A 72,089-nucleotide genomic window follows, 5' to 3' on the forward strand; every position below is an offset into this window, starting at 1 on the left:
TCTGTTTGCCTACGCCTGCCATGTCAAAAGTCTAAGCTATAGCAGGAGCGCTGCCAAATATTCTAAGCCCCTCTCTCATGCTGGGGATCTGGGCGAATGTCCTGGCCCTTCTTCATCTTTGACCCTACAGTGTGCGGTCATATACTCTCAGACTGGCCTGGGGAAAAGCTGCTTCTGCAATTCCCACAGCACTGACCGCGGTACACAGAATGTTATCTGGGGAGGGAAGAAAAATGGGCAAAACGTGGAACCCTCGTAATGAGCCTATTGTGAGGTGCTGAGAGAATAGTAGATGACAGTCTGAGGAGGAGCGATCTGATGTAATTGCTCACTTACACTCTGCTCCTTTTAATTAAGCCGTATAATAACGATTAATCAAAGCATGACTAATGCACCTCACCAAGAGCTGTTCTGAGTATACCTACATCCGCCTTTCATTAAGGAAAAAGGAAAGTGCTGCGTGCGAAGTGTGTGTGTGTGTGTGTGTGTGTGTGTGTGTGTGTGTGTGTGTGTGTGTATGTGTGTGGAGTGGGAGATGATAGGAGGGACGGAGGAAGGACAGAGAGGACATCAGCACATGTGCTAAAGACTGCGATGTTTCCTGTGGATTTTGTCTCCACAGGATATATGATTGAGTGAGTTTGCGAAAGATAAAGCATTTTCAATGACAAACTCGATGATATAGAAGAGAACGAATATTTAAAAAACCCAGAGCAGAATACATTGTAAAGGGCACCTATGATAAAAATCAGCTTTCGTAAGCTGTTTGGACAGAACTGTGTGTAGGTATAGTGTGTTCACAGTCATATTTGAGTGATAGAAACTCAATAAATCTCTTTTTTTAAATTCTCTTTTTTTAAATTTCCTGACGCTAAAACAAGATCCAAATCCCTCCTGTTATCCCTCCCAAACGTAATTCATCACCACCACGCATAGTGTCAGTACAAATTTAAAAGAAGATGCTCCAATCCCTGTTTGTGGACTTACATCAGGTTTATTTTGTACATTAACATAACTGATGTCCATACAGCAGTGTAGGTATGCACTGATATGGATTTTTGGCCGATATCAATAACCGATAACTCTCAAGATTTGGAGACTGATAGTCGATATACTACAGCTGATAAATATAAATATTTCTAAAGGTTATATTTTTTACAGTAAACAACTGATTTTATTTTAAAAACTTCATAAAAGTTTGAACTGATCTCATGAACTGAATAGCCTGTTAAAAGCAAAAAAGCTATAGGCCCCTATCCTACACCCGGTGCAATGTGGACACAATGCTAATGTTATTTGCTAGTTTCAGCTCGACGCAAGTGTCATTTTGACATTTTGCACCACGCTGTTTAAATAGCGAATGCATTTGCGCTCATGTGTGCACCCATAGGCGTTCTGGTCTAAAAAAGGAGGTGTGTTAAGGCACATTGCTATCCAGCGCAGAGCACGTTAATTTTGCGCCTCCCTTACACATTGCTTAATACACACAGGATGTACAGCAATACGCAAATATTTGTACAAATGAAAAATAATTAAAGGAATAAAGTAATACAAAAATTATTATTTTCTACATAAATATAAAAAGCACTGCCTCTATGCCTTCTTCATCTTGGGGGGCTTTTTCAGTTTATTGATGACAATTTGCTTTTGTATAATGTTATTATTAGTAGTAGTAGTATTTTTTATATGCATATTTATTATTGTTTTATTAAAAACAAGCTTAACAAGCTTGCTTGCTTTATTGAATCTGTGATTATATCCCCATTTTGTTCAGTTTTGTTGTGAAATATTGTCTGTCTTCACCTTTATTTACACTGTGTTGTCATTTTGGTTTAGTCACTGTCTATTCTTGCCTGTGTCATCTTCATTTCCTTTCCTCATGTTTCCCTACAAAGGTTTGGTAGAAAGACTGGTAGGTAAGTAGGTCATGGGACATACATTTCAACACATAGTTCAACTGTCTAGAGATACACTAGGAAAGGGGGTGAGCGCCAACCCGTGTATTTTTGATTAAGTGGATAGTTAGTGTAGTTTAGGTAAGACGTCTTTGGACGTTGAAGATTTTTTCACATTTTGGTTTATTAGACTTGTTTAGAGGAGATATGATATTTGGAAGACTGATTGCAAACAGCATTTGCACAGCAATTCTTGTTTGTGATCGTTTCTTTGAGTGTTTGTTTGAACCAGATCCTTGGTCAAGTGTGCAACCCCACTCCCTTAGACTGCCCAGGGGTTATAACACAGGGCTTAATTGCGACCATTTTGGTCACACATGCACCCAAAACTTAATCTATGCGACCTCATAATATATTTGTGCGACTGCATATAATGGGTGTAGTGCAACCTGTTTAGATTTTTTTCTAAAAACATGCTGAATCGTTCTTCTTTGCAGCTATATTGGTTAATATTAGCTGTCAATCACTCAACGCTCTCCGCTACCAGATGACAGGGAGCTTTTGTAAAACGTAAACAGCTAAAGAGAGAAAAGTACACAGGTTTGCAAACCCTACCTAAAGTTACAAATAATGGCGCCGATGAGGGCGATCATGACGTGGTAAATGTTGATCCGCCAGCCGAGATCAATCTAGTGTTTTCGGAGAAGGTGCCCGAATCTCAATTAACGCCGTATTCACGGCGTGTTCAGCGCAAATGTCCGCTAAATGTAAAATCTAACACTATACACATCATCGCCAAAGTAGCCTGCCTTTACGAAGTTTAAAATGAATCTGCGAGTCATAACAAAGACCGGTATTGCGCCGGTGGTCATCGCGAGAATCCTTCTCTGCCTGCTCATATATTGGGCCAGCTGACTCGCCTGCTTTCCACAAACACAGAAAAATGAAAATCAGCTCATAATGAGACAGAGCATTTAAAATGACAATTCGAAACCAAAACTTTTAAAGAATTATAGAAGTGAGACTTTTCATTCTTTCTTTTGTCCATTCTTTCTTGAGATGCATGTTATTTTTCTATTTAGTTACTAACTAAAAAACAGTTTTGCAGCATTTAGCCTTAAATTAAATGATTTATTATAATTTTTCGTTTGTTTTGTAGCAGAAATATTATTTATTAAATTGACATGCATATAAAAACAATAGAATTATTATTTATTAGAATTAACAGAATAAAGTAAATATTTCTTATTGCGATGCTTCATTTTTGTTTGATGCAAACCATAGATTTATTTTTCATAAAGTAACAGACTTTTTATAGCAGACAACTCCCATTCAAGCACATTCAAGGCAGCATGATAATGAGAAATGTAATTCATTGTTATTATTGTCATTTTAGTCATCATTATTATTTAATAAATATTAGATATACATTTTTGAATTATTGCACACAAATGTCAATAAGTCATTAGTTAGATAGTTGTTTCTGGTTTTTGTCAGTCCTAATTGATGTTGTTTTCAAATACAATTAATCCCTTAAAATACAAATTGCAATGGTGCTCATTCATTTTTGGTGGGTGCCCCTAAATTTATTTGAAATATTTGAAGTTGGGAGCACCGGTGCTACCAAGTAAAAAAGTAATTTCGAGTCCTGTAATATATGTGTTTCCTTTAAAATTATTGTATATTTATATTTTACATTTAAAAAAATAAATCTCCACTTTCTTTACAGTCACTTTTGATCAATGCACCTTTGCTAAATAAAATATTCATTCCAAAAATAGAAAATAAAAACAAATCCCAATATGCTTATGCTTTGGTCTCCTGCTCCTTCTTCACAGGCCCCATAAATCTGTCATGAATTTATAATTTGATAAATCTGCCAAGTCCAGCATTTTATGTGCATTAATGTCTGTAATAGAGTTTGTTTTAAATGTGATGTCCAGTAAAAGGTTGAATAACTGTAGCCTGCAGCTGGCTTTCTGATAGATGTTTAAGTTTGGCACCCAACTCCAAGATCCCCGTCCAAGTGTTTTTCTCCCCCTCATACCTCCCTCAAAGGATTCAGAAGTTAATCAGATGCACTTGCAGCAATCCAGATCCAGATGCAGTGATTCCTTCTCTCCGTCAATCAGACCTTCGTGTTTATGTAGTTACATGTGTGACCTTGATTTGTCCAATAACCTTTAAGCCCTAAATTTGCATCAAACGATTTATGCAGTCTGCGAACTGACCTGTTCACCCTAACCTATGTAGTCTGTATATATTACAGGACCGCTGCTCATAACCATCATTGTTTTCATGATTAGATAGACTGTTCATGTGTGTTTAAGGGCCCCTTCAGACTAAGATGGTGGTTCATGTCTGTTTGAGGTCATAACAATGAGGCTTAATGATAGCATATTGTGTGTGAGGATCCCCATGGTCAGTTTTAGTAATTGATGATTATATAATGGCTCTCTGTCATGTGAAATGTCGTATGATAAAACACACAATCACCACAGCGTTAGGAAAAAGGCTTTTGGCTCTGTACTCACCCCTGAGGAATCTGTTGTTGCTCAATGGTTTCTCTTTCCAAGCTCAGGAGATTTGATGATGCTTTGAGAAGTGTATGGTCGAAGATGTTTCTAATAAAAAAGGAGGAAAACAGACAAATGAAGCAACTATTAAATCAGCGAATAGAGTTATGATTTTAATTAGAATTGTGCACATAAATTAGCAATGATGCGCCAATTAAATTAAGATTATTGTTGTAAAATTACATTAGCACAATACACAGACACAATACGCCAGCAGCTAGCTCTCTGCAACTCTCACTTGGTCACCCGCTAAAGCTAAGCAGGGCTGTGCATGGTCAGTACCTGGTTGGGAGACCACATGGGAAAGCTAGGTAGCTGCTGGAAGTGGCGTTAGTGAGACCAGCGGGGGGCCGCTCAACCTGCGGTTGTGTGTGGTGCTAATGCCCCATATTGATGGGGACTCTATACTGCTCAGTGATCGCTGTCTTTTGGAAAAGACGTTAAAACGAGGTCCTGACTCTCTGTGGTCGTTAAAAATCCCAGGATGTCTTTCGAAAAGAGTAGAGGTTTAACTCCGACATCCTGGCCAAATTTGCCCACTGGCCTCCTAACCATCCCCATATCATAATTGGCTTCATCACTGTCTCCTGTCCACCAATCACTAATGGTGTGCGGTCTGGCGCAATATGGCTGCCGTCGCGTCATCCTGGTGGATGCTGTACACTGGTGGTGGATGAGGAGATTCCCCCAAAAATGTGTAAAGCGCTTTGAGTGTCTAAAAAGTGCTATATAAATTTAAGGAATTATTATTCATTTAATATTATTAAAATCATATTAAAATCAAATAAATCACTATACATTTCATTAAAAGGTTAATCACTAATTAATAGGTTGCAGTATTACTAAACAGATGAAGTTTAATGTAAATACATCAATTCTTTTTAGAGATTTCAACTCAGGAATTATTAAAACAGTAAACAAAAAACCTTTTGCCTATCAACTCAAATTCTAAGCATTTTGCCAACATTGTCTGGAGTTGACTGAACTCAGATCTAGAGAAAATTGGACCAAAAAATTAGAAGTGTGATAAGGTAAGTATTCAAATAAAATCAAAATGGTGGACAAGAAGTCCAGCCTATTATGTCTTAACTGGTATCAATGTACTCAGCATGATCCAACGACTTCATCAAGACAAGTTTCATGAGTACCTTAAAGGGTCTCTCTTTCTCTCTCCTGCACTTTCCCTCTCTTTAGGCTCCGTACTAATTACGGTGGAGCCTGAGATTGGCTGCAATGACCTGGGGCTTTCATCTTTTGAAAAGAGTGGAATGGGCATTGAGCGTAGAGGCGAGATTGTTGGTATCTGGTGTAGTGTATTGGGAAAGTTGTGAAAATGGAAAATTCTGGTTGTGGGATCCCATTATCCTATCTGTTTTGTGTGCAAATTACATTTTAGTTTGTTATTTATCCATCCTGTGTTTCTTTCCTACTGCTTTGTTTGTTTGTTGTTTTGTAATTATCAACAGCGAGAAGCAGAAGTGGTTAGACGCCACACTTTTCTTTTTATATAGTCAGGGAGTTAGGTAAGATTTTTGTTAGGTTTATTTCGTTTCATTGAGGGGGGTTAGTTAGATGAAATTTTATTTATTTTCTGTGAGTCCTCTCTGAGGTACAGAAAAAAAGAGATAAATAAATGGTGTTTCCTTAACCTGCAAGTCTTTATTTTACAGATTATAAAGAATATATGCTTCTCAAGCTCTATGAGGAGTGTCATTCATGTATTTTAAGATGCACTCAGTCAGAAGACAATCGCATGAGATATCATGTCATTTAGCTTTTGATTGTCAGCATGATGTAGGCTTACAGTTACAATAATATTTATACAATATGGTTATAATGATATTTATACATGACTAAACTAGTGTGCAACTTAAGCAAAACTAATACTACTTTTTTTACATTTAGTTTTGTAGTTCTGCCCAAACAAATATTTGTTGCTTTTTTTAATTGTTTAAGTTTATTTGATTGACTATGTACAATCTTAAGCTATGTTTGATGTTTCATTGTTGAGTTAAACATTTTTTAAGGGTCTCTGAAACATTGCTTTTATTATTTATCTTTATTTTATTAATCAACATTAACTGTGTGCATCAGCAGGCAGTTTTTGTTAAGTTCATTATTTAACATAGGTTCCCTCAAAACACACAGGCACACACGATGGACTTCCAGTGTGGATTATAATTTTATTATATTAATAAATTACATTTTTTAAGTTTTTAATTTGTCAACTCTCATTATTTCCTATAAATGGCTTTTGTGCTTTTATAGAATGGGAGGTGGTAAACATATTCAAGGGCGTGCACAAATGGGGAGCATTTTGATTGATTTGGTGGGCCGCTCTGTCCCAAAATGCCAAGGCCAATTATTTGTCCCAGTCCAGCCCTGATGGAAACACTGCTTTATTCACACGTCTTTTATGCGATATTCCTGTTTTGCGCATACATTTAATCTGCATTTTTGGATGGAAACATAGCTATAGACTCCTACTTTGGGAGCCTCTTATTTGAGAACAGTTAACTTGAATTTCAGGCTTTTCTATTAAAACTTTGTTTTGATTTTTATTTATTTATTAGATTTTTTTGGCATGTTTGAAGATGGCTTCATTTTAATACAACCCCTGTGAGGAAAATGGAAAATGACATCATAGGGTGCAACTGAATGTTTTTGCACCAAGGGCCACATTTCACAGCTTTTTACCAGTTTTATGGGCTGCCATAGACTTGAGCATAAGAAGGAGACGGCGACAACTAATGCACATAATAGGTTCCTATTCACCTTCGGGCATGGCCCATAATTATTTCCATGTTTTAGCTTATGAGTGGCTGATATTATGTGCAATTCTGCTCAATTTGTCTGAATCTGAAGAGACTTCATTTGCTTTCCATTTGATCTAATTTCTGTCTGGGAGGAATAAATGAAATGTCTTATGTTTGATTTGTCTGTTCCTTGGAATTCAATTAGTAGAAAAATCTAAATGAACATCTAATGCTGCTTTCATTGGCAAGCTCGATAGTGTTTACATTCTGTTGTTTCTTATTTTGGTCAGTGGTGAAAAATGTAGGACTGAGGTGATGAAAAATGGATGTCAAAATATAACAGCTGAAAGGCATTGCTTAGTGGAAAATATAAAGGAGGGAGAGAGACAGGGAGACTGTAAACTTATACCTTATAAGTAAAAAAAACAGGTTTTCCACACCTGACTCTCACCTCTAATGCTTGGCTGTCTGAGTCTTTCTTTTAACTCTATAGGTTCTCAGACCATGAAAACTTGGAACACCCAAATCCCTCAATATCAACACTAAAAAGATCGCTTTATCCTAAAACATTTTACCACAGTTCCACTAGAAAAATGTCTCATATATAGTGTTAACACATTTTTGGCTGCCAGGATAGGAATCTGAATCTTCGGGAAAGATTGGTCTCCAGCACAGAGTCTACAAGGACGCAAGGGAATTTGGGATAAATCCTAGAATGAGAGGAAGTTTTGAGGATTTAATGCAAGTCCATTTTAAAGACAGACAAGTTCCCCTAGACAAGGATCTGTTGCGTGATCAACACACTTAGTCCACGTGTGCACCAAATGCTCTCTAATAGTGAACACAGCACTTGACGTGTGATAATACGTACTGTCTTATTCTTTGCATAGAGCCGCAGTTTATGAGCCAAGTCATGAAGCTGTTATACCTCAGTCTCACCTCTGACCACACTTGCTTATAATTCTCATCACATGGTGAGACTGCAGCTAGAAGCTGGATATCAGTCCACAAGCCAATATGAAGCAGAAATGACAGAGAGCGTACATAAATACTTTACGACTAGCAAAAATGTGACTGCGGGATCATCGGTGCAAAGGGCTTTGCACATTAAGATTGATAAATGTACAAATAAAGTTAACTATATTAGAGTCCAACACAAAAGAATGATTATGGTCAGATCTGGAACTATAACGATAAAGTTCTGAAAATCGATCTGAATACTGAAGGATATAGCAGACTCTGCACTACAACCATGCTGATAACAGCACAGAGAAACGTTATCACTGGAATCAATTTCAGGACAGTTTTTTCTCCAGCTGATGAATGGTAAAAATATTGTCTGTCTTTCAATTCTTTATCATTCTTCTGCTGGATTTTGATTGGCTGCCAAAGTTTTCATCATGCAGCTGGAAATAAAGGATATAAAATTGACTCTAATCATTTTATATTGAAAATAATTATGACTTAAAGAGCCCATATTATACATGAAATAGGGTCATATTTAGGTTGTAAGGGTCTCCAACAACAGTCTAATATGCATGCAAGGTCATAAAACACTTTGATGGTCTTATAACCTGCATTTATTTTTACCTGATTATCCCAACGACTCCCATATGAATCGTTCAGTGATTCATTTGTTCCCAACCCCCTCCTCAGCGCGAAGCTAATCTGCGCTGATTGGACCGATGACAGCCTGCTGCGATTGGTCGACAGTGACAGGCTTCAGCACGAGACAGAGTGAAATGCCCAGCTGGTAATCAACTATATAAAAGTAGTCACAGTGCACACGCGCTTCATAGTGTAAGGCTTTTTTCACACACACACACACACACACACACACACACACAACCCCCCTCAGAAGAACTGGGGAGATCGACGCGAGTCTCTCTCTCTCTCTCTCCCTCTCCCTCTCCCTCTCCCTCTCTCACACACACACACAACGCTCCTCAGAAGAACTAGGGAAAGCGACGCGAGTCTCTCTCTCTCTCACACACACACACAACGCTCCTCAGAAGAACTAGGGAAAGCGACGCGAGTCTCTCTCTCTCTCTCTCTCTCTCTCACACACACAACGCTCCTCAGAAAAACTAGGGAAAGCGACGCGAGTCTCTCTCTCTCTCACACACACACACAACGCTCCTCAGAAGAACTAGGGAAAGCGACGCGAGTCTCTCTCTCTCTCTCTCTCTCTCTCTCTCTCTCACACACACACAACGCTCCTCAGAAAAACTAGGGAAAGCGACGCGAGTCTCTCTCTCACACACACACACAACGCTCCTCAGAAGAACTAGGGAAAGCGACGCGAGTCTCTCTCTCACACACACACACAACGCTCCTCAGAAGAACTAGGGAAAGCGACGCGAGTCTCTCTCTCTCTCTCTCTCTCTCACACACACACACAACGCTCCTCAGAAGAACTAGGGAAAGTGACACAAGTCTCCTGTCTCCTAGATCGATCGCCATAGCAACGACAAACGGCAGTGGAACGCGAGCTCACAAAAGCCTTTAACGTTAAATCCGTAAACAAAGCGGCACGCGTCGCGTTTTTAACGTGGCTTACATGTGATAAGAGAATATAAAGAGTAACCGCGTGTACTGTACCAGGTTAACAACTCATCTTTGGGTAGAGACTGTCAATATTATCCATCTGAGCACAGCGTGACTTCATTCGACCGGCGGTGTCTGTGTGTGTGTGTCTAGTGTTTTTTCTGTGTTAGTGGGCGGGGCCGCAGGTTTCAAATCTCCCTGGTTTGCGCGCGTAACTACTGGCGAGGCTTGTGTTTCGTGGCTGCATCATCGCGAAACACCTAATGACTCGTTATCAAGGCGACTCGTTTGAAGCACTATGAGTCGACTCTTTTATAGATGAATCAATAGTTTTAAACACTGTACACTTACAGATTTAAGCCTTAGCTGGATATTTCACTTCACTTAGAGCTGTGTTACACACTACATGGAAGGGCATTTTCAAAAACCCATAATATGGGCTCTTTAAGCTTTTGTGAGCAAGCTTGCAGCAAATACGGTCATACATTTCAAAAAAGATAAAAGCTACATATTGAAATGTGCAATCATTTTATATTAAAAGGGGCAATATCAACTCCTCTACATACAAAAATAGATTTAATCAATAATGTCAATTATTTAATTGTTAACATAATTTAAAATAACATACATCCATATAATATATATGTGCTATAAATACAATACTAGGACTGCACAATATATAGTTTCAGGATCGATATTGCAATGTGCGCATCTGCAATAGTCACATCGCAAGATATGCAATCTTGAGTCTGAATTATAGTTGACCAGGAGCTATGGAATTGTATTTAATTACTATTTTTATATGTAATTCATACAATTTTTTTTTTATTATTTAGAATTTTTAGATATATAAAGACAGGCAGATAGTTTTGTCTGTTTTAAGGAAAAAACTTGAAAGGAAAAGTTGAAAACGAAACAATATTTTTACTTAATCTAAGAATTTTTAGATATTTGGATTAGAAACCTGTGGTTCGGATCATTTGGTCCATGCAGCCCAAGGGCAACAAATGATACTTTGTAACATTTTCAGCCATTTTTGGTTACTTTTCACACCACATTGATCTAAACCAGTTGAAACGACCAGTTGCTTTGGTCCAAACCAGTAGAAATTTGCCAAAATGAAGTTTTGTGACAACAACCATATCACTCGTTGGCCATATGTGTCATTGAATGTCGCAAACTGCTTTTCTAATGGTCAGAATAAAACGGCAGGTAAATTCTTATGAAACCATATATCATATATTATAGAGATCAGGGAATCTGTACAGTTTTACATCTATACAATCTTTACAGTTTACATCTATACAGTTTTTCAAGAATGAAGTGGATGCAGCTGGAAAACAATGTATTAATGCACTGCAAATGGCAAAGGTGCGTTGTCACTTCAGGAGTTTGTCAACGAGCAACAATTGGTCAACAAATACTTGCCCTCATCCCACAATGCACAGGGCAGTTGACTATGACAGCTGGTTTAGTCCAAAAATGTGCTTTTTATTCGAGTTTAAATCGTGTTCTTATTATAAACAAAACACTCCAGTAGGGCTAGATATTTATTGACCTAACACCATAGTCCGAATGCCGTGAGCACACTGCGATTCATGTACGTAGAACTAACCAATCTGCTTTACACTTTGTATGGAACATACGTATTTCAGTAACGGCAGACTTATTATCTCAGACAAACACAGCGCATCCAAACACTGCAGTGCTTTTTACTTTTCTCCATAAACTTGTATCAGAGCTGCGGCAATGGTTTGTCTGTTTGAGAGACAAGAGACGCCATAGAAAATGGTGAAGGAAACCACACGCTCGCGCTTGTCACTTCAGGTCAGAATAACAACACATGCCAAAATTAGCGCCGTATAGCAGCAGTGAGGACATTGTAAATAAAAAAGGATGTAATGATGTCACAAGAGTGGCTTTTTGGTTTCTTTTCTTGTGCATCCCAGCCACTAGCACCCCATCTGAAAGATTTCTTAGCATTTCTAGCATAATATTGTCATTCAACTTCACTATTAGTATGTATTTGAATAATGATGGTTGGTTCCTTTACTTGAAAGCTCAGATTTGATTATCATAATTTGTTTTGTTTACAGAGTTTGCGGTTTACTTTATCATTGCTATCGACACCTTACAGATGTTAATCTACCTTTACCATTGCACACACTTTGTAACATTTTATTGATCAAGTTTAAGATGTAACACTTTTGTTTATTTTATTATGAAGAGATCAGATATTTTGTTTAAATATTTTTATTTTAGACTATTAAAACTATTTGCCTCAGTAATGTTGGTAAATTAATAAGTGAATAATAAGTAAATAAGTGGTTAAATAACAAAAAATCCAAATATTCCTTAATGTATTGTTAAAAAATATTCAATAATTATCAATATCGAAAGATATGAAACATGATATTGTGATCATTTTTTTGCAATATCGCCCAGCCCTCTAGTGTTCATTTGAAAGCTTGAAGAGATGCACTCTGTACAGTCGAGAGCAATTTCTGCATTCCCACCTGCTCAAATAAACCACGCCAAAAAGAAAAGCAACTTAAGTGCGATTCAACTGAACTACAGTAAATGAGGTAGGTGTGAAATCACCCTCAGTCATCTCGGTCAGCTTGTTTGGTGCACACCAAGATTCAGACAGCCACGTCCAGATCTATTCAACTGAACACTAAAAGAGCTGCGCAATCGCTCCAGGGTTGGTTTTAATCAAACCAAACCTTCCATGTGTGAACAAACACACTTCAATCAGCATTTTCATAATGCCATTTTCCTCCAGCTTGTGATTGGCCACAGCTGAACTCACATGACCAATTATGGCAGACTTCAAATCACATACATTTGGGAGTTTCCCGTGCCACCACAATCACACTGAATGACAACGAGAACACAGATGGCATTTATTTTGCCTATTATAGACCTGCTTGGTTGAAAATTGATTCTGAAAAGTTTCACAAAAAACTGAATTCTCCTGCACTGACAAACACTTTAAGTAATGGGCATGCGGCATTTTCCCTCTTTCAGTGCCGTGAGTGTATGCGCAGACACTCGCTCTGCCACTTTCACACCGCCTCTGCTTCTGAGAGAGCAAAACAATCACACTGAGGGTCACTGCTTCCCGAACCACCAATCACCTCTGTAGATCTATTCCATTAACCCAATTAATTACTTTTAAACATTCAAATCAGTCCCACTCTTACTTCTTCTCTATCCATCCATCTATTTAATCTTTCAATCCATTGTTCTGTCATCAGGAAAAAATGATTAGCCAGGACCGAGGGAGAGCTTGAAATGGAGGGAAGGGATTTATGTCATTTTTATTTTTCGGCTGACTCAAGCACTGGGACCTGCTGAGGATGGAGTTCTGCTCTCATTTACATTGCAGAGAAAAAGCAAGACGGTCAATTGCTCAAACTTTTATTTAATCCCATTCAGAGGAGCAGGTGTTGGAAACGCTCAAAGGCTGAACACGTTCGTGTTTATGTATTCAGCGCGGGTGTGTAATCTCCCCCATGTTTTAATCAGCCCTTTAATGTGATTAATTTCATTGTATAATGAGCCTGTCAGGTCTAATTTCGTCCACCTTCAGGGAAAATAAAAACATGGGATGTCTTGTTTGGTGCTGTTTGCACACACATGTATTATGAAGATGGATGAAGAGTGTTGAGTTTCAAAGTCATCCTTCACTCCTGGGATTCTGGAATAGACATCGCAGTTTCCAAGAGGCAGAACGCACAAAAGAAGCAGTGATTAGAGTGGGACGAATGTGAAGAAGACGTCATGAGTATCTCACGTGTGGTGCAACTTCAGGTCCATTAATAAAGAGAATCAAACAGCAGCCGGCCGCACAAACAAAGTATTCAATTATGCTTAAATGTAACGCCTAAGGATGAAATATCTGCTCATGAACCAAGTTACCCTCAATATTAGTCACCCTTTTGCATTTCATATAGGCTATATATGCTTATAAAAGCAGACTTTATGAAAGTGAACATTAATATGGTTGTATGTTTGGCCATTCAGTTATTATTTATATCGCTTTTTCTTGAATTTACAAAGTGTTACGATTAAATGTTGGGGTAATAGAATGTGTATGAATTAGTTCGGCTGATTCATTTCTAAGATATCTAAACAGATGTTTTCAATTAATTTAATTACCTTTTTGGCTTAGTCCCTTTATTAATCAGGGGTTGCCACAGCGGAATGAACTGCCAACTTATCCAGCGGATAAGCCCTTCCAGCCGCAACCCATCACTGGAAAACATCCATACACACTCATTCACTACGGACAAATTAGCTTACCCAATTCACCTATACCACATGTCTTTGGACTTGTGGGGGAAACCGGAGCACCCGGAGGAAACCCACGCTAACACAGGGAGAACATGCAAACTCCACACAGAAACGGCAACTGACCCAGCCGAGGCTCAAACCAGCGACCTTCTTGCTGTGAGTGCTACCCACTGCGCCACCGCATAACCTGTTTTCAATTATGTGGCTTGTAATTAGGGCCGTGTGATTAATCAAAAAGTAATCCAAATCAACATTGTGTGGAGTCATGTGACCCCGCTCTGTTACTTTGCAGCACATTGACGATGATTGGGAGCTATGCCAGAGATGCATTGAGACAGCATATTTAAATTATAATTTACATTAAAATATTTGTTTAGAGAAGATGCAAGTGCAGTGTTTACAATATTATTTACAGAATATACAAGAGTTATTTTATTTAGAACAGATACTGCTTATTTTCTACTTTTAATATGAAAAACATTGAAAATAATTAACTTTGTTTCCAAAAGTGCAAGACATTTATTTTCACTTTTTTATAAGTGACTGTTGGTTTTAAGCAACGTGTTTTTATTTCAGTTGTTCAGTTGCATTAATGTTCAATAAATAATCATAGATGGCAGATAGTGTATGTGTTTCCTTCAATTATTTTAAAATCAAATAATGCACTTCATTCAGAAATTTCTCATTTGTAATATGTGAGCATATATTTACTCAACAAAACTTGTCAGTGAACTATGAGGGCAAAAATAATTAAATAAATATATAAAATAATTAATTAATAATTAATTGAGATTTTGATTTTATGCCAAATTGCCCAGCCCTACTTGTGATTGGTTTCAGTCATTTTATGGATTGTACAGCCTATACTGTATTGTTTTTTGATTAATATACTTATAATATAGATAGATTAATATATTATTAATATACAAACAAAGGGGGAGAGGGGAGGTGGTCAGTAGTTAGTAGCATCTGTAAATAATAAAACACGATATAATTAATGAAGCAATAAATTTAAATAATCATAAATGTTATTAAGAAAACATTTAAATAGATAGTATAACAGAAATAAACAAACGAATTTGTAATAAATAAAAAGTATCATATGCAACTTAAATGAAATAAACAATTGAAAAATTTGAGTCCAGTTTTTTATTATTAAACCAAACAAAAAATAAAAACAATACAATTTGTAATATTTCATAATCACCTAACCAAATAAATAAATTTATTAAATACAGCACTATTTATTAGGGGTGAACTCAGCATAATGGAAACAATGTATCCCTGTCAAAAAATAAATAAAAATAAATAAATAAAAAAACTAAATTTATGATATTATATTTAGTAATATATTTAGTTCCTATTCCTACTATTACTACTGGTTTGTTACCTGCGTATTAATGCAACACTGTCTGTTTATTAGTACTTATAAGTAGGCCCACACGAAATCTACATGTGCAGATTTCCGCAGATTTTTAGCCCATTATTGAGTTTATTTATTTACTTGTGTAAATGTGTGTAAATTTATATTTAATCAGTTTTAAATTAATTTCATTATTACTATTGACTAATATGAAAATGTTCATACACTTTATGTACAATACAAATTGTAAAGTAACATTTTCTGTCTTTTATTAAATATATAATATAAGAAACTTGCTTTGTTTAGCAATTTAGTGGATCTAATTGGATTTTCATTGTAAGCACTAAATAAAAGTGTGTAAAGTAACAAATTACAAATACTCAAATTACTGTAACTGAGTAGTTTTTCTCAGGAATTGTAATTTACCAAGTAGTTTTAAAAATGTGTTCTTTTACTTTCCCTTGAGTACATTTTTAGTGTAGTATTGGTATTTTAACCCCACTACTTTCCTTCAACGTGCAGTCACTACTTTATTTTATCTTGTCTATGGGAATTAGAAAACGTCCAACCTAAAATCAACCAAATATCAACGTCTAATGATGTTACAGCTTGACGTTGTGTGGACGTTACCACTATGACGTCTATCAGATGTTGAATTTTAGTTGCCGTACCTGATGAATAAATGTCAGTATTTGACGTCAAAATGACTTTGGTTTAAGATGTTGGCTCGATGTTGGATTTTGGTCACTTTCTAACACAACCTAAAATCAACCAAATATCAATGTCCTTTGATGCCATTATTGGACATCAAAATAACATTGTCATTAGACGCTGACTAGACCTTGAATTTTGGTCACCTGACGTCATGACCTAAATCTAACCTATTATTAATGTCTGATGGCGTTGTGTGCCTGCTGTGCAATAACTAGATGCACTACAAAATGTTACGTTTACACACATCCACAAATTACATGTAATTGCATCAGCTTTTTACAGCGTAATACTCACTACCCTTAAGTACTTTTGAAAGGTCTACTTTTTACTAATATTTTGAGTAATTTTTACAACAGATACTTTTACTCTACTTGCACTACTTTTTAGGCAAGTAATGGTACTTTTACTTGAGTATGATTTTTCAGCACACTTTCCACCACTGAATTAAGTTAAAAAGGTATTATTTTTTATTTTTAGTGACGATACATAGATTTGTTTTTACAAAATTCTGGACAGAAATGGCACGAATGTCTGCATTCTGTCTGGCCCTATAAGGTATGATCTTATTCTACATCACTAAATATTATACCAACCAATTTACTAAATATTAATAAGCAGCAAATTAGTAGTTTATTCAGCTAAAAACCTTAGTTAAAGACTTGTTAATTGGGAGAAATTAATTTGTTTTCCTTCGGGTTAGTCCTTATTGTTGCTGGGTTGCATTTATCAGGGATAATAGCGAGAAATGTACCTTAAAATAAAGTGTGACCCATATTTATATATAAAACATGGGTCTTTGTACAATAATTACAGATGCATTTTAGCATGTGAGTTCGTCCCTGGTATCTAAAAGATTGAAAATCCCTGATCTAAATCATCTGTATTTTACTACAGCAGCTGGATTTTGATTTTTGGAGTTGGGATAATGAGGGGAGGAGTTCATGAGGAGGGAGGGAGACTGTAGGAGGAACACAAGTAGCCCAAGCAAATTATGTTTAGTGCGCTCACCAGACCACAGTATACAGTATACCTACTGAGAGAATGACACACAGGCGCACTTTGCCTTTCTCTCTCTAAACTGAACGGACAGAAGAAAACTGAACTAGATAAAATGAGCTTGAGCTGACAACCAACAGAAGAGTTTAGCAGCATTGCTCCCTTATATTCTACGTTATTCTCAAACATTCATACAATGATATACGGAGGTTATCTGAAACAGATTGAGTGTCAATGTAGCACGCGTGGACGTGGCGTGGACAGAGCACTATATGGCTTAGTTTGTGAAGAAAACTGTGGATTATATCGCAAAGTGAAGTACTTACAGTGAAGAACCGGAGCTGACTGACGGTAAGTGCTGCAAATCAATCAACGGTCAAAACGGCGCTTTCCCGTTCGCGCGCAACACTAAACTGTGCCGCACACGTGATCTCGACAATGTCAAACATGATTTTGTTGCTGGACGCGTGCTAATATTTGGATAGGGTTATGATTATTTAGTCACTTGCATAAATAACGATACTGCTGATTATAATGTCTAAAATTAATTCAAATTATAACCACAAATGATGGATTGAAAAAAATAGTGTTACCTTTTACCTGAAAATATGATTATATATGACCAACAATTGTTCTCAAATGCATGTATAATTTGTTAACCCAATATGACCAATTTAAAGCATATTCTTTTTATATGTCTGTCCGCGTAAACAGTTTTTAAAGACTATAATGACTTACTACAAATAGCTATCACTGTTAAACTATAGTCAGTGCAGGAAAACACAACAAGTTTGTGTTTATTAATTTATTCTTAATTTTGTGTAGTGTAATCTGGAGCACCTATATGATTATTAGCCTACTTCTTCATTTAAAACACTTCAATCAGCTTAAAATACTGTAAAATGATCTTTGGAATGTGGCTTGCCTTATAATATGCAATGCAAACATATTTATCTCAAAGCAACCAATACAATTTGTAATATTAAAAATATGTTCTGTATATTTTAAAGGTAAAAATATATATATTCATCTGTTAAGCATGTATGTTCAGAATATTCCCTGTAGATAACTTTTTATTTGGCTTAGCCAATATTTACAGTCATATTTTAATATGATAAGTATTACCCTGAAGGTTTATGTGTGTGTGGGAAATATTGCAAACACATATTTTGCAAATGAGCCATTGAAGAGCTTTGTTTCAACATGTACTGTATTAACACTTCAAGCATGACATATTATTCACAGTATGTTAGTTAATTAAATATATATATATATATTTAAAACCCTGTAAATATATAACCACGTTGAAATACCTAAAACAAAACTGAATTACCTGTCATCATATTTGACTTTCTAATCTAGATGCCAGATTTTGAAAATGCATCCAAGATAATCTTTTACAGTGTGGAATATGAGCAGATGAGTTTTTATTATATTCACAGATGAAGAAGTTAAAGCATATGCACGAACACAGCTTCCTCGACTGAGGTTAAATCACAGTTCAGCTGTCAATTCAGAGTCATCTATTCAATACTAAAGTAATTAACTTGTTCAGCACAATGTGATAAATCAAGTGTTCATAAAATTCTTGCGCTTCATCGCGTTTTGATGTAAACTCTCATGCAGAAGTGTGGATTTTGATGGCTGAGGTCAGCTGTGAGGGTCACTGTACCCATCATCCTCATACACTATAGGAACCCCAGTGTTTCAGAGCGCCTCTAATTGCACTTGATGCTTTTCATTTTCCTCTTAATTAAAACTGTAAAATGCTTTATGAAAAGCTTTACCCATGAGCGACTGCTGATGCTTGGTTATTGTGGTAATGTGGGGCAATCGCATTTATGATTGACTGACTTCCAAATGATTTCATGAACTGGAATTTTGGCTAATAAGGTGGTTATGGTTTACAGTATGGTTTACGTATGTAGTCTTACTGATATTACGTTAAACCATTAAAAAAAAATGCAACGATTCATTAAAATCTTAGTTGGTTTACATAATTTGTTGTTCACACTTTACAGAAAAGCAATAGAACTTGTTAACTGTGTAAAACTGGAAACGTAGTCATCTCGAGTCAACATGATTGACCTGCTTTTATTGAAACCTTACCAAGCTTTATAGATCTTTGGACTGAGAAAAAAACGACTAGGTCAAGAGCCTGCAAATGCTTCACAGATGTTCCACATTTTAGTGACGTTTACCAGATTTTAACCTAACCTAGGCTGGGTTCTTTCCTCAAAAGGTAATTTTTTTTCTCTCCAAGAACTTTGAAATCATAGAGAGAATTCCACTTTAAGCAAACAAATACAGTCTCTCAATGAACCTAGTGTATACGAGATTTCAAAGTCCACTGATGTTTTCACCTGGCCCAGAATATGCACAGTAAAGCATAATAACAAGGACTCTTTGCTTGTATTTCTTAGTATTCAATTGTGTCGTTTACATATTTTCAAGGTTTCATTGTGTATTTAAAGATGACACACAGTGATCTGTTTAAACAGGGATAAATGTGACGAGTTAATGAGTATATGTGGAGTAGTCAGCCGTCTATGAACCTGTTTCTAAAATCCCTGTGTCCTCATTCTCACGCATATCCATTCACACTTTGTATATTTGTGCCTACGTGAAAAACTGTCAATTAAATAGCTCTGTTTAGCTTTACTTTACCTCACTGTACAAAACATCTGTGCATGTAGCAGATGCTTTTATTCGATGCGACATACAAAAGAGGAGCAATTTGTTCAGGAGACTGCCAGTATTTCATAATGTAAGGTACTTCTGACAACTATGGGCAAGAAATAGATGGAGAAAAATGCCTCCTAAAGGAAATGTAAAAAAAAAAAATTAACAATAACAACGATTGTGCACAGAGTTGGGAGTAGCTACCTGGGAATGTAATGGAGTTACGTAATGTAATTACAAAATAAATGTAATTCTGTCATGACAAGTCTGGTAGAGATTTATTATGGTAATAAATATGTACAGTTGAAGGCAAAATTATTAGCCCTCCTGTAAAATTGTAATTTTTTTCAGATATTTTCCAAGTACTGTTTAAATGAGGGAAGATTTTTAAAACACATTTTAAACCTAATAATTTCAGTAACTTTTTTTTGACAATGACAGTACACAATATTTTACTTGTTACAGTTGAAGTCAGTATTATTCTTCTATACAGCCTAAAGTGACATTTAAAGGCTTAACTAGGTTAATTAGGTTAACTAGGCAGGTTAGGGTAATTAGGCAATTTATTGTATAACGATGGTTTGTTATGTAGACTATCAAATATATATATATATATATATATATATATATATATATATATATATATATATATATATATATATATATATATATATGTATGTATATATAGCTTAAAGGGGCTAATAATTTTGACCTTATAATGTTTATAAAAAAAGAAAACAAATAAAATAAATGCTTAACCCTTTAAACTTTGACTTATTAAACTATTATTATTATTATATTATTATTATTAAACTATTATTTGTTATGATTTTAAATCTTCATTTAACCTCAGACTATGGCTGCATGATATTGGAAAAATCTAACATTGCAATATGTTTGTATTCTGCGTTATATATTACAATTTGAATACAATTTCACCAGATGATTTGAATAATTATTTGGAAAAAATGTAGCATTTTATATTGATTGGGATGATTCTGTAGGGGAGTGCATATGGATAAAATATAGGAAACAATCTGCAAAAAATTCAATAAAGAAAAAGATACAAATTATATAAACATTGTTTTATTGTTTTTCGAGGAGTGGAGCTGTATTCAGGTATACAGTAATTGAATAATCAAATGTAAATTAATACTGCATAGTCTTTGTTGTATAAACCATTCAATACAATTGATCGTTATTAATTTGTCAAAGTTAAAGACAGTACAATTTTTTTAGACCTGAATGCTTTTAAAACCCTCACACAGTTACAAGCCTCAAAAAACACTTGCGAAATTAGAAAATAAATCCAGACTCAACATTGAGTCGATGTGACTATTATGAAGATTCACATTGCGATATTGATGCAGAAACGATATATTGTGCAGCACTACCCCAGACCTATGTTGAATTAAAATAGAGATGCTTAAGCATGATTTAATTTAAGGCTGTGTTCCATTGCATTTATGCTTGAAATCTGTTGATTATATTTTAAAGTCATACCAATCATTCTACACTCAAAAAAATATTCTGTTTTGCTCGTTCAAACTACTTATTTAAAATGCGCTGAAACAACACAAGTCTTGAAATTTAATTGGAACAATTAAATTTTTTTATGTTCAATCCCAATAAATTTGGTTAAAGTGTTAAGTTAACTTAATCAATTTGTGTTGGGACAACATAAATGAATTTGTCTGGAGCCCTGCATTTTTACTGTGTAAAATAATAATGTCTGCCCAAAAAGAGCTATTCGAGTCATCTGGTGAATTGTTTTTTTTGTATTGAAGTATACAAAAGACAAATGATTGCAGTGTCAATTTTTTTCCATATTGTGTAAAACTTGTATAGTAAAAGCAAAAAAGTCAAAAGATACTTCTCTTCCACTAGCATCCTAAACTGAGCGTACTTTGTTTTTACACGTGTTAGTGTACACACAGTCAAAAGTACTCCATCTGATATCGTGTACAAACATAGGAGCTTGACACACATGCACTAGAGGGATTCATCTGTAGTTAGGTTACAGATTACAAATGACACTTTATACACTGTTAAAAATGCAGAGTTCCACACAATTCATTCTTGTTGTCCCAACAAAAAACGATTAAGTTAACTAATAATGATTAAGTAGATTGAACATAAAACAATTAAGTTGTTCCAAATAAATCAACAATTGTGTTCTTTCAGCTTATTTTAATTAAGTCATTTTCAAAAATCCTTTTTTTGGGTGTAAAATGTAATAGGTAGTAGGAGACGCGGTGGCACAGTGGGTAGCGCTGTCGCCTCACAGCAAGAAGGTCGCTGGGTCAGTTGGTATTTCTGTGTGAAGTTGGCATGTTCTCCCCGTGTTTGCGTGGGTTTCCTCCGGATGCTCCAGTTTCCCCCACAAGTCCAAAGACATGTGGTATAGGTGAATTGGGTAAGCTAAATTGTCCATCGTGTATGTTTGTGAATGAGTGTGTATGGATGTTTTCCAGTGATGGGTTGCAGCTGGAAGGGCATCCGCTGCGTAAAACATATGCTGGATAAGTTGGCGGTTCATACCGCTGTGGCGACCCCAGATTAATAAAGGGACTAAGACGAAAAGAAAATGAATGAATGAATATAATAAGTAATGTAACTGATTACTTTTGGATTACTTTCCTAAATTGTTTTTTGCTTTACCAAATATTTAACTATCATTTTCAAACATTAAAGCTAGGCTAAACCAGAGTTAACCTTACAGCATTATACAACACTGATCATTTAAATGAAGAATAATTGAATTTTAAAATAGAGCCTGCACAAAATGAACCGTGCTTTATGCTTCTCTAACAGAAGTCAGAAATTAGTCTTCAGTGATTGAATGAAATACAGTGAATCATTGCTTACAGTTTCTTGCAACCTGAATAATTTAAACCCGCTTATATTGTTTACACAGTAACAGAACAGACGCAAATCATAAACTTTCACTCTGTTATTGTTAAACCTTGCCGTTATTCCATAAATCACATGTACTGCAAAGTGTAGTAGTCTGCTTGATACTGCACATGCCGCTATATGCGACTATTGCAGATGCACACATTCCTGTGTCAATGCTGAAAGGATATATTGTGCAGCCCTGTACTATACTACAGTAAAGGAGCAGTGAAGCAGTCATCAGTGTTGGAGGAATGCGGGTGTGTTTTGGGGAAGGACTCTGGGGTTCTGACACAAGCACGGAACAGAGCTGAAACATGAAAGGAGAAACAGACAGTGGAAATGGGTTAGATAAACAGAGGCGCTAACAGATGAAAATAGGTGGATCACTCAGTCATCCTTCCTGCGGTGTGGCTGATTTCCTTAGATTGACAAAGACATTGAATAATAGTTGAGGAGGAGCGAGATGTGCTTTTTTCTTGGAAGCAGTCAGGCCTACAGTACTTTAAGGGGTCATGAACTGCATTTTATTTATTTTTATCACATTCTCAGAACGGCTCATACAATGTTAGCAAAACATTTTTCTCCAAAAGTAATATCCTTGAGGTGACCAGACGTCCCATTCTTTGAAAGACATTCTCATAATTCATCTCTATTTATAGTGTCCTGACTAATTGCTAAAGAAATCATGTTTGCCTCATAATTCATTCTTACTTGTCATGTGAAAACAGCATAATCAATAGTAGACAATCATGTCTTTGTATATTTTGAAGAACAATACTGTAATTTGAAGAGTGATTACTCAAAATCTTCAGTGCATACCATGCTCAATTGCTCAAGAATTAGAGGATGAAAGAAGCCTTCTTTTCTTTTCTTACTAATCAACCAATCACATGGCAGCAACTCAATGCATTTAGGCATGTAGTCATGGTCAAGGCAATCTCCTGCAGTTAAAACTGAGCATCAGAATGGGGAAGAAAGGGGATTTAAGTGACTTTGAACGTGGCATGGTTGTTGGTGCCAGACGGGCTGGTCTGAGTATTTCAGAAACTCCTGATCTACTGGGATTTTCACGCACAACCATGACTAGGGTTTACAGTGAATGGTCCGAAAAAGAGAAAATACCCAGTTAGTGGCAGTTCTGTGGGCACAAATGCCTTGTTGATGCCAGAGGTCAATGGCCAGACTGGTATCAGCTGATAGAGAGGCAACAGTAACTCAAATAACCATGAACACACAACATGTCGAACCTTGAGGCAGATGGGCTACAGCAGCAGAAGATCGAAGACCACATCAGGTGCCACTCCTGTCAGCTAAGAACAGGAAACTGAGGCTACAATTCACAAAGGCTCACCAAAATTGGACAACAGAAGGAAAAACGTTGCCTGGTCTAATGAGTCTCGATTTCTGCTGCGACATTCGGATGGTAGAGTCAGAATTTGGTATCAACAACATGAAAGCACACATCCATCCTGTCTTGTATCAACGGTTCAGGCTGGTGGTGGTGGTGTTATTGTGTGGGGGATGTTTTCTTGGCACACTTTGGGCCCATCGAGCATCGTGTCAACGCCACAGCCTACCTGAGTATTACTGCTGACCTCAAATCTGCAGCAACTGCGTGATGCTATCATGTCAATATGGACCAAATATATTTCCAGTATCTTGTTTAATCTATGCCACGAAGGATTAAGGCGGTTCTGAAGGTAAAAGAGGGTCCAACCCGGTACTAGTAAGGTGTACCTAATAAAGTTATCGGTGAGTGAGTGTATCATCAGCATTGCAAATGTGAATGAGAAAACAGATTTTAAAAATGAACACAAGGTTTGATGATTCCATTTTCTTGTAACACTTCACTTGAAGTGGGTGTTAAGGTTGTCATGACACCTTTAATCATGGCTGACACGTTTTGTGAATAAGATTTTACCTGTGCTTATGATAAATGTTATTATATGTTATTTGCTTAGTTATGTAATTTTAATTGCAGTGGTGACATTATATGAACTCTCTAGAAGTCTTTGTCTTCTTAATGATAACTTGACATTACCAAGACAACATACATAACTTGTCATGAATTTGTCATAAACACTTTTTGCCTTGAGAGCTTTAGAATTGTTTCATGAATTTTTTTCTGATCACATTTTTCAGTGGAGCAAATTGAATATGACATTGAAAATTTCTTATGAAGGCGACATGGTGGCTCAGAGGTTAGCACGGTTACCTCACAGCAAAAAGGTTGCTGGTTCGAGTCCTGGCTGGGTCAGTTGGCATTTCTGTGTGCAGTTAGCATGTTTTCCCATGTTGGTGTGTGTTTCCTCTGCGTGCTTCGATTTCCCCCACAGTCCAAAGACATGTGGTATAGGTGAACTGGATGAACTAAAACTGGCCGTAGTGTATGAGTGTGAGTGTCGACCCCTGATAAATAAGGGGCTAAGCCGAAGTAAAATGAATGAATGAATTATTTAATAAAAGCGTCAATACTCTGTCAGCTATTTTTATAACAGCGTCATTGATATTTAATGACACTGTAATGACAAATTCAATTTGTACAACTTTGAGGTCAAGCAAAATATTAATGATGGTGTTATAAAACTCATGACACAATTATAATGGCCTCATAACAGATTTATGACAAGTTAAGATGTCTTGGTAATGACAAGGTGTCATGACAGACAATCATTAGGTTATGTAATTGGTAATGTCAAGTTGTCTTAAAGACATCCCCAAAAATGACACCTTTTTAATAAAAAATACATAACTGACCAAAAGACACTTAATGAAAGTTGTCTCAGGTCAGGATTATAAGAGCTTTATGACAGTATATCTGTGCAATATAAAGATATTTATAATATGGACAAAATAAAAAGGTTATCGTTTAGTATTATACTCCATCAGTTATTTTGTGTTGTCACAAAATACATTGTTCATGGCAATATTACACAACATTACAGGGATGCAGACAAAAACATTAACAATGCCATCATGACAAAGTTTTAATCTTAAAAGTACAGTGTTTACATTTAGCATTTTATTTAGCGATATTCGAAGAGTTCCAATGCAAAAACCTCTAAGCGCCATCTGGAATTTTCTTCTACAATGAGCATTTTCCTCTTACATTTATGTTCAGTTATTTCATGTTAAAAGCGATGGAAATAACTTGTTATATGCCATATAACTGAAATTACTGAATCAAGATATTAATAGTGAGAAATAGTTTCCCTGACCTGTATCTTAAATGATAATAATATTAATAATTAAAATAATAGATAATATGAACATAGATTTGACCACCCCTATAATGGCTCATACCATCATATCATCGCACCAATCAGTCTTTGCAAGAATCATCCAACAGGCCAAACCAGGAGATCTAGAGAAGTGATGGTGATGGATATCGTAAGTGGTCACGAGACGGTTTTCTTGTAGCCTAAAAGTAAAGTAAATTTGGATGCATAGTTTGAATAATGTGAGCTAGTAACCTCTGAAATCATCAGGTTACTGTATGTCAGAATATATTTAATATCAAAATCAAAATACTGAAAACTTAAATACTTCTTAATAAATGTGATGTCATTTAAATAAATAGATTAATTTAATTCACTGAAAACTTATAGCAAAAAAGTCAACCCACCTGATCGCCAATGTAAAATTCGCACCCTGTCTGTAATCATTAGCTTTTTGAAAAGTGTTTTATATTTTATTCATATTTATTTCATATTTCAGTTATTTTATTCAAACATTTACCCTGAAGTTCTAAATAAAGTGAGAAATATGATCACATAAGAACGTATTTATTACTATATACTTTAAAATGTTAAAAAAATACACCTTTACTGTGTATAAACTATTGATTGAATACAGAAATCTTTCTGCATTGTAATATATATTGTTATTAGGATATGAAATGACATATCGGGATAGGAGATTTTTAGTTATATCACCCAGCCCTACATGACAGTCTTATGAACACCCCTTTAAGTGAAGTGTTACCCTTTAAACTTTATAATTACTTTAGATAAATGCAGATTTGTAATGTCTCAGACATTCAGAGCCCACATTATGTGACTGGCAGAGAGTTTCATCTTTTAGAAAGGAGACACACAAGTGATCTGAAATGCTTGATTGCCACTTTCCCTTCATTGCCTCTCCTCTGTCTATTCTGCTCCTTCTTTCCAGATAGAGATGCTGCTTCATACAGTAGCTTCTCCCACTGTGATGCATTCCTGATAGGCGTTCATAAATTAGGGATTACTTTCCATGCATGTCTATTTCGCATGGTCCATCAGACACGCACACGGATTCCAGTGTCTCCCCAAAACGCACTGCTCTGATGTGCTGCTGACGTACGCTGATAAATTCCTTATCAGCACTTCATCACGGTGAGATCAGGACACAAAGATAAAAGAAACCTTCATGACAGACCGTCTGAGTCTTATTTTGATCATGATGAATGTTATGAAATACAGTCTTTTCATACAGCATGCCATTTTTCTCATTTGATTTCACAGAACAATTATGTGTACTGTACAATAATTAAAGAAATCAAAGTAAAAATGGTAAACTTACCTTATTAGGTCAGAGCGATGTCTGCTGTTTTGGAGACAAGATGTTGATTCCCAGCATTCACTGGGGCATGAATGACTGCTTTATTGTTCACTGCTTAATAGTTATTGTGGAGTCGATATTCAGTATAAAAATGTGATTAAACACTGGAACCAACAGCCTTCACTAAGCCCTGCTTTAAATACATCTGCTGTCTTCTTGGTCAGGTTTTTGCCTATTTGCGTATGTAAGTCTATATGGAGAATTTGTTTGTTTTTGTCAGTAGTTTGCCAAATACTGCTACAAAAAACTAGCAACACAATAAGCAGTTGGAATAAGAACATATTTCTAAAGATATAAAGATGAATGGGTTGGCACGGCGGCTCAGTGGTTAGCACTGACGCCTCACAGCAAGAAGGACACTGGTTCGAGTCCTGGCTGGCCCGGTTGACATTTCTGTGTGGAGTTTGCATGTTCTGCCTGTGTTAGCATGGGTTTCCTCTGGGTGCTCTGGTTCCCCCACAGTCCAAAGAAATGTGCTCCATCCCAAATCGCGGGGTAATATGTAACACAGAGTTTTAAGGCATTTGCTCAGGGTTAACTATAGCATGCTTCCAAGGTTTTCACCACAGTGTCAGCAGACGTCTTTCTGCCAATTATTGAAAAAGTTAGCCAAATTGTAGATGAGAAAACACAGGAGAAACCATTTTTGCAGCATAAAAGCATATTTTATAGTCTATATTTTTTATTTTAAAGAAATCTGTGAATGTATGTATGTAAAATCTTATATTGTTGTGATTACCGTCTTCTAGGCTAAAAGATGGAACCCTTTTGAAAGATGTAAAATACACACAGTGACTGCTAGCCAGTTCTGAGGAAAACACGACACAGCGCGGTTAGTTGTAACAGGGTGTTACAATTAAGCCACACACTGTTGGACACCAATTAAACTAATAAAATGTTTTTTAATTTTGAGTGTGATGTTAAAATCTTTTTAAATAAAATGTTTTTTAATAGAAAAACATTTTTTAATAGACAAAAATATATATATTTTATTGCTAAAACTACAAATAAATGCATTGTATAATAATGGATAATAGTCCAAATAAATCCAAATGTGTTTATCCAATAAATAAATAAACAAATAAATAAACATACTGTGCTATGTAGAATAAAAAAATAAATTGAGCTAAGTACTGAGGAAATATAGCTACTATTTAAAGTAAACAGAAATTAAATGAACTGTGTGAAATCTGCCTTTTTAAGCATATGTTACAACTAACTCTCTGTCTGTTACAACTTGCCCCACTGGTGGGGTAAATAGTAAGATTTATACTCCTGGCTCTTTTGGCAATACTGCACTGAAACCATAGGTCCGGTAATCATATAACCAGTGCTCACTTGTGGGAGAGGCTTGTGTTTTGTTGGTTTTAATGGTTTGTCTAACCCCATTACTTTGTTCATAATTTGGGCAAAACCAAAATGTGTTACTTTGTGCCCCGCTCTTCCCTATACTACGCCCTAAAAGTATGTAGTTTTATGTGAAGGAAAAATATAAAGTTTTGAGTGTGTAACAGTATGCAAGCTTTGGGACATACTACCAAAGATTTTAGAATACACAAAGTGTGTCACTCGCATGTTTTTAAATGGGGAAAAATGTAACGGTCAATATGGTGAATAAAGCCCCGCCTACTAGTACAAGAGCCAATTATCAATCGCTATAGGGCGAATAAAGCTCGCCTTCTAGTACAGGAGCCAATCATCGATTGATATAGACTGACAATGATTCGGGGGAGGGGCTCAGACCAGACGTTTCTGCAGATTTTGTAGATTTGGATGTCTAGAAATGAAGTGAGAAATGAGAGGTGTTTCAAAGATGGCCGACAAGTGAAATGACTTGCCTTAAAGGGACTTAATACTACTTCCTCGTTAACATCATAATGTTGCTTAGTTATGAGCCCTGTCAGTCATCCACACATCATCCACATTTCTTTCATATTTAATTTCCTACATTATTGGAAAAGCTGCAGCAGGTTAATCTCCCTTTCACAAGTCTTTCATGCAGAGAATCTCCTCAGGGCTTTCTATAATTGTGCATTCATACGTTAATGTCCAAACACATCTTTATATAAGTCCAGTATTGTTGTTGCAGATGAAATAAAACACAATTTAAATATTTTCCAGTTGGCTAGATATTAATTAACAGTCATACAAACATCTTTACCAAAGCCTTTCTACTTGACGGTTGGACTTGCACATCCACCATGTTTGTAGTTTATTTACACTTTTCAACCGCATTTGTAGTTCTAATCAAATTAACGTCCAACGCACAATATATTGTGGCCAATATTAGAGGTTAGAGTATGGACGTTTCTAGACTCATAATTTTTACAGGAAGTACTAAACCATCCGGGAAACTTTGGCATACTCTTTTCAACATACTACGGTTTGGTACACACTAATTCTATTTTCAAATACTATTTAGGAAGGATAGTATGCGAATTGGAACACAGCAATGTTCTATAGGTGAATTGAATTAATTAAATTGGCCATAGTGTATAAGTGTGTGTGTGTGTGTGTGTGTGTGTGTGTGTGTGTGTGTGTGTGAAAGAGTGTGTATGGGTGTTTCCCAGTATGGGTTGCAGTTGGAAGCGCCGTAAAAATATGCTGGAATAGTTGGTGGTTCATTCCGCTGGGGCGACTTCTGATAAATCAGAGACGTAGCTGCAGGAAAATGAATGAACGAATAAAGAAGAATGATGATAGGCTTGTCTACTTCTAATTTCTACAATATAAAACATAAAGATTAATTTTGTGTTGGGTAACTGCAAATTATGTTAAAATTAAATATTTATGTATTTCTCTTTCAAATTAAAATATATAAAAATGAATCATTTATATTAAACATAATTAACTTATTAAATAATACAGTTGCAAATAAATCCCAATATAACCTTTTTACTTTAAAAATGTATTTATTCAGAATGTATTAATAATAAAGTTAATAAATAAATTAATGTTTTTACCACATAAATATTAAAATCTTTATGTGGTAAAATACAGTAGCATCTTTCCTTCTGTTTTTTCATGTCCGTGTCTTCTAGCATCTCCTCTCTCATTTTTCACCTCTGTTTATTTATGTGATGGTAAAGGGCACCTTCAGAGAGTGTTGTGAAGGGTCACAGGCTCAGGTCCCGCTGCACACGCAATTGTGCTGTGATGACCGTTCTGTCCTCTCTACACCACACATCCTTTAAAAACACTCTTTTCTCCATGAGCCTCATTCAACAGATCAAGTTGAAAGACAATGCGCACACCTGACCGTTAACATTAAAGGGATAGTTCACATAAATATAAAATGTACTCACCAATTACCCTCAAGTGCTTCCAAACCATCTGTTAAGCAGAAAAGAAGATATTTTGAAGAATGTTCGAAACTAGTAGCCCTTGACATCCATAGTTGGAAAAAATACCAACAAAGTCAATGGCTACTAATAATACCAAAAAGAAACTCAACTACACTAAAAAATGCTGGGTTCCACACAATTTCTTCATGTTGTCTAACACAAATCGAATAAGTCAACTTAACAAATTTAAGTGGATTGAATATAAAACAATTAAGTTGTCCCAAAATTTTCAAAAATTGTATTATTTCAGCTCATTTTATAGAGGTACTTTGAACAAGCAGCCAACGACACAGTGACTTAGCACTCTTACCTCACAGCAAGAAGGTTGCTGGTTCGAGTCCCAGCTGGGTCAGTTGGTATTTCTGTGTGGAGTTTGCATGTTCTCCTCATGTTCGCTTGGGAAGGGGATTCGCTGTGTAAAACATATGCTGGATAAGTTGGTGGTTCATTCCGCTGTGGTGAACACTAATGAATAAGGGAACTAAGCCAAAGGAAAATTAATGAATGAACAAGCAGCAAAAATATTTTATAAGTTTATGACTGGAACAAGCAGAGGGTGACTAAATGATGACAGAATTTTTATTTTTTGGGTGAACTATCCCTTTAAGAATAGGTTGAGTGTTGTTGAACTGGAATAGGTTAAGAGCGATCAAGGACAGCCTGATGTGGTGAAAAGATGATCTTTACATTAAAGTCAGCCGGTGTGAAGAACAGACGGATGAGTGCACTGCTGCTCTCCACATCTTTCTCTCTCATCTCCTCTTTCTCCATCTGCCCTCTTGACCTCAAAGCCGAGCACAAGGGGAAACGGGGAGTATTTTTAGTGTCCGTCTGATAAGCAGCAGAGAGAGTTTGAGGGACGCAGAACACATCTCTCTCAGCTTTGGTGTGCTTGTGATGGAATTCTTTGATTTCGTAGCTCAGAAGATTCATCTGATATGTTTCTTCTAAAATATTTTAAAGAGAAATTAAATGAAATCTCTCATTAATCTTTAATGTTTGTTTACTCGCTCACTCTCCTTTGGCATAGTTCCAGCTTTATATGGGGCTGCCACAGCAGAATGAACCACCAAATACAATATAATGTCGACAGGTGCCCTTCCTGCAACAACCCAAACTTACGCAAACCCCAGTGTTGGGAAACTCACTCACTCTCCCATTAACACTCACATGCTACACTCTCAGAAATAAAGGTATGAGAGCAGTCTCGTGTTTGTCTGTTTCTGAAAGGATCGGATGTCAGAAGCACTTCATTAATTAATTGTTTCTTCTTCAGACGCAGACAATTCGGTATCAGTTCAGTAAAAATCATAACCGGTTATTATGTACTGACATCAAAAATGCAGAAACTGCGCACAATTTCACTGCATGTGTGTTTGCTGGACAGTCTTTCACTGACAATTACAGCAGAAGCCAGCAGTGTGACCAATCAAAGGTGTATAATAAAGAACTCGGTCGACAAGGCTCAGAAAGAGAGCGGGATATTTATATTTGTTTATTTGCTATAAATGCTCGTGTTGTTTAAAGGTACAGTTTATATATCTGACTGTTCATATTAAGGACAAAATTGTATTACAAATAGTGTATAAATATAAATATTCATTTTCATTTTGGCTTAGTCCATTTTTTTAATCCGTGGTCACCACAGCGGAATGATCCGCCCACTTATCCAGCACATGTTTCACGCAGCGGATGCCCTTCCTCTAGGAAACATCCATACACACTCACTCACTATGGACAATTTAGCCTTCCCAATTCACCTGTACCACATGTCTTTGGACTGTGGGGGAAACCGGAGCACCCGGAGGAAACCCATGTAAACGCATGGAGAACATGCAAACTCCACACAGAAACACCAACTGATCCAGCCAAGGCTTGAACCAGCGACCTTCAGCGACGGCACTACCTACTGCGCCACTGCATCGTCAATAAATATAAATATATTTATACATTTTAATACAAGAATAGTGCTGTGAAAAAAATATAAAACTGTATAGAAAGCATCGTCAATGCACCGTGATATCGAATTGAACCGAATCGATGGCATGATAATCGTAACCGAACTGAACAGTGAGAGCAGTGTAGGTTCACACCTCTAGAACGATCGCAAGAAAGCGAAACCGATCGTGCTTTAGACATCCTTGTAAAACACAACAGGGCACAGGGTAGATTCTGCTCTTCTTGGCTTTGTAATAATTCTGACTTCAACTATCTATATTATTATGGTGTAATGTCTCGGCTGTGTTTTTAAAAATGGCACTTCCTGTGTTTCCATTCTCCTAGCTTGTTGCACAAACGTGACGTATCTCTGTAATCCAATAGCATTCAGCTGCACGTCTAGTTCAGCTTTTTGATACCCTTTTGTTGTGCTAGGTACTCCTTGCAAAGGTTACCCAAAAAGTGGTACTTTACGGTTCGCTGTTAGGTACCTTTTGACAGTGGAAACAGCCATAAAAGCATCAGATTACTTATGTATTTTATAAGTCATCTAATACATTGATGAGCCAACCAAGAATGGTTAAGCCACATACAGCAAAATCTAACAAAATGCTGTCACATTTTTAGAAATCTCAGTACAGACTTGTAGAAGTTGGTACTTTTGACAAAACTACCAACATTATGACCCATCATGAAAGAATACCTACTGCGTGCCAGTGTCCGGTCTCAGAGCTAGACAGAATAATTTAGAAGAGCTCTTCTTATAGGATGAGAAAACTCAATCTCATGAATAATTATTAAACACGGACCAGACACATCATCAAATAACTCACAGTCCTGTGCTACATCACCACAAGGGATGCTGCTCCATTTAGATTTAAACCTGGCGAAAGATGAGAATAAGGAGAATTAGTCAGTTAATATAATTAAAGATAACAAATTAAAGCTAACAGATGCTAACGTTGTCTTAGTTGATGTTCCACACACACAAATCTGTTAAAATCTTAGAAAATTCAGTCCATGGTGACCCTCATTACAAGAAGAAAAAAAGGCTTATGAAGAGTCATATGTTTAATAAGTTATTAACATCTCAGATGTTGGTATCGTAACCAAACTACCCACAGAAATAAATAAGATCATATGAAGGAGATATAATTGTTGTGATTTATCTGTGCGTCTGAGTGTCTCCTGAACACATGCCCAGCAGCAGCAGATCACAGAGCCGCTCTCAGTCTCCTGATGAATAGGCAGCACCCGTAGATGCTTTTAAACACCCAGGGCGCACAAGAACGCTCTTTCTGTAATTTCCCCGGAGAAATCAAAGTAGGTAACGGAAAGCAGTCAGGACATCCAGAGAGTGTGAACAGACCACAAACCGGATAGCAAAAACTGTCCGGGTTTTCATCATCGGTCGTTGTCTAAGGAAGACCCGGCCATGTTTTGCGTTACAACTGAATTGATTTCATTAGGACTCAGTAAACTAGCACAGCTCTGAAGTGGCTATTTTTGTTGTGAATTGATTATGCAAAAGCGAGATGAAAAGCACCACTCCAGATGGAGAGAGTGAGAGTGAGTGAGAGAGTGAGTATGAATGAAGTGAATGAAATATAGCAGGTCTTGCAGACTTGGACCGGAATCAAGAGCTAATTTTAAAACAAATTGCATTCGAAAGCTTTCTGGTTCCATTCTCTTTAATCCTCAAATAAATCAAAGACATCGACAGGAAGACACTTGCGGATGGGCAAACACTTAAACAGCACACATGAGTGAACAAACGGCTGAAAGAAATCACGCAATGCAAACCCACAGTGACTTGTTTTCCAATATTCAAATGATTTATAGACTGCTATTATACATTATTTTTTTAAAAAGTGTTGCATTTATTTAGCATAATAAAAGTATAGTTAAAGTGCAATAAGTTAAAATACTACCACAATTTAAAATTACTTTATTAGATACACCTTACTAGTATCAGGTTGGACCTTCTTTTGTCTTCTGAACTGCCTTAATCCTTCAGATTCAACAAGATACTGGAAATATTCCTCAGAGATTTTGGTCCATATTGGCATGATAGCATCACACAGTTGCTGCAAATTTGTTGGCTGCACATCCATGACGCGAATCTCCCGTTCCACCACATCCCAAAGGTGGTCTATTGGATTGAGATGTTTAACTGTGGAGGTCATTTGGGTACAGTAAACTCATTGTCATGTTCAAGAAACCAGTCTGAGATGATTCGCGCTTTATGACATGGCGCATTATCGTGCTGGAAGAAGCCGTCAGAAGATGGGTACACTGTGGTCATAAAGGGATGGTCAATGCTCAAGTAGGCTGTGGTGTTGACACAATGCTCACTTGGTACTAATGGGCCCAAAGTGGGCCAAGAAAATATCCCCCACACCATTACTGCACCATCACCAGCCTGAACCGCTGATACAAAGCAGGATGGATTCATGCTTTCATGTTGTTGATGCCAAATTCTGACTCTACCATCTGAATGTCGCAGGAGAAATCGAGACTCATCAGACCAGGCAATGTTTTTCTCAATCTTCTGTTGTCCAATTTTAATGAGCCTGTGCGAACTGTAGCCTCGGTTTCCTGTTCTTAGCTGACAGGAGTGGCACCCGGTGTGGTCTTCTGCTGCTGTAGCCCATCCACCTCAAGGACGTGTTGTGCATTCTTAAATGCTCTTCTGCAGACCTCAGTTGTAACAAGTGGTTATTTGAGTTACTGTTGCATTTCTATCCGCTCGAACCAGTCTGGCCATTCTCACAGAACTGCCACTCACTAGAAATTTATATTGGACTATTCTCTGTAAACCCTAGTCATGGTTGTGCGTGAAAATCCCAGTAGATCAGCAGTTTCTGAAATACTCAGACCAGCCAGTCTGGCACCAACAACAATGCCACATTCAAAGTCACTTAAATCACCTTTCTTCCCCATTCTGATGCTCAGTTTGAAGTGCAGCAGATCGTCTTGATCATGTCTACATACCTAAATGCATTGGGTTGCTGCTGTGTGATTGGCTCATTAGAAATTTGTGCTAACGAGCAGTTGGACAGCAGGTACACCTAATAAAGGGGTGAGTGTATATATTTTTAAATGTCAAACTGATTTTTTAGCACAGTTGCACTCTTTGGTGTCACTTATTCCTACAGAACTCATTCAAAATGACGATGTTCTGCACAAATGTGCTGATTAATATTCTATTTAGATCTTATTTACATATAATTGGGAAAGTAAATACAGAGTAAATGTTCACTGTTGGATGAACTATCCCTTTAAAATGCTAATTCATGCTAGCAATGTTAAAACACATTAACCACCAATTAGTCCATTTTTAAAAGGTGAAAAAAATATAATAGAGGAAATAAGTGTTAGAGCAGGGTTATCAAAATCGGTCCTGGAGGCCCAGTGTCCTGCAGATTTTAGCTCCAACTTGCTTCAACACACCTGCAAGGATGTTTCTAGAACACCTAGTAAAGATGCAGTCACACTGCACTTTTCTCCCCATAGACTTACATTCATAGGCACACAAATGGGTCGGACCGGAAATGCAAGTTTTTGCAGTTCGCTGCATTGGAAAGTTCAAGCTTGGTGAACTCTGACCTGCGAAATCACATGACATGATTGCGTGAGACCAATCGAAGATTAAAACATAACCTCTGGACAGAAATTTAAAACATGGACCAGTCGCTCGCCTTTTTAAATATCTAATCATCTTGTTTAATCTCGCCCCTTTTTGCAGCGCCGTACAACAGAATTTCGCATGCGTAAACTCTAGTGTGACTGCAGCATAAGAGCTTGATTAGCTAGCCCAGGTGTGTCTGATTGGGGTCGGAGCTAAAATCTGTAGGATTTAGCCACCAGACCTCCATGACCGAGATCGAGAACCCCTGTGTTGACAAAAAAAAAAACATTAAAGCAACATGTTAGTTAGTTCAGTCTTTATTTCCAATGTATTCCTGTAATAGGAAAGCAAATTTTTTTAGCAACCATTAGGCTACCTCAGCCTTCAGTGTCTCATGATGCTTCAGAAATTACTCTAATATGCTTATTATCATCAGTAATGAAAATTGATTTGTTAATCAAACAAAAAAAAGAGATTTTTTTTTTAATTAATTAACTTTTCATTTTTGCGGAATTGTTTTTGCCTTTGCTTTAATTTAATGCATCCTTGCTGAATGAATGAATTTCTTTCTTTCAAAAAAGTTAAAAGATTTTAAATTAAACTAGTCTTTTGAATGTGATGCAGACGCTCATTTCTAATGGCAGCACTCTTCATAATAACCAGTAATCTTCTGCCTTTATTATCCAGTGCTATTTTCTTAAATGCTTTTGCACCTTCAGTCTTTCTCTCTTGTTTGATTTCATATTTTCGTTAATACCAGTATTCAAGTAAAGTCAACTGCAAGCACTTTAAACGTGTAACAATTTGTGAACTGATCTGTAAATTAGGTAGAAATTTATATTAATGAGAGTAAAAGCGCAAAACCTTCCCTATTCAAGGCATATACAGTATGAGAGCGCATAATAATTACAGACACCTTTAAAATCTGCACTCTTCTCCAAGCTCTGAAAGCCGTTCCTCCTGCCCCCCTCCCTCATTCGTGACTCAGTCCAGCATTGCATCTCCAAAAGAGGGATTTAAACCATAATTGTTCACATATCTCTTTGTTTTTTTCCCTCAGTCTCACCGCAAATATGTTTTCCTGTGTCTGGAGACAAAGGATGCCTAGATCCCAAAAGAGTCTCAGATTTGCTGTTCAGATTTCACCTAAATAAATGAGCTTAAATGTGTTTCAGCAGCTGGTCATAATAATCCACGTAGCATCCTAATGAGGTGGATACAAAGAGATTGGAGGGATTTCTGTGAGATTATAGTGCTTTAAATGATTCAGTGCTGTTTAATAAATCCACAGACAGTTTTATTTAGGTTTTATCATGTTGGCTTAAAAATAACATACTGGAATATTTAAGCATTGGTGCTGCTTCCTCTACTAATATTACATTTCTAAACACTTGTACTCCTAGACCCTTCAATGTGACCACCAAAGTCAGGTCAAACTATTTTCAATAGATGGATGATGAAAACTGTGAAAAATCCCATTAACTTTCACTTAAGTGATCAAAACAATTAAATATTAACCTACATCTAACAGCTCAGGGACCTTCGGACCTTCTACTGTCCAGCTAGCTAATCTATCACTACCTAGGTCTGGCAAGCATACTGTATGACAGACTAACATGCTAAATCATGAAAGCAACATGGTAAAATGTGATAAAGTGTGCTAGAACCCTACTGGAGGGGGAAAAAATAGCTAAACCTGGTGAAACTGGTGTTCCAGGCCATCCAGGATGGGTTTCAGCTGGAGAGTCTAAGGCTACGTCCTAAATCGATTATTACTTAGTAGGTACTGCATTTGAATTTAAACGTACTACTCTGTCATTAGAAAAGTGCATTCTATACAGTATGAATGTGAGTAGTATGAAGGGAACTCGGATGTACTACATCCGCCATTTTGTCATGATCACGTGACCTACCCGTGTCAGTTGCGTCGCTTCACTCCCATTCATGAACTCTCTCGCGGGGCATCATGGGATAGCATAGCATGCATTGAATGCGAACTTCAGAATCTCGCTGGAAGTAGTAAGTCATCTGGGTACTTCTCGCATACTGTATTTCGAATTCATACTACTCCGCTTGCATACCAATGTTAGCATACTATATAGTATGGAAGTATGCAATTGCGGATGCAGCCTAGGACTAGTCTAACATGTAAAGTCTGGTCAAAACCGCTCTAAAGCCAGTCTAAAATGTGGTACAAGTAGCATCCTAATTCATTCTAGCAGTGCTTTAAAACCAATAATTGGCATGTTAATCTGTGCTAGTAATGTAAACATCAGAGCAAAATGCTCTGAAATATACTAAAACATGCTAAAATTGTTGCAAAAAAATGTCTCAGCATAATGTATGTACACCACGCTAGAAATAAGTTAGTTGTTTGCAAATTTATGCTAACAAATTAGCAAATTTGTTTTAAACAAGACAACGGTATTCTAATTTTGGCTATTGCAGCACACTAAACACAAGACATTTTAGCAAATCATGCTAATTCATGCTAACAATTTGTTTCCATGCTAACAATAAACATGCTTGCTAATTCATGCTAGCCACAAAGTACTAAAAATAAAAACGTGCTACTTCATGCTAAAACATGTTAGAAACACTTGTTTGCAGCATGCTAATTAATTCTAGCATCATGCTAAAAAAAACACAAACCAACATAAATCTTTGTCTGAATTAACTTTACTACCTGCTTTGCATTCCTTTTATAAACCTCAAACCTGTCCTCAAACATTTGCTGAGTAGTTAATTGTATGCTGTTTTGGCAGAAACACAGTGATTTAACATAATGTTTTAAGAGCTTTCTCTAAAGCATCCCCTAAAACAGAAGCTAAGATAGAGAATTTAATTTGAGACTGAATAAGATACATCCTCTGAGTGATCTCATCTGATTTATACGCCACCATTGGTTTACTCTCTTAAAAGAGATACAGAAATAGCTAACAGAAGGAAATTAATGTGTTCTTATTTTGTTCAAATGACTGTAAATTGTTTACCAATTTAGGCCAGCAAAGCATGAGTGTTCGAATGCGTTGGTTTCACCTCTCACGTCTGTCCTTCTCATTGTAGGTCATGAGGATAGCCTCCTGGGAAGATAATTTGGGTCAGCCCAATCACTCTGTGCTGGAGATGGAGGGGCCCCCAAACCTGTCCAGCTCCCTCTTCAATCTCAGCAGCAGCTATGGTGGTACGGGGGCTTTTCTTTGGCTTTATCCATCAGAAAATGTCACATGGACCACCATGAGGCCCACAATGCAGCCAGTTACACCTCCACGAGTGAGGGACCAAGCCTTAGCCCAGGCGGAGATCGGGGTACTGGGACTGGTTCTAGCCCTCACTGCTCTGGGTAATGGATTTGTGCTGTGGGTGCTACTACGTCGAAAGAAAAATCATGCTCCTATGCACCTCTTCATGGTCAACCTGTGCGTGGCTGACCTGGTAGTGGCCTTCTTTCAGGTAACATTCATTGGGCGGCGATCGCAAAGTAAGGGAGGATGTTTGCCGAAATCTAGTTCAGTGGGGGAGGGGGCTCTGACGGTCGCCGAAATCACGCTCTGTGGCACCTCAGAGGGCAAAGGGGCAGTGGCTCTAGCCACCGGGCCACCCCCATGACATGAATAATGTTTTAGTTTTGGATTAGTTTCTTAAAATGTATTAAAAGAGTCTTAAAATAGGACTTAAGAGGTATTAAATTTCACTCTCTGATTCCTGTATATACTCTGATGCTGAAAGGATATATTGTGCCGCCCTAGTGTCTCACACAAGATGCTACAAAAGACACATGGCTCCTGTTTATATAGAAAAACAATTGGAAAGTAGCACCGCATGCTATTGTGATCATGGAAAATGTGATCATGCTGCTGAGATTCCTTAGGTCTCACAGCAGATCTAGACAGGTTATCGTGCGCATACAGCAAGCATTGACCAAAACAATTGAAATGTTAATAGCATTTAAAGAATCTATACCCCTGTTCAATCTATAGCAGATTGCACTAGACATTTGTCCTTGAACTATATGATTTGTTTCCAGGTGTTGCCGCAGCTGGTGTGGGACATCACCGAGCGCTTCCATGGTCCCGATGCTCTGTGTCGCTCTGTGAAGTATTTGCAGATTGTCGGGATGTTTGCATCCTCCTACATGATTGTAGCCATGACTGTGGATCGGCACTACGCCATCTGTTGCCCCCTACAGGCATATCGTGGGGGCGCAACCTCTCGCTGGAACACCCCCATCATGGTTGCATGGGGCCTGGCATTTGTGCTCAGTTTACCACAGGCGAGGAAACACGATCATCATTTATTTCAGTTGTTTACAATTTTTTTTTCCCCAAGGTCATAACTCTCTTCCTGTCTGCAAGCAGGTGTTTATCTTCTCGCAGTCAGAAGTTTCCCCCGGGGTGTTTGAATGCTGGGGCCACTTTGCGGAGCCGTGGGGTCTGAAAGCATATGTCACCTGGATGACTGTGGCTGTGTTTGTATTGCCGGCCCTAATCATTACGGTCTGTCAGGTATCTCCAGTTCATTCTCTTTCATGCGTACTCTTTTGCATTTTCCTTTTCTAACAACGCTCAGTTTAGAATAAGAACACAGCGTCTTTTATGCAAATGTCAAAGAGTTGGAGAGTTTAGTGAGAATTAGATGTACTGCAGACTTCACAGATTTAATAACTGGAAATTCTGAAATTGCCTCCTTTTCCATTCATGAGCTGGATGTTGAATTTGAATGACAGGAAGAGAGATTAACTTAATAGCAATTCAAAGAAATTCACTGTAACACCAGAGGAATTTCAAACAGGTTTAGCTAATAAGGTAGACATCTTTGGCTTTTCTTTCGGCATTCATTTAGTTAAAAACTGTGTGGCACTGTTATGGGTTTAAACCAAGCGGCAACATCCAGCTCTCCCTCGTGAAGCTAATACGGAAGTAACTAAAACTGCAATTCATCGACTGGCCTTTGGGGGGCGGGCTCCAGGAACTCCAGATCTTCACTGACTGCTATGCTAAATTGGGCAATTTTACAGCTGATAAAAACATGTTTACAGTCTGGTACAAAAGATGGTTTTGGTGCATATGGCTAATATTACCCTTCATGACAGCTGTGAGGGGGTGAATTTTTTATAACTCATCTATTTCATTTTTATTAAGTTATATTAAGTCTGCATAATTAAGGGTGTGGCCACTTGAGTGACAGCTTGGTCTCGTTGGTCGCCGTCACTTCACCTCAGCCGATTCCAGCTGATTAGCCGCTGAACTCAGCATATTCATCGTATTTTTGTTTTGTTTTATCTGGCTTTACACAGTCAATTGCTTTTTGGAATTATTTCCTACAATTATCAGATAATGTGGCATGCTGTGTGCACTTAATTGTGCTCACAAACCATTCAAGGGAACTTCTATTCCCAGATGAGTGAAGTTTTTATTCTTATTCTAGCCCATGTGCATTTAAACGGTTTTATATTACAGTTTTATATATATATATATATATATATATATATATATATATATATATATATATATATATATATATATATATATATATATATATATATATATTTGTTTTTTAGAAATCTGTTAACTTGTTTTAAATTAAAAACTGAACCCTACAGGCAAATAAAAACTGGCCATCACATTCATCTCACCTCAGTCAGAATTTGCCCATTTGAATAATAGTAATAATTCAAACATAATAATAATAATAATAATTCAACTTTTAGTCTTACAAACCCCCCAAACCCCCCTTGGCTATTTAATTTAACTTTCACCCGTTCCCACCAATGTCAAGTGCAAACCTACCCCCAAAATGACATGCCAGTGACTCATGACCCCCAATATCCTCTAAGGTGGTTATAAATGTATAAACCTTGCACACAATAGGGCACACAAACCGGTAGGCCCAAGTTTATTCATCATTTAATTTTGAAGAACGCCACTCGGAGACCATCCTCTATGTTTAGTTATAGCCTGTATTTATTGTTAATGTACGTGAGTGTCATAAAGGTGTCAGAAAGTTTAACCTGGTGCCATAAAATCAATGTGCTGTGTCTTTAATATAACGTAAAACCCCAGAGGTGTCAAAAACAAAACAAAAGACTGATGGCTTGTTTTTTTTATGTAACTATTAACTACTATTTTTTTCTTCTGTAGGTTATGGAATAAATATTAAAATATGATCATTCTAATAGTTTAATAAAATTAGTTGGATTTTTGGAAATCACCAAATGACCCCCCTCGATGTCCCTGAGGGGTCCCGACCCCAACTTTGGGAACCATTGATATAGAACATTCTAGAACATTGATTAGGCACAATTAACTGAACTAAATGTAAAACTATACAGCAAAAAAACTCCACCAAAGCTTTTAAGATTATCAAAAAACACTTTGCAATTTCATTACATTTAATTCTACATCACAGTTATGTTTTCAGATAAATCCAATGACTGTTTTTTGCTCAGTTCTATTGTATAATTGTAAATAATCTGATGATTCTCTTTGTGATCTCAGGTTCGCATCTTCAGAGAAATCCATGACAACATCTACTTGAAGTCAGAACGGGTGGTAACTGCAGAATTTAAGAAGAACTCAGTCTTCTTCCACTTTCCCCGGCGGGAGGGTGGCAGGGGAAGGACGAGAAAGAAAAACGAGAGAAGCAGACAGAGCAGACACAGTCAGCAAGGCGAAATCAGTCTCAGTCAAGCTCACTGCAGCCGCCCACATCATGCTGGACAAGAAGAGTTCTCCTCAAACCTATACGATGAATATTCGCAGACTTTACCCTGCAGGAGCTCTGTGTGTGAACCCTGCTTTGGGCCATGCCCCTCTTCAGACTCTTCCATCCCAACTCACCTGCAAAACAGCCCCAACAATCTTTCAGACCCTGCCCATTCTCAGTCATTATCAGCAAATAGCGTGTGTGCATTGGCTGGACACACGGAGAGCTCTGGAGCTTCTGAACTGTGGCCAGATGTGCTTCCAGATGCTTTTCCCCCTCCGACTGAGTATTCGCACCCGCCGCCTGTTCCGGGTGTGACAAAAGCCATGTCTAAGACGGTGAGGATGACTCTTGTCATTGTGCTGGTCTACACCGTCTGCTGGTCTCCTTTCTTTATTGTTCAGTTATGGGCCGCCTGGGACCCCAACCCACCAATCCAAGGTCAGATTCAACAGATATAACAGATGAATATACATGTTCTGTACAGTCACAAAATAGGGCTATGTGGGTGCTAAATAACCAAATCAGGCTCATTCTGAAAACGTACCCCTATATACATTTCTAGAGACCGCCAAAATACGTCCACCAGAGGCCGCTGTGTACACTTTTTGAGATCTCAAATTTTTTCGCAAGTGCCATTAGTGCCTGCTGTTTTCACGTACATCCAGCAGAGGCGGCTGTTTACTGACGGTTTAACTGACTGACCGATCGACTGACCCACCCTCCTCCTTCCCCAAACCCAACCAAAAGTGTTTTCAAAAGAACAGATTGACCTGCCCACCCACTTCCCTAAACTTAACCAACAATTTTAAAAAGTAAACTAGAAAAAGAAAAGCCCTCGCCTGATTTTTACCACGTTTTCAGATTTTACCACATTCTTACCCTGTTATTTACATGTTTATTTTATTTTTTGGCTCCTGTTTTTGTCTTACTCACTTTCTGGAACCGTTCTTCACCATACTCGAACCCCATAGCGTCATGGTCAACTCCTCTCTGCGTCTCAAGTCCACCAACGTACATGGTCAGCTAACTAGACAAACCGCGAGTAACAGCGGGAAAGCCGTCCATACGGAGGTAAGCAGTCAGCTGCTAATCTCGATAAGGAATGGCATCATACCACCCTGTAGCTTTCATTTTAAAAATGAAATACAGCCAATATGCAATACAGCCAAAATAAAATTCTGGCTACATAATCCGCAATCTCCAGAAACGTATATAGAGCTACGTTTTCAGAATGAGCCCATATTGTAAATAACGCTACACATTTTTTAATGAGGTAATAATTGGTGGAGAAATACAAAATTCCTTTACAATCTCAGTTTTTTGCCAAATAAAAATAAAAATCAGCAAACCAAATATAATATAATGTAGATAAAGCACTGAAGAAATCACAAAGCTCAATAACTGGGGTGGCAGTTCTTGGAAATCTACCTTCCTGCAGAGATTTGTTCCAAGTACAATCAAAGACACATGAATCAGTTCATCATGGTCCTCGGATCTGCTTGGAAATTGTGGGCAGGTGTGTTACAGCTTGGCTTAAACTACAGTGTGTGAGAGAGGAGGTTTCCAGGAGCAGAAATAATCAATCTGTTTTCTTCTCTTCGTTATTTAACTGTCCCCTGCTCTCTTTCCCTTTAACACATGAACAGACAAACACCTGCTCGCTCTCATGAGTGTCGGTTGGTAATCTCATTGGTATTTACACCTCTGTATTAGCCGGGACTTTCTGCACAGTTTGACCGGCCACCTGGTAACCAAATCATTTTGAAACATCTCCACAAGCTTAGCCATTCAGCTGTGCTGTACACTTTAATCTAGTAAATAGTTTTAGTGATTGAAACAGGATAAAATAAAACAAATTCTGAAAATTATATAGGAAATATGATATTCTGAAACTACTGAGTGAGCAGCAGCAAAATCAAAGCTGTTCCGAAGCCAAACTAAGTACTAGCATGGTGTACCTAATATGTAAAAAAGTTCAAACAAACATAGTGGTGGGAGATTCAGAAGTTTGGGGTCAGTAACTTTGAATGATGTTCTGCTCCATTTGAAAGGTATAGTTAAAATGATATCATTCATCCATTTCCCTTCGACTAGTCCCTTTATTCATCAGGGGTCACCATAGCGGAATGAGCCGCCAATTTATTCAGCATATGTTTTGCACAGCGAATGCCCTTCAAGCTGCAACCCATTACTGGGAAACATCCATACACACTAATTCACACACATACACTACGGCCAATTTAGTTTATTCAATTCACCTGTACCGCATGTCTTTGGACTGTGGGGGAAAACAGAGCACCCGGAGGAAACCTACATGAACACGGGGAGAACATGCAAACACCACACAGAAATGCCAACTGACCCAGCCGGGGCTCCAACCAGCAACCTTCTTGCTGTTAGGCGACAGTGCTAGTCATTGAGCCACCGTGTCGCCCCTAAAAATCATATCACAACATATTAATAATTTTAGCATAATAAAACATAGTGTATTTGACAGTGTTGTTGTTTTTTCAAAACACTCTGGTACAGGGAGAATGACAAACCAAATTATGCAACAGGACAATAAATACAGCAAATAACTAAATCAGACACAGGTACGGAACATAATAAGTTACTATGGAAACAGATGAGAACAAAACAAGGTTATAGAAACTAAGAGCCTATGAAATTGAACACAACTGTGACAGTAATTTATTCCTGCTATGGCAAAAACAGAAAATCTTTAGAAATCATTCTAATATGCTGAAGAAACATGGCTTATTATAATCAATACTGAAAAGAGTTAAAAACAGAAAACAGCTGTTTAATATTTTGATGTATTCTTTGATGAATAGAAAGTTTAAACTGACTTCAGAAATGTTTTGTAATATTCTAAACGCAATTTAATACGTCTTTGTTGAATAAACGCATTATGTTAAAATATAAAACTTTCTGACCCCAAACTTTTGAATAGTTAAAGGTGCAGAAGGTGATTGTCTTCAGAAACATTTTTTGTTTTGTTGGTTGAAATTCTCTTCACATTTCAATAGTACTGATTAAAGTAAATGATCTAAGGCTGCATTTACACTGCAGAACTTGATGGTCAATTCTGATTTTGTGACTACATCCGATTTTTTTGATGACCTGCTAACATCATATTTAAAAAGTGACCCGTATCCGATCGTCTGCATTTACACAGCACACGGCAAAGGTGCAATGACCAGGAAAAAAAAAAAGAGCGGGCGCTGACTGACAGCTGATAACAAAAAAAGCGTTTTTTTTTTCTCTATTGCTGTATGTAATCTGTTCGCAGCTTTTGACAAGCTTTTTTTACTATAGTTTATGACAGAAAGGTTCTCATTTGGCCGTCTTCTTTTGATATATAGACTTTTTAAAACCTTTAGACATCTTAATGTAACGTCCATGGCGTGATTTATGCACTTGATGTATGCACTAGTTTTATATTAGCTAGTTTATATTGGTTACGTGGCGGACATTGGCTCTCTCGCTCTCGTTAACATGCTTAAATACCTGTGCTATATGACAATATGAAAGCTGTTAATTCCTCGTGTATGAGATTTACGGTTTGAGACTCTGCTGAAGTCTTATTCTGAAAAGAAAGTGTCAGACTTGACGTCTTTCGCTATGGTTTATAATGATGCGTGACTCTCATTGACAGGTGAAATCTACCTGCTTACACTGTAGACACGAGGGCACAGATCAGATTAATATCGGATAAATGTCCACATATGAACAAGGCCTGAATCTGATTTGAGTAAATCGGTATCCATGTGATTTGTCCTGCTTACACTTTCATGGGTCATATCCGATCTGTGCCACATGGGAGAAAAAACATCGGAATTGGGTCACTTGAACAGTGCAGTGTAAATGCGGCCTAAATGTATTTATATGTTTTTTAAATTCTGGATAGGGCATAAGACTAAAAAAATATTCATCCAATTAAAATTTGTCGGGCCGACAATTCCCATAATTCTGATAAGTAGCCCAAACTGTCTGTCAACAAATGTAGATTTGTACATACTCAGCTCTGTTCACACAGACTGGTCCACCGTGCAAACGAGGGAGTGACCGCAGTAAAACCAAATGCTGAATCAAAACTATTTAAAATCCTGAATCAGTATTGGAGTTACTTTTACACGCTGGAGGACGGATGACAACATGGCTGAAGTATTTGTTTTAGACAGGTAATGTTATGTTTTAAAACTAGTTTAATCACTCTGATGCTTATGTAAATTTTGTTCTATTATGAATGGGTTATACGCACAGTGTTGTTCAGCCACTGAAATCTTCCTGCGAAAGATCGATGTGATTATTTTCAATTTCATAAGGGACCTTTTATAGCATCGATAATGTAAATTTTATTTAGTTTAACAACAAAACATCAGTAAATAGCGCTATAGTCTGCTTTACTTAACTGAAGTTGCTTTTATATATTTACCATGCTACTTTGAATATTTGCTCTGAAAAAGCATGCAAGTATGGCTTAGTAATAAGTGTAATTCCTGCACCCCGCCGGCCAACCACTAAGCATACAGTAGTCGCTTTAAGACAAAGCGCATGAAAGAGTGAGACCGGAAATCCTTGCATACATGAAAAATTGCACATTATAAAGCTTTGCTTGCTACACAACTGAAAACATGCTGGATATAATACAGTTTTTCATTCGGAATTGTAGTATTATAAAGTACTATAACGTTTTCTAACTGGCAAATGACATGAACTAGTGGGTTGTTTACTGTCATCTTTAAGGTTCGCATTCGTGATTTCAGGTGGTGTGGCTTTGGACGGTAGGGGAGTGATTGTGTTTCAGAGATATTATGCTAACGGATAGCATTTAGGCAGATCACCTACTGCACTTTTAATGTACTATATGCATGCATTATAGTGGATCATGCTAACTTGTGTAAGTGGAATTGATATACTACTTTTCTAACCAATCAAACAGGAAAAATCAATACTTGCAAGTGCATATTACAATTTAACAAAGCTGCCAGTGCAGTAATAAATATGAATACTATTCATCACCTTAGAATTATAAGGTTCTATCTGACATTTTTGTCAAAATTTAGTTATTGACAAATTCTTATTAAATGACCTTATTTACATTATGGGATGTTTTTTTATAAGTTGTTTACATTTTAAGACTTTTTATTTAAAAAAAAACAAATGTCACACACATACTGTTTGCTATGGAATGCAAAAACTTTGAAGCGCAATATCTCAAAATCATTCAGAATGCAGATAGAAACTTATAATTCCAAGGGCACATATTCTCTGGCTTTAAATCTGCCTTCATCTCTCATTCAGGGGCTGTTTTCACTATTCTGATGCTACTAGCCAGTCTAAACTCATGCACTAACCCGTGGATCTACACAGCCTTCTCCAGCAGCGTGTCCCGTGAACTGCTTGCCCTGCTGCGCTGCCATAGAAGGTCCCCACGCCGAGGGTCCCTGCCAGACGACTCCACCGCAACGCACACATCAACCAACACCAAGGACTCCATATATTGACCCCTGGCCTGACTCTACAACAAACACACACATACCAGCCCACCACAAACACACCACTGAAGTGATAAACTAGACCTTGTCCCAAATGACTCTCAAAGTTGTCCTCAGAGCCAATTTTGGTGACGCACAAATGCAAAAACAATAATCTAAAGGGTGTATTTGAAGTTAGGAATATATTTTCTAATTATAAATTGATGAATTGGACAACATTAGCGAGCTTGGAAACTTCATAGACAAGCACCCTCTCTGTAAAGTGTGCTGAAATTCGCTGTTTGGTAGAGGACTGTATTTTTATACGTCCTACTTTGAAGGCTGTTGGTCACAGGACTAAATTCAGGAACATGGCGGTTATACAATCTGATCAGCAGATACTGATCCGTCAATGAAGACTAAATCACGGTAACACCTTACAGTGTGCTTGCACTAAATAATGCTAAGCTAATGCACTGATAATGATGAGTTAATGTATTATAGAGTCCATATGTGTAGAGTAATCAATCTTTGAATCATATGGAATGATCAGTTGTTGTCGATTCAGTAATCATTAATAATAAATGGTTAAGTTCTTCAAGAGTTATATGTTAAAGTGACAGTTCATCCAAAAGTGAAAATCTACTATTATTTATTCAGCCTCAAGTGGGCTGCACAATATATCGTTTCAGCATTGATATCGCAATGTCTGTCAGCAATAGTCACATCGCAAGATTGAGTCGAGTGGGGATTATAGATGACCAGAAACCACAGGTCAAAACACACAAGATTTGTGGAGAGACTGCGGAATTTAACCATGAGACGAGTGAAAGTTTATAATCTGTGTGTGTTTTAAGGCCTGTGACTATGTAAGCATTTTAATAGCGCATAAAGAAGTTTAATAAAGATGAATTTTAATAAATAATTTATATGACGGACAACGCAATGTAATTTTACATTTGATTATTTGATTTCTGCAACCAAATACTGTTAGAATCTCCTCGGAAAACTCCCTTTTTTAGATCAGAACGCCTATCGGTGCACATATGAGCGCAAATGCCTTTGCTATTTAAACAGCGTGGCGCAAAAAGGACTCTTGTGCCAAGCTGAAACTAGCAAACAACAATTGCGTCGCGCCTTGCGCCACATTGCGCTTGGTGTATGATAGGGCCCTTTGTGTTTAATAGGCCCCATTTACACTGCCAGTTAAATGCAACGCAATTCAGATTTTTTGCTCATATGTGACAGATCGGATCTGTTCTATGACCGTGTAAACATGAAAAAACGCATGCATTCAGATATTCAGAGATCTGTTTCAGGCCTCCTTCATATGTGGAAATAAATCAGATATAAATCGGATATGTGACAATGCGACTATCATGTAAACAGGCTGATCGGATTTATTGAGGCGTTCTGTTTTGTACATCATTAAACTTGTAACAATGTTGTACTTCTCTGCGGTTTAATCGCGTAGAAGGAAGAGCGTGTGCAGAGACGTCGACGCAGTAAACAACAACAGAGAAAACACGGAGAAGGAAAGTGGTCAGTCGCTCCCACCAGACCTGAGGTCTCTCTTGTACCCACAAATTCCTCTGAATGGTGGAGGACACCATATATAAACCATAGGCGCAAGCTGCGTTGACAGCCCTTTCCCCTCCTCTTCCACCTCAAAATCATTTTAAAGTTGGGCGAACTTCGCATCGTGGCTAGTGTGGTGCATGCTAAAACCTGCCTTTACGCATGCGTGACGTCGTAAATTGTTTAGCAAGTGTAAACACATGAGTTGGATATTGGTCACAATTAAAAGAACATGTAAACGAACAGGCAAAAAAATCTGACATAGGCAACAAATCGCAATTGGCCATTAAGATCTGACAGTGTAAACAGGGCCTAATAGACATCTAAACATAGACAGCTTGGCTAAAACAAGGCTAAACTTGGGCTGTCACTGAAAATCTAATAGACATCTAAGAATAGCCCAAAACTAGTCGTCAAATAGACAGACTTTATATGTTTAGTCATTCATTTCTGTTTATTTGATGACTAGTCTAGTTTCTCTGACAGCCCAAATTTAGCTTTGTTTTAGCCAAGACGACTATATTTAGACGTCTATTAGACATCTTTGAAAGACAAAAAAAAAAAACGCTTACTGGGATTACTTTCTCTCTCTCTCTCTCTCTCTCTCTCAAAAAAAAAACTCTAGCACTAAATTGCCTAAGCACAAACAAGTTCCTTTGTATAACTAGCACTTCTTGTGTGTATTACCTCTTCTTGTTGAATTTCTGAATGCCTCCTCAATTGTAAGTCACTTTGGACAAAAGCGTCTGCAAAATGACTAAATGTAAAACCTGTAGCCATTGACTTCCATAGTTGGAAAACCAAATACTATGGTTACAGGTTTCCAGCTTTCTTTGAGATATCTCCGTTTGTGTTCAACAGAAGAAAGAAAGTCAAACGGGTTTGGAATAAGTAAAAAGTTGAGTAAATGATGACAGAATTTTTAGTTTTTGGTGAACTATCCCTTTAACTCATGATTACCTGTGGATTAATACATATTGTTGAATAATACATATTGGTGCCACCATATTGTAAAGTGTTACCAAAATCAGAAGTAACGCTCGGTGCATTTTACAAATGGCTGTCCATTGAGTCACATGAAAGCAGACTGTCTGATGAATAAAGAGGAAGAGGACAGGGAAGGCTTAGGAAGCAAAGGATCAGAGGTTCACATTGTTCTCCATCTTTCTTTCATGTCTCATCCGAATGTTTTCATTGATTATTGTCACGGAATTATATCAGACTTAAAAGCGTGCAAAATGCGATAGTGGGAAGAGGAAAAAAGACTTGTGAACAATGTACGCAGGATGAACAAAAGGTTATCAGGATCTGCTCTGGACAAACACAGAGGACAAGATGCTGCAAATTAGAGCATCAGATATTTAGGGGAAAGTATTCACCACTAGCAAGAATGTTACAGAAATATCAGCCTGTGACCTGGGGAATCAGATGGAGTGGCAGCTTAGTGACTTTCTGAATCATATTTAAACATATATAATCAAATGTAAAGTGGTCAGAAGACACTGTGAATGGATTTGGTCTACAGTATTTGAGTATGAAGTGACTAGAAGTGGATACAGTGGGACACAAAAGCTGAGCAGAATGAAATGCCATTGTCTGTGTTGCTTATATTTAGTGGTTTAATGTATCCAAGTAGAACTTTAGAAGCAATTCATGTGTAATGGATTTTGGTACAAACCACTATACACATATTAAGGGTGTAACGGTAAACATATTTGTACCGTAAATCTTTGGTACAGTTTGGTACGCACAAGCACTAAACAAATGCTGTTTTATCCAAAGCATGAGCAGTACTTAAAGGTGCATTAAGCAATTTGAGAACCTTTTTGACCACAGTCAGCGTGTCTAGGAATGATAATGGCGATATCAAAATAGTGGACGTGCAACTTTAATTTGAAACCTTTATATTTATATAGTTTTTTTACAAATCAATATCATCTGTTCAGTCTTAAGTTCGAGAACCATTTTTTGTGTACCGTTACACTCCTGATATTGTTCCTCGCAATCCTAAAAAGTCATTGTAAAAACTCATTGAAAGAAATATCTTTTTATTTTTGTATGCTTTGTGTGAGAAATTGCTTTTTTACTGCAAGATTTCAAAAGCAGCTGCTACAAATCTTTACATGATATATGTACACTACCTGACAAAAGTCCTGTCGTCTGTCCCAGTTGTAAGAGCAACAAATAATAACTTGACTTCTAGTTGATCATTTGGTAAGTGGCAGAAGGTAGATTTCTGATGAATCATCTGTTGAACTGCATCCCAATCATCACAAATACTGCAGAAGACCTATTGGAACCTGCGTGGACCCAAGATTCTCAGAGAAATCAGTCAAGTTTGGTGAAGGAAAAATCATGGTTTGGGGTTACATTCAGTATGGGGACATACAAGAGATCTGCAGAGTGGATGGCTACATCAACAGTCTGAGGTATCAAGACATTTGTGTTGCTCATTACATTACAAACCACAGGAGAGGGCAAATTCTTCAGCATGATAGCGCTCCTCATACTTCAGCCTCCACATCAAAGTTCCTGTAAGCAAAGAAGGTTAAGGTGCTCCAGGATTGGCCAGCCCAGTCATCACACATGAACATTATTGAGCATGCCTGGGGTAAGATGGAGGAGGAGGCATTGAAGATGAATCTAAAGAATCTTGATGAACTCTGGGAGGCCTGCAAGAAGGCTTTCTTTGCAATTCCAGATGAAGTTATTAATGAGTTATTTGAGTCATTGCAGAGATGTTCATGGGAGTAAAACACAATATTAATTCTTTTTCCACTGCACCATGACTTTATATTCTATACTGTAAATTATTTCTGTTAGGTGACAAGACTTTTCTCAGCAAAGTCAGACCTTACTGTCCTAATTAAATAATTAAAAGCAAAGTCATGATCATATTTAATTTTGGTAAAATAAGCGTAATCTATAGTTATTATCTGTTGTACCTAAAACTTGGATAGGCGACACCATTTTTGTCAGGTAGTGTACACACTAATCCCACCTATTTCAGTTTCACTCACATGTTTGCCACACTTTTAGCGCTACCTCTGATTTCTGCTAGATTTTTGTGCTCAAACTAACGTACGTTTTTCGCATTTTCTCAATCAGGGGACCATTTAAATGCTTCACAGTAACTTATTTGTACAGAAAAATATAATAAACATAAATATAATAAAGATGTGTCGAAAGATTAGGGAAAAATTGACTAATACACTGCAACTGAAGCGCCTTATAAAAGTATTATACACATATATACATGTATGTTTGTAATGCACAGATTCCAGAGGTACTTGATTAGTGCAATTAGAGAAATTCAGTAGTATCTGTGGTAGATTAGGAGGTGTTCACACTCACATTTGTGCTTGCTAATCTTACACATGCAAAATATGATTAGAAATACGCAATTTAAGTATAAATTGATGCTTGAAGTCCAACATTTGCTCTTTAAAAACTTTCAGTCCACACAGCTTGAGAATAAAGAGAGAAAATCCCATTTTAGGTACATTCAAAACTATCACATGGCAATTCGTAGCTTTTTAATTTAGTGGGTAATTCATATGAATTTGTACAATCTCATTTGTTCAGTAGTGTGTATGATTTAGTATTAGTATGATTTGCTCATCCCCCAGTGTTAGTTGGGTTTAGGGGTGGGTTTTGTGCCACACCTCCTTTTAAAAATAGTACATTTTCCTATGACTGAACTTGTATTAATTCATACAAATTAGCCTGACAAAACATAAAATATTTATGTTTCCTTGTGAGATTAAGCTGGTACATTATAGTAATTCTGATAAAAAAAAATAATTGAAAAGAGAAATACATTATTGATTTATCCATAGAGCAGAATTAGTATTAAATCCTATAATGTCCATGAACAATTAGTGATTAGGAAATCAGATGTACTCTATATTTACTCAGTACATCATTGACCTTGATAGCCAAAACTACTAACCATTAGATAGTGATCAAATACTGGATAAATTTGATGAGAACTAACTGCTAGTGAAAATTTTGAAGAGAACCAACTGCTAGTGACTTCTTTGTTATACTCAGTGCATAATGACGAATAATCATGAAATCACATATTTGATACACAGTATAGAAAATATGATGGCAGTGTATAATAAATTGTTTTTTATATTAATTTACTTTCTGATGTTTTGTGCACTTCTTTATCTTCTCAAGTTTAAAATTGACTCAGAACAGCATTTTACAAAATAACCAAAGCACTTCAACAACATAAAAAAAACCTGCAGAAAGCATCCTCCAAACCGTAGCTACGTCTCAGATAGCACACTATACACTTATCCACTATGTACTTATGCACTTACACACTCAACAGCATAATATATGTATGTAGTGTCGTCCCAAATTAAACACTAACGTTTTTTTACTAAGCGGAAATTCTAACTTTTGCTGATGACGTGTCTCAGTTGACAAATTAGCTAAAAAAATGACCAAATACCAAATAATACCTGCCATGAATATAACCGCATTCACCATCAGGAGGCGCTATAATCACTCTTGTAGGAAAATACTGCTTTCACAAACCAAAATAAATTAGGCAAACCAATGTCAGTAGCTGCGTCCCAAATCGCATACTTATGCACTATTCTTAGATATTTGTACTATAAATAGTGTAAGTAGTGCGTTCACACTGAAAACTCGGGTTTGATCACGCAGCAGAAGGGGCGGAGCTATCGGGCGCTCACGTTGGATTACTTTATTTATTTTGGATTGTGAAAACAAAATTCTCCAACGACAATGATTATAGCACCTCCCGATGGTGAATGCGGTTATACTCATGCCAGGTATTTGGGACTTTGTTCATTTATTTCACTAATTTGGCAATCGTCAAACGAAACCGCTTAGTAAAAAAACATTAGTGTTCCATTTGGGACGACACTACATTTATATATTATGCTGTTGAATGTGTAAGTGCATAAGTACAAAGTGCATGAGTGCATAGTGTATAGTGTGCCATTTGAGACGCAGCTAGTGTCTGAAAGCTCTGCCTCTTCCGCTACATAAGTCCGTGAAGTGTCCAACATTCCACTCTTCATTTTATTTACTACAAAATGGCGTAGAATGGTGCATAAGTTTACGATTTGGGAAGCACCTCGTAACTTTTCCTCATACACTTTTCTTTGCACACTTTGGGTTTCTTTTTTTCCCGTTTGTTGAAATTTATCCTCAAACTCAAATAAATTAAACTTACTTTCATAACTAAAGTGGACTTTGGACCATGCAGTTCTCTGTCCAAAAAACATACCCTGTTCACAGTGGTGTATAGTAACTAATTACAAACATTCAAATTTACTGTAATTGAGTAGTTTTTCTTAGAAATTGTAATTTACTTGGCAGTTTTAAAAATGTGTACTTTTACTTTCCCTTTTACTTCACTACTTTCCCTCAACCTGTAGTCACTACTTTATATTTTCTTGTGTTGGCATTACAAAAAATCAGTTCTGTGATTCCTGTCTAATCAAATCGCACAGAAGGTAAATCGCATTTTAATGAACTACCTTAAGACATGCTTTTTGATTGCAGCAGACTGTTTGGAAGCATTAAAAGTGTCCAAGAAGATGTCCAAAATCTCTACACGCATTGACCCAGAGACTGTTTAGATGCATGTCACTGATGAGAAGATAATGGATGTTTATTGTATGATGACTGAAATGGCCTTAAACACCCAGCAGCCACAAGATGTCAAAATGACGTCAGTTTGACGTTGTACCCTAACGTCATGTGGATGTTTCTTTTTTTTTTTTTGGTTGACGTCAAAACTCAACATCAGGCCAACATAAATGTCCAACCTAAAACCAACCAAATATCAACGTCTAATGATGTTACTGCTTGATGTTGTGTGGGCTTTACCACTATGACGTCTATAAGATATTGGATTTTGGTTGCCATACCTGATGAATAAATGTCAGTATTTGATGTCAATGATGTTGGTTTAAGATGTTGGCTCGACGTTGGATTTTAGTCACTTTCTAACAACTTAAAATCAACCAAATATCAACATAATTTGACGTCATTATTGGGACATCAAAGTAATGTTGTCCTTAGACGCTAGCTAGACATTGAATTTTGGTCACCTGACATCACAACCCAAATCAAACCTAATATTAACGTCTTATGATGTCATGTGCCTGCTGGGCTATAACTAGATGCATTACAGAATGTTACGTTTACACACATGCACAAATACATGTAAAGGCATCAGCTTTTAACACCGTAATACTCACTACTCTTAAGTACTTTTGAAAGGTCTACTTTTTACTCATACATTGAGTAATATTTACAACAGATACTTTTACTCTACTACATTTTTAGGCAAGTAATGGTTCTTTTACTTGGGTATGATTTTTCAGTACTTGTTCCACCGCTGCTTGTTCAGCGCTGAATTATATAGAGCAATTCCAGCTGTTGAACCGACTTCCTATTGAGGTTCTCCACATCATCCTGTCCTCTCATGCATTTGTCTTTTATGGATGACCAGCCTTTTGAGAACTTTCATTCATTCATTTTCCTTCAGCTAGTGTCAGAGATTTCAGAGGTCGCCACAGCGGAATAAACCGCCAACTATTCCAGCATATGTTTTACACAGCGGATGCCCTTCCAGCTGCAACCCAGTACCAGGAAACACCAATACACAATCATTTGTAAACACACTCATACACTATACAGTCAATTTAGTTTATTCAATTCACTTATAGCGCATGTCTTTGGACTGTGGGGGAAACTGGAGCACCTGGAGAAAACCCACGCGAACATGGGTAGAACATGCAAACTCCACATAGAAATGCTTACTGGCCCAGCCGGGACTCGAACCAGCTACCTTCTTGCTGTGAGGCGACAGTGCCACCTTTTGAAGAACTTGAAGGAGTTAATAACCACATAAAGATGTAATATTCTTGAATTCACATGCAGATATGGAATGATCAACTTCTGTTGCTATATGGCTGAATGGGTTTTCATCTGGACAACCTGCTGTCAGAGAGTTTCGGTCTCTTCAGAATGGCTCACCATCTTGCGAAGTCTGTAAAAACTGAAAAGTTCACATGCCATATAAAGAGTTTGTTTAGAAAATGTGGAAAATTGTAGGATGTTCTCTAATTTTGATCTCTACTGTCTGTTTCTCTCCAACCCACTGTGTCCAAATCTTTGGCTATTTTTGGTTAAATTAGCTCAGAATCTTTTCTTGTAATGCCTGATGAGATTCCTCATTTACAGTCTCTGCAGATCCTTCAAATGTCCATGTTTGTTCACTCTCCTCTTCAGTTTACTCACTAATGTTCTACAGGTTCTACAAATCTTTAGGTTTGTACTCAATGACCCATAGTTGTTGATTGTTTGTGCTTGTTTTGGATCATTTGCTTCTCGAATATCCAGCCATGGCCCATTATAAGATCTCTAGCAGATGCAGTCTGGTTTTGTTGGATTCTGTTAAAATCCTTGTGTCTGATGCCATATATTTGAACAAAATTTCCAAGACCTCTGGAAGAAAAGTAGGCTTTCAACATTAAAAGTCCAGCAGAGCAGTATATTTAATCATGGACGTTTTTAGCCTTGTTTATATCTTTTAACCCATCTCATGTGTGGCAAAAAGCTCTTTTTTCAGTTTTATCTGACCACAAAATCCACTCCTGTTTGAAGTTCCAGTAGCAGCTGGCGACTGAATATGCTGGAGCTTGATTTTGAACGAGAGCAAAGGTTTTATTTTCTTTGAAACCCTTCCAAACAACTTGTGATGATATAGGTGCTGTTTGATATTTTTTGAGGCATTCTGACTTCCAGACCCAACTCGTTTTTGCACTGCGCAATGTTGTTATAACAGGGGTACTCGGTCCTGAAGGGACACTTTCCTGCAGAGCTTCATCTTGTCTCAACACACCTGTCTGAGAGTTTCTATTTAGCTTACTCTGATTAGCTGGTTCAGAACTAAAGGTCAGAACAAAACAAAATGCATGACTGTACACCGCTGTTTCACCACTCAAATTATTCTTCAAGTCAGCATTATTTCCATTTGATTGGAACATATTGATTACTGTTCTGATGATGGAAATGGGTATTTTTGAAGCCCTTATAAGAAATATATTTTTTGGTTTTGCTGATTGTGATGGATAAGTAGAATTTGGCCGTTGTGTCTCCTCTTATAGTCATGTGAAACAAAGTCATGGCTGGAAAATTGAATGTGTCTAGTCACCCTGGAGTGCTAAAAATTAAGAATGGTTATATTCTTCATGGACATTTCATTCATAAATTCTTGAGATGTTCTCCTTTACAGTTATTTTACTTGAACGAATGAATTATCAAAGGAAAAAGCAATGCAGATTTCTTTTTATACAGCCCTCTGTGCTGATATTTTAATAATGATAGCACAGATAGCAAGGTAAAGGTATTGCCATCCTGTTTTTTTAATGTAATTAGCAATTGGCTATGACATTTACACACTGCTAATGCTTGAATTAAGCAGGAAATGTTGACAATAAAGGTAATTTTATTTTTTTAGTTAAGAGAAAGACTTGTTAGAATTGGATCTTAACTCATTTTGAAGATTCAGAACAGTTTTATGTAATGTTTTGAGTTTGGAGGTTTCCACCTAGCAAAAGAATAGAGCTCATGCTTTGGGTGTTGGCAGCTTTATTAACAACAATATTGTTTATTGCTTCGCTCAGTGACCCCTAACTGTGCTAAAGCTAGTTCTGAAGATATTATTAAAGCAGTTACGGTTTGAACTGCAGAAAATTCTGGTTGTCAAAATTAAGCGACAGAAATTGATTGGCTTTACAAGAGTAAGCTGTTTTCATAAGGTAATTCAAATGAACATTATTAGACGCAAATGGTTCAAAATTAATATTGCTCATGTGTTAACTGTGTAAAATAAGATGACATTGATAAATAAGTTAATGTAAGGGAGTTCAAATGTGTGGAAATAACTAATAATTATTAAGAATTTACACCAATATTTCTTGTGTAGTGTTGAGCATATTACTAGCCCTTTTTAGCAATGCTAGCGCTAATTAAAATATTTATAGTGTTTAATTAGTATGTTTCTCAATGTACACTTAAAAATTACATTTTTTCTGCTTGTTCAAACTACTTAATTAAAATGAGCTGAAACAACACAATTCTTAAGATTTTTTGGGAGGGAACTTAATTAAAAGCCTGTATTGGTTTTCTTTACAGAAACAACTCTTCGTTTACGCACTCTTCAAAGCAGCATTTGGTCAAATTAATAGTATTGCCAATTTTGGATTATGGAGATTTTGCTTTACAGATCAGCTTCAAAAACTCTCCTTCACAAACTGGATGTTATTTACCATGCAGCAAATAGTTTTGTTACTGGTGCGCCATTTAATACTCATCACTGTCAGCTGTATTCTTTATCGAATTGGCCTTCTCTTCAATAACGTCGACAAATTCATTGGTTTCTGTTCATTTACAAAAGTTCGCACTTCATTTGCTGTTTTCAGTTTTCTGCTGGTGATGCTTTTAATCATCTGCAGCAGACCTTAAAGCTCAACACTTTTATTCCACTATCATTCTTAAAAATTCTATCCAGTTAATAGTACAAGATCGTAGTGCTTGTGTTTAGTTTTTCCCTGGTTTTAAATGTTATTATCTGCATCTGTGTAATCATTATTGTATTGTGTCCCTGCTGCTTCATATCTGCTCTGTATGTTGCCTCTTGGCCAGGTTGTCATTGTAAATGAGAACTGGTTTTCAATGGACTAACCTGGTTAAATAAAGGTTATTAATTATTAATTGTTTTATGTTCATTCCACTAAAATTTGTAAAAACAAATATGTTAACTTGACACAGTAGGTAGTGCTGTCACCTCACAGCAAGAAGGTCGCTGGTTTGTATGTATGGATAGTGAGTATGTATGGATGTTTCCCAGAGATGGGTTGTGGCTGGAAGGGCATCCGCTGCATAAAACATGTGCTGGTTAAGTTGGCCGTTCATTCTGCTGTGGCGACCCCAGATTAATGAAGGGACTAAGCCGAAAAGAAAATGAATGAATGAATAAGTTAACTTAATTCCTTCATGTTTTCCAAACACCAATTGTTTGTGTGGAACCCTTATCTTTCAGTGTAAGCATGTGCCATGTTTTAACATACATTTTAGTTGTTGCTACAAGTTTCTGTTATAAAACCACAAGATATTTTATCAAAAATGTAGCTTGCAGAAACAGAACATCCTGTTTCAACACTCACAAAAAAATATGTGCTGCTTGTTCAAACTACTCATTTTAAATGAGCTGAGACAACACAATTTTGAGAATTTTTGGGACAACTTAATCACTGTATGTTCAATCCACTTAAATTTGCAAAGTTACCTTAATTGATTTGTGTTGGGACAACATGAATGAATAGTGTGAAACCCTGCATTTTTTACAGTGAAGGTCTGACCTTGATGTAGGAAGAAATTTGTGTTAAAGAATGTAGTCTCAGAGAAGAAAGAAGAAACCTCTGCAATATTAGATCAGATTGTCGTCTTGACAATATAAGTCTGGTTGTCATGCTAATTTAGCATTTGTTGTAATGCAATTGTGTACTTATAGTTTTTATTATTATTTATGTAGATGCTTTAAATGGGCATTTTGGGCTTTGCCTCTTTCTGCACATTATGGCTTATTTTTCTGTTTTATTCCAATAGTTTGTATTCTTGCCAAATTAAAATATTGTTAGAGTTTTAACGATTCTGTACTAATTAGCATGTTGCTGAATGAATTAGAATGTTTCTAACATATTTTTTGCACATGGCTAATATGTTTTAATGCACACTCAAAAAATAACATTTGCTGCTTGTTCAAACTACTTAAGTGAAAATAAGCTGAAACAACACATTTCTTAACATTTTTTTTGTGAGAACTTAATTGTTTCATGTTCGATCCACTAAAATTTGTAAAATTTGAGCGCTGTCGCCTCACAGCAAGAAGGTCGCTGGTTGGAGCTTCGGCTGGGTCAGTTGGCATTTCTGTGTGGAGTTTGCATGTTCTCCCCGTGTGTTTCCTCCAGGTGCTACGGTTTCCCCCACAAGTCCAAAGACATGCGCTATAGGTGAATTGGGAAGGCTAAATTGTCTGTACACTCTCAGAAATAAAGGTACACGAGCTGTCACTGGGGTGGTACCTTTTGAAAAGGTACACATTTGTACTTGAAGGGTTCATATTGGTACCTCAAAAGTATATGATAGTACCTTAAAATTTTAAGAGGAACACTTTTGTACTTTTCTGATAATAATATGTGCCCTTGAGGTATTATTTTAGAGCTTTTAGTTACAAATTTGTACCTTTTCAAAAAGTACCACCCCAGTGACAGCTTGTGTGCCTTTATTTCTAAGAGTGTGGTGTATGTGTGTGATTGAGTGTGTATGGGTGTTTCCCAGTGATGGGTTGCAGCTTTGTGTGATTAAAAAAGGGACTAAGCCGAAAAGAAAATGAATGAAGTTAACTTAATTCATTTATGTTGCCTCAACACAAAATGTTTGTGCGACACCCAAAAAAATGTTTTCCGGTGTTCAATGTTTACCATGTTTTAACATGCATTTTAGTTGTTGCTACAATTTGTTATTAAACCACAAAATATGTTATTAAAAATATAGCTTGCAGAAACAGAACATCCTGTTTCAGCACTCAGAAAAAAGAGTTTTGCTGCTTGTTCAACCTACTCATTTTAAATGAGCTGAAACAACACAATTATTGAGAATTTTTTGGGACAACTTAATCACTTCATGTTCAATCCACTTGATTTTACAAAGTTAACTTAATCGATTTGTTTTGGGACAACATGAATGAATAGTGTGAAACCCTGCATTTTTACAGTGAAGGTCAGACATTGGTTTGGTGATGAAACATGTAGGAAGAAATTTGTGTTTAAGAATGTAGTCTCAGAAAAGAGTAAACTCACAATAAAATTAAGCTACAATATTAGATCAGAGTGTCGTCTTGACAAAGTTGTTATAACAGTTGACTCTAGACAGTATAAGTCTGATTATCATGCTAATTTAGCATTCGTTGTAATGCAATTGTGCTGTTTAGATTTTATTATAATTATTATTATTATTTATGTAGATGCTTTAAATAAGAATTTGGGGCTATGTCTCGTCCTGCAAATGATGGCTTATTTTTTCCTGTTTTACTCCAATATTTTGTATCCTTGCCCAATAAAAAAATAAGTAAAAATAATAAAAATAAATAAATAAAAGCAATAACAGATTGACTTTAGATAGTCTTTAGTCAGTTTAAGTCTGGTTGTCGTGTCTCTATCGTTTCTTCTAGCCTACTGAATACTCTGTGGCATGTGATCAGTTCTATGTTTATGAATGGACTTATGAAATCCATTAGCTATGGACTTGCCTTATGTCTGTCTGCTTGTGTATTTGCTTTCAGTCTGTCTGGCACGTTGTGTCTCACAGAAGATGACAGGCAGACAGGTGGCGTGTCTGGGGTCAAAAGAGGTAGCCACATGTACCTGTCTCTTTCCTCCTGTCATCTTTAAATCAAGCCAACTACATGACGGCGTATTCTGCCTCTGCATCACAGATCAGAAACTCAAACTTTTTAGGACGACTGTATAAGAGGAAACATCTGCCTTAACCGGTTTAAATCTGACTGAGCTTACTATAATAAAAGTATGCGTTTACTGTGGATGAAATCTTGGTGCAATCACAAACTGATGTGATCATTGCCATCAGAGCGCATTTAGAAAGAAAAGATTAACTGTAATGTGACACCACATTCTTACATGCAGGCTAAATCCTGTTAACTGGTTGTTCAAGCATACGCGGTCAACTCTTAAAGGGTCACATGGGATACTAAGAGTGCACAGAGAAATGGATATGTTTGGAATGGAATGTCAGCTTTTATACTATGCTGCTGTGGAATGCTTGATTGTGATTGGCTGATGAAAATTCTACGGTGGGCAATTATTTTCAGATAAACGCAAAGCTTGAATAGTGCCAGACAGGTCTTCTTGACCACATGACATCACCAAAAGACTTAATTCTACGATCTTTACATGCTATAATGGCAAAAGAACCAAAATCAACAAACAATAACACTGGCCAAGCAAGTAAATATGGTAAAGAATTGATGAAAATCAGTTTTTTCCACAATATTTCCTCTTTTGGATTAAAATATGATGTGATAACTGCAGCTAATCAATCTCATGATCTTTCTCGCTCACTTTAATAATGACAATAATAACTGCATTTATAACTACATTAGTCTCCTGCCAATGGCTTAATCCTCAATTCTTTAATAAAAAAAATGGACCGATTTAATTGACCGGCTGTCATCAGTTATTTTAAAAAGAACTTGATAAATACTGTGCTTAACTGTATACAATGCTGCACTGTAAATACTGTATACAGTCAAGCCCCAGGGATAGGAATACGTTTGAGTTTGACTGTATATAAAGACACTATTCAGTTGCATGAGGTCTGTAAAAGCCTTGTGTTTTTAAAAGGCATCTGTTAACACTAACAAAGGCTTCATTTATTTGAACAAAATACTGTAAAAACATCATTTGAAATATTATTCTGATTGAAAATAGCAGAAAATAGTTTAAGTGAATATATTTTAAAGTGCAATTTATTTCTGCGCTGAAAAAGCTGAATTTCATTACTTCAGTCTTTAGTGTCAAATGATCCTTCAGAAATCATTGTAACATGATGATTTGCTGCTCAAGCTACATTAGTAATGTTATAATTTAATTATGGATATTTTTTACAACTATTAAGCTTAATAGAACCACATTTATATTAACTTAGAAGTAAAATTAGCTCAATTGTGATCCTTAAACAAAACATTTTAAAGGGACATGAAACACCAAAATTTTTTGAGATGTTAACAGTCCCACGTATATATGTGTCCCACATTGCTAAAAACACTATTAGCACACATATACTTCACAAAAAGTGAAAATTGGTTGTTTTTGCATTATTTTGAGAAAATTCCAATTTCCGTTTGGAAAATAAATTTTGAAGCAACATCAAGGCGATGAGATCTTTGTGTAAATTTCAGCTTGTAGTCTGTACCGGCTGGTACAACGTGACATCTTTGAGCTTTCAGCATTAATTCATGACTGACACTTGGTTCTAACCAATCAGCGTGCACTATTGTGAACGAGATGCAACTTCATTAAAATGCATGATATTGCTTCGAAAACTGTTTTTACCTGTTGCAGTGTTCAGACGACAAAGAGGCGCCACGTTGTGTTGCCAATCGTAATTAAAACAAGTGGAAGAAGAAGAAGAATTGTTCAGAAACATGGGTAGTCAGTGTTGCGTTTATAAATGAGCCACAACGAAGATTTTGTTTCCATTTTCCCACAATGGGAGCACCGCTGTGTGTGGGCCCACATGTGTGGATTACAGTGGTCTGCTAACATGCGACAAAAATATGTTTATAAAAACACTTTTTACCCGAGAGCATTTCGCATCTGGAAATGGTCAAATCCGAATTTGCTACTCATCTCCTTTTAAAAAAAGATGTGGTTCCAGTTCGTGTTGATTGTCCTGCCTCTACGGATTTGTTAAGTGTGTGATCAGTGTTCTTTGTTTATGTTTATTCAGATGGCAAAGTTAGTATCATCAGCAGTACTCTTTCAGTTTTTAAAGACAAACCTTAGTCAATATGATTTAGTTACTAAGTTTACAGTAATATCACTACAATATTATGGACTGAAAGATCCGCTGTAAATGCTGCTCTCCAAATGTAAACATGTAAACACCTTAATCAAACTATTACTGTCGTTTAGGATTTTTGCCGCATATGATTTTTGCCACATTTTGTGACAGGATAGTCCATACACACAGCTGTTTGACAATATTCTCTGCACCTACCGAGTCTCTGCATCTACCAAGAAAAGCGGAGGAGTTTTTTTTCTCCCATACGGTGTGCGGTATCAAAAATTCAATTAAAACAACACTCTTCCAGCAGTTTCTCGCATTCAGTATCTTATTTGTCACAGGGGGCATGCAGGAAATGTTCCTGAACAAAAGTGAAAGTGCCAAACTGCATTTAAAGTTGACAAATTAAGATTGAAACACCCAAAATTACATGAAACTCCGGAGGAAACGTGGATAACGTGGCAATGATGTTAATCGAATTATGTGTTATAAACACCTTAATCATATTATTGTCTTATTCAGATTAAGGCAAATAATTTGAATACTGCTGTCCATGTAAACGTAGACCTTGTCTATCTCCACTGCGTTTGTGTTGCCGCTGTGAAAATCAGCTTTAGTGAATGTACTGAAACTTTCCTTTTCATGAAAACCCTTCCCTCTTTCACCACTCGACACTCCCACCTAAACAAAGCTGGACCCACCCACTTTCCTGACTTTTTTCAAACTAGAGGTGTGAAAACACACGCTGAGACAGGAATGGTAATGGTCCTTTGATATCAGCAAATGTTTCTTGTTCTTTGTATGCCTAAATAAATAAGATTTTCTATTGTTACACTGAATGAGTTTAGTGTAAAAAAATGGCAAAACAGTACGAGTAACTGACTGTTCCAAAAAAAAAAGATATAAATAAATAATAACATATAAATATTAAGAAAATAAATAAGAAATAATGAACAAGAAATAATTTGAAGAAAACTTTCACACAGGAAAAAATAAACAGTATTTTACTTTTACTGTTTGATGCTTGAAAAACCCTTTTGCATCCCATACAGCAGCTTGTGGTGTTGCTTACCCAAAAAGCAAGAAACAAAGCGAACTGAGTAAGTCATTTTAACTCTTATAACACTCCGTCTACTTGTCTAATAATAATGGCGATCTGGGAACAGCTGCAAAGAGATATTTTTGGAGATTGGCTGCAAAAAAATGCACTTACATCAGAGAGTCTATACAGGGCCTTTGGGGCTCGTGCTCTCCATAAAGAACTCACAAACCAGTGCTCAAGCTCATATAACTAACTGGACTCAATTATTATTACTAATCAAACACATATGTTAGATCACACACTTGATGTCACTGGAAAAAAACAGATTTTTGATTGTGCAATTGGCAATACAAATCTTGCACGTAGCACTGCAGACTCTTATGGCAATACTGCATGTAATAAACAACTTGACGCAGGAGAGAATATATAGGCAAACAGAACTAATGCTTTATAATATGGTCACGTGGTCCTTTTGCTGAAGAAATAAACATTTAGCAATGGCAGCATTGATGTAACTGTGGCCGAGCTTTAGGAAATCAATATACCATCTCCAATAAATCAGTCAAGCCAATGTGTTATTCCATACTCAAATGCTCATCGCTGTGCTATACAAAGAGCATCAATGGATCAGCTCAACCATTGGTTCATCATGAGTTCTGCTCAACAGGTTTAGACTGGGAATGAAAAATGAGTAAGTGAACAGAAAATGTGTGGAATCAGAAGCTGGTAAACTACTTCCCCACTGAGATCAGACTCTACGCCAAAAACGACATCATGTAAGGAAAAAGATATATGAGGAGGGAAAAATATTCACTCAGTGAGCAATTATGAATCTCTTCCTCTGCTAATCAAAAGCAAACCAGATGACAGCAGGAGAGGAGCTGTTTTAGGTCAATAAAAAGAGACAAATGATCAACTGTAACATGTTAACTGCCGATTCAGGGAAGGATAGTGGAAAAGGAGATTAAGAGGACAAAACCTAAAGGTTAAAACAAGGACAGGCTAGAAAAATAGAAATACTCAAGAAAACGCAGACACGTCCTTCTGCTTTTACAAATTTTGACGTGTTTTTGTATTGAGCTCATGCATATATTGAAGCATTAGTTCAATAGTTTAATTTTCTGAAGAAAAATGACAAATAAAACAAGAGAATGCAAGCTAAACAATCTAAAAACATGCTAGAAATGTGCTAAATTATGTTATCCACATGATAACATTGTCAAAAATGCTAATGTGCTAACACATTGCTAGCATTTTTTTTAGCACTCACTAGTATGAATGCAGACAACTAGCTATTTCGGGACATTTGAAGATATTGGTAGATTGATTATTATTATTATTATTATTATTATTGAAACGACATGAGGGTGTATTTATTTTGGGTGAAGTACCCCTTTAAATCTTTTACATGGCCTACAACCACTGTTGCAGCTACTGTCAATTTGCGTCTAGATGTTCCCAAACCAGCTTTGACTGATCAAATATAGTAGGTAGTTTACATAATATAGATGATAGAAACAGCTGCTAATGGGGCATCTATATTTTTTTTATGCTTGACAACCAAAACAACACCAAACTTTAGGACTCTATAACGATACTTAGTAACCCGAGTTCGATTTTCTGCCTCAGGGTCCTATGCCGAACCCTTCCCCTCTCTCTGCTCCCCACACTTTCCTGTATACTCTCTACTGTCCTATCAATTAAAGGTGAAAACCCTAAAAATAAAGGTCACATCACTGCTGTGGCCTCACAAGTGTGGTACAGCGTAATTTTTTATGGATAGATTGCACGGCCATGACATTTAGCCAAGAGCACATAACCACTACAGCCAACCCATTAGGCCTTACTGGCAGGTACATTTTTTAATGGATGTCAATAGAGAATAAGGTATTTGCAGAAGTATGCTGAAGGACTTTCAATTTTACCGTAAGCTGGGTGAACTGTATGCTGTTTCAAAATCAGCACGTTTAAGGTCTGTTTTCATTAAAAAAATCAGCAATCTCCACTGGCTGAATGATATCAGATATAAAGTCTCAGAATGTACAAGAAGCACTGCATTAAATTACATTTTTCCATGCCATGTCTTTAAAACATGAACATTTATTTTACCCCAGTATATATTCAATGGAGCTTCTGCGAAAGCCTAATGCTGACAGGCGCATGCATGTAAATGGCTTTTCATCTTGTTTTACGCTTGAACAACTAAATAAATTCTGAAGTCTGTATAACTGATTATATTTTAGTTACATTACAACATCAATGCTGTAAAAGTAAGCCTATAAAATGAAAAAAAAAAAAGTCACATTAACCATTCACTGGAAGTTTATCAGTATGGAAAGAAACACTAACTCTGCATATATCCTATAGTCATCAATAGCATAAGGGCTAATCTTTAACATGTTTGCCCTTTTTCATGTATTTTTATATTTATTGTTGGTAAAATAGCCGTTGTACTAGGCAAATAAAATTTTTGATAGGTTGGATACAGTGTTTGACGCTTATAGTCTCTGCAAACAGTGACTGACTGTCACAAAACTCATAGGAAGTTAATGGACTTCTGATCAATACTGCAATGCGACTGGTTATGAAAGGCATACATGATTCAAGGCGGCAAGCACTGCACTCTCATCTCCCAATGCAAGTATTAAACCTCTGCTACTAATGAAGGGGGGCTCCGGGAAAGTGAATGGGAACAAATGTTCTTAGATGTTTTCTGAGCTGGGACGCGAGGTGCCATCAGAAACCTATTCTCCAGCACTCAGCTTCTTTCTGCATGATCTTAACAAAAACGGCAATTTAAGCAACAAAGACTCTTATCCTAAATGTTATGCATGTCATAATTAAATCTGCATCTGCATATTGGAAGCTGACAAAGCTAAAAAGCACTCAATTCTAGTGTCAATATCTGCATTTGAGTGGTTAACTGAAGCAGCAATGTTGAGACAAGAAAAAAAAAGCAAAAATTCTTGGCCAAAGAACTCTGCTGACACACTGTGGTGAAGTGCATACAGTACATCCCATCGAGATCCAAAACAATGAATCAAAAACACTCAGTTTAGAGAAATTACAGGTTTATTGAGTCACAATGTTTAGCGAATGAAAGCTGCGATGAGAAAACTAGAGCCAGGTGAATGAATGGACAGATCAGCCTATCCTCTCCTTTCTAACATCAACCTCACCCGTCCCATGAGCTGGGGTTAAAGAGAGAGGTGTCATAAAGAGGACGCCGGACACTGCTGTTCTGTTGCACACATTCAAAAGGGCACAACTGGCATTCTGGGCCCTCACCTGCTGGACCAGAGAAAGCTGCTCAACCCTTTCTCTGATACAAGCGGGAGAACCAGACTTCATTTATCTTCTCTCATTCAGTCTGCTGATTTTGAGCAGAGGAAAGAGTTAAGACCGCACGCAAATCATCCATTTCATTCATAATTATCTGCTTCCCCTAAAACCATGACGCATGTTGTGCATATTCTATTGAACAAAGAACCAGTCTAACTTACTCTAACCAGCGTAAGCTCATCGTATTCAGGAGAATCACCCACTGGAGAAAACACTACGCTAATTTCACCAGGCATGTCAATGTTACACAGATGTCCTATTAAAACTGGATAATTCAGATGTGGACAGTACAAGATAAACACATGGATATATGAAAAGAAAAGGAAAATCTGTTGAAATTTGGATGACTGCATTTAAATCATTGACACAAAATAAATATTGATTGTACCATTAAATATCTCAATTTAACCAACGTCACCAGGATACATTTGTAAAAGCATGTGCAGATTTGACATGCTTTGTCAGATGGCTTAAACGAAAACATTTTGATTGTCATTTTAGGATTTTTGTGTTGGATTGATCGGGAACTCATTGGAATGTTTTCTTAGGAAACCTGGCTTCATTTTAGCATGTGGCCACAAACTGCAGAACCTCATAAAGAGGAAACAATTAAGCTCCGGATAAGATTTCAAACTATTTTCTAGCAGGGAAAAAAATAGTCATCAAAAATGTCTCCAGTCAAACATTTTTAAGGGGAGGAATAGTTTACCCAAAACTTGTTTTTTATTCATCTTTATGTTCCAAGTCTGTATGCTGTTATTTTTCCGAGGAACAAAAAATAGTTGAGCCTTTTTTCATATAAAGCCATATTACTTGACAAGTTATTAATATGTAAAAGTATTTTCACAGAAAAACATGTTATATTTTTACTCAATATTTTTGGATGTGCAGTACATATATATTTTATATATCTTCTTTTACTTGAGAAGCACACAGAGAAGAATTTGCCTAAATAAACTTGCCTTCCAAAGTTGTCAATTGTGTGTAGAAGAGCGAGTTATTTCAACAGGAAATGTCGACTTTCTTTTCCCCCTTGACATTTTGTCTATTTTAAGCATAAATGCAATCTTAATTCATGTTCATTTAAGAAAGCAGTCATCACTATGCTGTGTTTAAAGGTTAAGATTTTAAAAAATCCCTTTTTGCAATGGTTGGTTTTAAAAACATGGACCCCAGTGAAAAGAGCCACTTTGCATGATGTATTTATAGTCTTGGTCACTATTTGTTGTATAAAAACCTATAGTGTGAAATTCCTTATTTTGTGTTTCACAACATATCAGCACATAGGTTTAAAGCAACATGAGAGTGAATAAATAAAGGTTTGGGTGAACCATCTACTTACTGAACAACTGGTAAACATGAAAAATGGCTCAGCCTGAAGAGAAAACAACAGAGTGAAGGGGGTGTGCCTGAGCTGAAGAAAAGTATGATAGATGTAAATACATTTGCTTGTTGTCCATTCCATCTCCCACCAGGTAGATTAAAACATTTTTGGTCTGTTGCTCTCAACCTTTTGGCTGAACAGGGGGAGGAAATGGACAGCAGGAGTTAACCACACATTGTGCTGTGCTTCACACAAACACAATGAACGCACACATACACACACATTCAAATCAATCATTCCCACTGAGGATATAATGAGGGTCAGGAGAAAAGAGACCCTCTGTGGCTGTGTGCAGTTCTTATGTCAGCTGCACCTCAGGAGGACTGGCATTATTGTTGCTCCCCTCTTGCACACTGACCACTGAGCCACGGTACGGGACCTCTATGATCCGAGGTTTGTCAATGATGCGGGCGCAGCGATTGCCCTTCTCCACGATGCCAATGATCCAAGCTTGTTGCCCATCGCCCACCCCTCCGTCCTGCCCCACGGCTCCCAGCAAACCCACGCGACTGGATTTCATCTCTGCGCAAAACCGGGCTGCCTGCTCCCGTGGCAAACAGATCAACAGACCACCTGAGAGAGGCAGGAAAAAGATGTGAATCGAACCAAGGGCTTGAAGGAAACTCTACGACTAGGAATGCCTATTTCAGGAACGTCAATAAATGTTAAAATATTAATACGGAAGCAACCAGACCAAAGGAGGCTTTAATGTGTTTTTTTTTTTTACAATTTTGTTTTGAATATTATTTTTATTTTAAAATTAAGACTGCCATTTAGGATGGTGCTGTGAGACTGATGGATAAATAGAGGTTTTATTATGATATCGAAATGAAATTTATAATTATTTACAAAGAAATGACCCAAAACGGTTTACGTTAAGTCTTTAAGTTTCATTATAACTGCAAAGGTTAGACCATCATCTACACTGGACAAAAGCAAAATTAGCTAAATGTTCACCAACTATAAATACCTTGTGTAATATATGTAAAGAGATGGACAGTCAGATAGACAGATAAATACACACACGTTTTGGTCACGTTCTAAACTTGGCAATTTTTTTTTTTTAATGTTTTGCATGTACCTTTGTCCTATTGTTGGAATATTTGGTTTAAATTACAGATTCCAGTTTAGACAATAATACTAAAAGTCTTATATTGCTTCAAATGGACTCCAGCAAAGCTTGCAGTCAAAAAAATGTTTAATTATTTTGCAGCCAGTGCTGACATATATAGAGCAAATGGATCCCAACATAATATTTGTGGTTTGACTGTTGATTATTTGTTTCCCACATTTTTTCTTCCCTTCATTTTATTTGATTTTTTATCTATATTGTTTCTTAATCTTTTTTTTTAAACCTTTTGTCATTCATTTTATATAATGTACAATAGATAAGTAAACTTATAAGGGAACTTGTATTTACTTATGTATGGATGTATGTATATCATGACATGATGTAAAACAGATTAAGAATGTGCATAATATAATGTATAGAAATGGCACCGTGGTGCTCGGTTGGAGCAAATATAATTAGTCTCTATTTTTAAAATCTTTTTAAAATTGTTGCTTTGAGTAAAATGTCAATAAAAAGATCTGAACACAAAAAACTGCAAAGGATGAAAGAAGGTTATATGATCATTTTTAAGTGTGTGTGCTTTGAGCTGTGACTCTCAC

General features: G+C 36.8%; 2 protein-coding genes across 3 annotated transcripts in view; one reads left to right on the forward strand and one right to left on the reverse strand.

The window, feature by feature from the left end:
* The first annotated feature begins 17,148 nt into the window (after window positions 1–17,148).
* On the forward strand, window positions 17,149–54,152 carry avpr2ab (arginine vasopressin receptor 2a, duplicate b). 2 transcript variants are annotated; one of them, XM_056449310.1, is made up of 6 exons: window positions 17,149–17,497; window positions 39,305–39,691; window positions 40,266–40,511; window positions 40,597–40,743; window positions 42,736–43,384; window positions 48,254–54,152. In XM_056449310.1, exons 2-6 carry the CDS (start codon window positions 39,308–39,310, stop codon window positions 48,454–48,456), a joined length of 1,629 nt encoding a protein of 542 aa, XP_056305285.1. In that variant the 5' UTR covers window positions 17,149–17,497; window positions 39,305–39,307; the 3' UTR covers window positions 48,457–54,152. The 2 variants fall into 2 exon arrangements, with proteins under 2 accessions (XP_056305285.1, XP_056305286.1); XM_056449311.1 differs by having other exon boundaries at window positions 42,736–43,281; window positions 48,254–48,355.
* A 14,594-nt stretch (window positions 54,153–68,746) lies between these two features.
* The window catches only part of sephs3 (selenophosphate synthetase 3), an 8,040-nt gene continuing 4,697 nt past the window's right edge, over window positions 68,747–72,089 (reverse strand). Inside the window, exon 8 of the mRNA XM_056449157.1 lies at window positions 68,747–70,991. Within this exon, the coding sequence (XP_056305132.1) occupies window positions 70,717–70,991 (275 nt within the window). The 3' untranslated portion in view covers window positions 68,747–70,716. The remainder of the gene's footprint in view (window positions 70,992–72,089) is intronic.

The sequence above is a fragment of the Danio aesculapii genome, chromosome 23 (genome assembly GCF_903798145.1).
Source record: "Danio aesculapii chromosome 23, fDanAes4.1, whole genome shotgun sequence".
NCBI lineage: Eukaryota > Metazoa > Chordata > Actinopteri > Cypriniformes > Danionidae > Danio > Danio aesculapii.

What these genes read in the sequence shown, in the direction of transcription:
- avpr2ab (XM_056449310.1), top strand. Translation starts at nt 39,308, where the DNA reads ATGAGGATAGCCTCCTGGGAAGATAATTTGGGTCAGCCCAATCACTCT. An exon ending in TTGTGCTCAGTTTACCACAG is followed by an intron (nt 40,512 to 40,596) that starts GCGAGGAAACAC and finishes GTCTGCAAGCAG; the next exon opens with GTGTTTATCTTCTCGCAGTC. An exon ending in CCCCAACCCACCAATCCAAG is followed by an intron (nt 43,385 to 48,253) that starts GTCAGATTCAAC and finishes TCTCTCATTCAG; the next exon opens with GGGCTGTTTTCACTATTCTG.